Here is a 72,089-nt window from a genome sequence, read left to right on the forward strand (position 1 = left end):
CATACTTGGACCTCAAAAGGCAAAATTATGCAGCTGAATACAGAGATTAATAGACTTTCTTCCTCAGACTGGGTCAAAATATCAAAATAAACCAGTGGCCTGGATTCAGGAATTAACCTGACAAAGAGTAGTTCTCCTCTGCAACATTGAAAAACAGATCAACACAAGCCCTGACTTTTTTTCACAGAATTAGTCAAATTCGAAAGTTTATGGGGTGACTTCTATGGAAATACTTGAGAAATATATGCAACATACATTTAATTACACTAATAATTGATAGTGGAGAAGTTATGGAGGACTACAAACACAGAAGCCAGTACCTTTACACTTGATTTTACCTGCAAAGCAATTCACTTCAACGGTTCTGTGCTCACTGAACAATCACCCATTGTCAAGTTAGCATTCGATATCTATCTCCCATCCAATTACAGCTAAAATTCCATTCCCTCATTCCCCTCACGATGATGAGGCTTCTCCTCCCCATCGCTACTGCAGTTTACCGTCTGGCAATGTTCTGTTCAGTCTGAGACACCACCTGTGTGTCTGTCTCAGTCTGGCTGCTGTGGGGACACATTAGTAATGACGGCAGGCCTCCGCCGTAGTAGCAGTCACATAATCAGTGTGTGTCACACTTACTGTGCTGCCTGGGATTCTTTAGGCTCGTTTTGTACTGACTTGGTGACGACAAACTGCCTCAGTTATCACTGTTGGATGTCTCGTAGAGAATCTCATTGGGAATCTACAGGGGCTTCAGATACAGAAGCTGAGCGTCTCATAGAGGGGAATCGAAGGGGACTACAGAAGCTCTGAGTTGTGCAAACTGTGTGTGTGTGTTGCCACTGGGTGACGTTACAGTACTGTAGCATGCACACGCACCTATCACTTACTACTGTATGTCGAATTGTGCATGGAGGATTGACTTACAAACAGTGTCTCCCGGTGATTCATGCATCGACACCTCTCAGTTTGAAGTTCTGAGTGAGCTTCATCACTTTACAGGAGTTGTCTCGTCTTGTACCTCAAGCCTCTACAGACCAGTGTACGTGAATCCCTTGAGCTGATCTCAACATGAATTGGCAGTGGATGTGACTGTTCTGATTGGATAATAACCAGAGCAAACACACAACGCAGGGGCATGCAGAAGATTTGAGCAAAAGACTGTGACTCACCACTTTGGACTTCAGAATGTGGGTGCTCTTCTCACAGCCGTTGCATATTTCATCCTAAACAAATGAACATGTGTTATGAGCTAACATACTGGTGGTGCAACACCACCTTCATGCATGTACACATAATACATTCCAACACTTCAAGCTTCTTGGTGTTAATGATCTCTGTTTATTGTGTCGTGTTAGGACAGGTCATTCTCAATTAAACATGGGTGTCTAGAAAACTTTCCCAACATTCACGAAGAAGACTTTCCGATATCCTTCCTCCCAGTCCACATTGGTTGAATCTAATACATATCATAACTTCAAAGTTACAGTAGATTGGAAGGCTATGAAGTGTGAAGACCAAACAGGCACAACCTGAAAGGTTTCATTGCAGAGGTGGAATTCTATCATGGTGGACAGATGAAGATTTGTTATATTCTATGGTGGTAACTGTGCCTCAGCTGGGCTATAGCTGTAACACTCCTACCCAGGTACAAGTTTTTTTTAAACCACAGCAAAATTTAACACCTTTGTCCTTTAAGGATTAAGGATTTCATGCCCATTGAAAATGAGGAGGCGGAGGCAAGTTTCATCCATTTGTACACTGAAAACTGAGAAATTATAGTTTATTTTATGTTTATTTTTTATTTTAAATCAAAGATTTGGCCATCAGTGCCCCATCGGAAAAAAAAGTAATGCATGACGCCTCTGAGATTAATGGAAATATTAAGTATAGTTACTAGGGATGCACGATATATATCGATGAACATATCGGAATCGGCCAATATTAGCTAAATATGCCAACATCGGTATCGGCCCAATGTCTTGTTTAATGCCGATGTCAAAAACCGATGTCAAAGGTGACGTGCATACCTATATAACGTAGGTATATGACGTACAATTTTGCTCTACAACTGCAATACAACATTCCTAACCTAGCCCAGAACGTCTGCTGTGTAGATCGAGCAGTCAACAAGCCGAGCAGTCATTTGAAAGAGTAAAAACGCCACGATAATGGAATTCATTGCCCTTGACAATCAACTGTTCTCTGTCGTGGGTGATGTTGGCTTTCGCGACTGGTCGAGCACCGGTACACACTAACGTTACCAAGTGCGCTATTGTTCAGATGTTGCCCTACCGGAGTTACAAAGTAATAGCGTCACTGCTATTAGCTTCACGACTAACTATGGAATGCCGTTTGGGTCTTTGCGAGTCAAAAAAGATACACGTCAAATAACACTATTTGACAATAACACTATTTGACCCGTTAAATAAGCTTTTAATTTGACAAGTCAAATAACAGAGTTCCATTATAGAATGTTGTGTGTTCTGAATTTGCATGTGCAAACCAAGCGCCACCACTACTATCCGTAGCACTGTCAAGCTGTACAAAAAAGTCTGCAAACAAGCAAACACCAGCCACGAATGATGTGTTTTCAATACTGCGTTGGTAATAAAGCATTATTTGTTTGACCGAAACTTCTGGGGTAGCTAGCTAGCTTTAGCTTGGTACCTAGCTAGCCCAAATACAACCAGCCTGAAAACAATGACCAGTAGAAACTGCAGTAACTTTCACTACTCTTAGCAATGATTTAGGAATCCTTGTGTGTGTTAGCTAGGTAGCCACTTGATTTTTGCCTATTGAAATTGAACTTCAGTTCATGTAAATAAATAGCTAGCCAGCTACTTAACACTGTTTCCCAAAGCTAACGTTATAAGCAGCCAGCTAGCTTCATCTGTCTAGGTAGGCTCGACCTGGCCAGGTTATGTGTTGTGAAGCTAGCCACAATAAGGATTAGGCACAATAGTGGAATTTGCGGTTTGCCTTCAAAATAAAAGTACATTTTTGAAAGTGATGCAGAAGGTTACAATTGTTGGAATCATGCCATATTTAGACTAGATAATGTTAAACAAGGTTGGAATGTGAAGCAATGAAACAGGGTTTCAGTCTACTCGGTGACACCCACAGAACACAACTGTGAAGATTTTATGCAAATATTAGCGTTGTAGCTCTTATCACGGGACTGTGACTGTGTGAAATCACCTCCCCAGTCAGCCTATTGTGTGTATTGACATTCATATTGCACTGTACAGCTTTACCTAAGGATTGGGGATCAATGAAATGGGGTAACAGTCTACTCAATACTCAAGATATTTTACCCCAACATCCTCCTCAGAGTTATCAGACTCCAAAACATCCACACATTATTCTTTTTCCTTGAGAATAGTGTTCAGTACACATAGGTTGACAATAAATGTGGCTCAATTCACAGTTGTTTCAGACACTCGCAATAAGAGCTACGATGCTAATGTTCTCTTGGTGTCACACAATCCATAGGTAAGGCTGTACAGTGACATAAGAATGCCCCCAATGCAATTCTAAAGTATAATACATCCAGTGTGATTTCAACAGATTTTTGTCAAGTTAACAAATTATTGTCTTTTGTTAATTTTATATAACAACATTCCAACCTCGTTTAGCATGATCTATTCAATTATGGCATAATTCTACTATTTGTATGCATTTGCATCACTGCCAATGACATACTTTTATTTTGAAGGGTAACCGCAAAGTCCACTATTGTGGCTAATCCTTATTGTGGCTAGCTTCACATAGATGGGTCCGACCACCATTAATCAAATAAGAACTGTCTTATAAATTAGGGTTATTTTTAGATGATAAAACCTAGCTACAGTATATAGTTAGCTAGCTATCTATGTTTGTGGGGAAGAACATTGTTTGCATCCATGAGCTAGCTAACTTTTTTTATGACCAGCACTATAGGTGCGCGAGACAACTTTACCAGCATCATAGGATACGTATCGATGAATCGTTGTGACATATAAAATACGAGTGATAGTGTAATCAAATGTGTAATAACTACGTAAAAAATGAATGAACTCATTAAATTATTATGTGACGTGCAGTCATATTCAGGTCCTGATTGGTCAATAAACTTATAAGACACGTCAAATAGTGTTTTTTTACATGCAAAGACCCAAACTGTGTTCCATAGAAACCCTGGTTGAGAATGAAACAACTGAACAAATGAACAACGAACCAGCACAGCAAGTAAGTGAAATAAATAGGTTTTGATTATGTTTTACTGGTAATGGGACAATACGTAAATGGCAATTAAATAATAACTTTTTGGTCAGTATGGTGTGTGTGTGTGTGTAACCTTTATTTAACTAGACAAGTCAGTTAAGAACAAATTCTTAGTTACAATGACAGCCTACCCCGGCCAAACCTGGACAACGCTGGTCCAATTGTGCGCAACCCTATGGGACTCCCAATCAAGGCCGGATGTGATACAGCCTGGATTCGAACCAGGGACCGTAGTGATGCCTCTTGCACTGAGATGCAGTGCCTTAGACCGCTGTGTCCATGTGTGTGTGTTAACTATTTAACTGTACTAGAATGCTTAAAAGGCTGCAAAACCTTTGAATATCGGTTATCGGTATCAGGTTTTATCGGCAATGAAAATATCAGATATCGGTATCGGCCAAAAATGTAAAATCGGTGCATCATCAATAGTTACACAGTTACCCACAGCACGTTACAATTGTCCAATTCTGCCTTATCAGTTCAAAGGCAGAAAACCTTTGACAGGACATGAAAGGTTGTGCTATAGTACTTACCCTGAGGGTGAAAACGTGGGGTTGTTGTCCGTCTGTCTCAGGATGGGAAGGACTCCAGTCCAGAGATGTCTGTAGAGGATCTGCAGAGGGAGAGCAGATTAGAGAGAAATCATTACTCAAAAGCATGTTCCCATACAGTAAAACATTATCAACCAAGTTTCCAATTCACATAGTAAATTGTAAATGGGCCCCCCCACAAAGGTGTTGCCGCAAACATGTACAGGATTTTTTTATTTTACTAGGCAAGTCAGTTAAGAACAAATTTGTATTTTCAATGACAGCCTAGGAACAGTGGGTTAACTGCCTGTTCAGGGGCAGAACGACAGATTTGTACCTTGTCAGCTCGGAGATTGGAACTTGCAACCTTTCGGTTACTAGTCCAACACTCTAACCACTAGGCTACCCTGCCGCCCCAGGACAACTGTGGGTAGGTTTTCTTTCACATGAGTGTTATTAGCATGGCTTTTAGGGGAAAGCAATAAACTTGGGAACAACAAAGTACAACTGGATTTGCCTGTTAGATGACTATATGCATGTGAGTGAATATGTACCTGTGTGTACATGTTAGAGCTGGGACGATAAACCAAAAATTATCAACACCGACCATACCTATCACTTATCGCAGGCCTTTTGCAGATATTGTTCATTATGATAAGTAGCCTATATTAGGGAAATGTGAAGTTTGCAAAAAAAAGGAGGGGTGTACTTGTGGGTGCATGCGAGTGTGTGTGTGTGTGTGTGCGTGCGTGTGTGTGTGGCTGTGCAAGAAAGATGAGGGGTGATCTTCTGAATTTAGGTAATGTACAGTACACATTAACCTCTTGAAACTCTGGGGGCAGTATTTCATTTTTGGATGAAAAACGTTCCCGTTTTAAACAAGATATTTTGTCACGAAAAGATGCTCGACTATGCATATAATTGACAGCTTTGGAAAGAAAACACTCTGACGTTTCCAAAACTGCAAAGATATTATCTGTGAGTGCCCCAGAACTAATGCTACAGGTGAAACCAAGGTGAAATTTCAAACAGGAAATGCCCCAGATTTTGAATGCGCTGTGTTCCAATGTCTCCTTATATGGCTGTGAATGCGCCAGGAATGAGCCTACACTTTCTGTCATTTCCCCAAGGTGTCTGCAGCATTGTGACGTTTTTGTAGGCATATCATTGGAAGATTGACCATAAGAGACTACATTTACCAGGTGTCCGCCTGGTGTCCTCCGTCTAAATTATTGCGTAATCTCCGGCTGCATGCACATTTCCATTTGGTTCAGAAGAGAAAGTTTATCATCGATAGATATGTGAAAAACACCTTGAGGATTGATTCTAAACAACGTTTGCCATGTTTCTGTCGATATTATGGAGTTAATTTGGAAAAAAGTTTGCGTTGTAATGACTGAATTTTCGGGGGGTTTTCTTAGCCAAACGTGATGAACAAAACGGAGCGATTTCTCCTACACAAATAATCTTTTTTGAAAAACTGAACATTTACTATCTAACTGAGAGTCTCCTCATTGAAAACATCCGAAATTCTTCAAAGGTAAATTATTTTATTTGAATGCTTTTCTTGTTTTTGTGAAAATGTTGCCTGCTGGATGCTAGGCTTAATGCTATGCTAGCTATCAATACTCTTACACAAATGCTTGTGTAGCTATGGTTGAAAAGCATTTTTTGAAAATCTGAAATGACAGTGTTGTTAACAAAAGGCTAAGCTTGTGAGCCAATATATTTATTTCATTTCATTTGCGATTTTCATGAATAGTTAATGTTGCGTTACGGTAAGGAGCTTGAGGCTATAATTACGCTCCCGGATACGGGATTGCTCGTCGCAACAAGTTAAAGAAATATATGTGAAGTGTTTCTTCCCCAAACGAAAGGTTGCAGTGCCTTGAAGGCTCAAATGATCAATGAGTAAACGACAGGTTTTAACGACAATAATGACATGTTCCATGTCACAAAAAAATACACCTAACTGCAATTCTGTATCAAACAATCCTCAATCATCAATCTGTTATTTTCACATGCATCTTTCGAAAGTTTGCTATATTTTATTAACTTACTGTATAAATTACAAACTGCAGCCACATAACCTCCCAGAAGCTTTTAATGCCTATACATCGTGCTTAAGCGCTTGACCCCTCGCAACATTTAAATTCCCCTCGGAGTTGAGCGAGCGTTTTACAAGCAGCCTCTCTCTCTGATACTTAAGACACATGGACCAATGGCCTAACCTGGACGTTCCTGTAGATTTTTCTTTCTTTTTTTTCCTTCCCAAATTCCAATTGACCCCTGTAGGCAACCAGCAACTGCTGAATCCAGTAGAATGTGCTCTCTGAACTGTACAAAAAAAGCCCTCAGCCCGAAGAGCACCGTGGAAAACAAAACCTGCCAAGTGTCATTATTTTTACTGTTTGGGTTTGGGGAAAGAAGTGTCGCACAGTGCACACACAGATTGCCGTGTAACATTTATGCAGTGGAAAGAGGATACAAATCTCCCCATGCATCTACTGTACTGTCTATTGTGAAAATAGGCATGGTGATGTTTCTGTTACCGTACACAATCATCTATTCTAGTACTGATGTACCTCAAAAGAAAATACTATACTGTTTAGTACTAGCATGAAGGCGAAGTAAACATGTAATAAAGGACTAATGACACACCACCAAATCTGCATCAAACTACTTAGCTATATTTGTGTGAATAAACGTTCAAGTAAAATGCAACAGCCTTATAAGTTGGATAAAAACATAATTTTGAGTTAATGTTCCATTCATCCAAAATGACTTGCTGAGTTTGTGAAGATGTAATACTCTATTCAGAGGAAAAGCAACAAGAATGCTATTAGTCTGTGTGACCTCCAATTCAAGAGATTTACAAATATCAGACATATCTTTATGCTTAGCCTAAATGCAAAAAAATGATCTTTAAATTCTATCAACGTATAAATACAGGCTGCATTCAAGCATTCAAAGGGCCTAATAATACCATTGGCTACTTACATAAAGCGCTGCACTTAGTCAAGATAAACTATTTAAAATGGAGGGCAGAAATACCTCCACAGCAGCTATAGAAGGGTCTGGGGATGAAAGAGGGACATTATGCTAACAAGTCAGATTACTGTACACAATAATTTTATCTTTAACGTAAATACCATCCTTGTGTTACGGCGGTGGGGGGGTGGGGGGGGGGGCATTATGGAAAAGTCACCGGCAATAATATTTTCTACAGGGAACCAAATGGTCCTTATCGGTGTTAGGCGAGCAATTCAGGCCCCTGAACAAAGATGAGTCCTCAAACTCATTCCATTCATCACCGGACGTGTAATTACCCTGGGCTCGCAGTCTAGACGTTACCGCTTTCACAGAATTTAAGACCCCATCTCTCTGCAACGCCACCGCCACAGCGCACGCCGCTCTCTCTCCTCTCCTCCCCGAGCACCGGCGAGCGTTAAATCTGCCAGCAGATAAATTAACGAAGAACGCAATAAAACGGACACAATGAGAAGAACTTTATCCTCTCCGCTGCTAAATGAGATTTCTTTGAAATGCAGATCAGTAGAGCTAGATTAGTGAGTTTTAGCTGCTGTCAACATCATAACAAAATACAAATGTGATTGTTCGGCCGGGGCCTTATCTCCTTGCTTCCATCTGCTGCCTCGTTATTTACTCTCCTTGATTTACTATGCAGATCTAAATAAGTCGCATCAAAAGGAAGGCTTACTGCACAATGGATTCTTAAGCTTCTACATCAAGGTATTTGAAACCGTAGTCACATAAAGAGGCTGCCCATCAAAGGCCCATCTCTAATGAACTCCTGTATCAGAGGGGGTTTGTGCCTGTTTTTAATGCTGCCTGTCTGGCTGCTTGTGTGAAGGGAAAGAGGAAGTGCTACAAATCAGAACAACCCACAGCTATTGGAGGAGTGGCTCTGTAGGGCCACATTAGACCAGCTCACTGCATGGGGCCAATACAACCCCAGGTCTGTCAAGAATACTGAAGACAGTGGATTAGAGTGGGATGGAATAGAATATATTCTATTACACATTGGCTTCACAGCATCAACATCAGCAACACTTCAACATTAAGTGCCTCAAATACCTCATTATCACCAGAGAATGGAGGACAGATGGAAAGACAAGGCAATAAACATTGTTTCTGGACGCATGTCAGTCCATTTCTCTCAAGGAGCATAACATCCAAATGCAAGAATGAGCCATATCAAGTTCCCTGCTCTAATTCTGCACAGAGAAACACTAATCTTCCAAGCTTTCGAACAACGTTCAGGCAATAACCTTTAATTTCATGGTGCATTTGTTACATTCAGCAACACAGACCAGATTATAAACGAAACCTTCAAGACTTCATGACAAATAACTGCATTAAAAAGATCACGATCTTCATTCCCGTCTCGGTTTTAATGTCGGGATCCAACAAGCATGCCGTTAGGTTTACCAAAGAACAATTAGTCCCCCTGAGTCCAAGCAGACCCTGGCACATGTGGTTGAGAGGCAAGAACCACAGGGGCACACCAGATGATGGGTGGGTCGGGAGGGAAGCGTGTGGCGCGTGGCAGCCACGCGTGCGCCAGTCATTGGCTCCTGGGCATGTCCTGCCTCATCGCTACTCTCACAGGGAGAGAGAGCGACAGAGACAGAGAAAGAGAGAACGCCTTCTCTTCCCTGTCCAGTAGTCTTCAGAATTGCAGGCAACCTTCCAGATAGAGAGCTTACAACAGAGGAGGCATCCTATGGCTTCCCTACAGAAACCCTCCGTCCCTCGTTCTCTCTCTTGGTATGTTCCCTTTTGTCTTTGTACCGTGCCAAGTGGGCCCAGTGCCAGTCGCGTTTGCAACCACGAGGGACCTCTACCTTTTTTTCTTGTCTAATGAAATGACAAAACAACAGATTTACATATGCAGAAACAGGTGTTGTAACAGGTTTGACTCCTCTTGACCTAAACCATGTTACAAGGAATAAAATGCACACAAGAAAAGTTTATTAGCAACAGCTGCCCGAAGGTATTTAGGCTCTGATGGGCACTCAAGTCTACACCATCTGCCTTGCTGGTTGCCAGAAGTGACAATCTAAATCAAAAACCACCCATCAAATATCCTAAAAATAAACCATTGTGTTGCCCATATGTTGCGGCCATTTCTTTTATAAAAGTGGCTGAATGAAGGCTCATGGCCCTGTCATCCAGGGGAAACCCTACAAGCAACACAGTAGCCTGTAATTACTCTCAACCAATCCCCTCTGTTCTAATCAGAGCACTGCGTCAGCATCTCACTTCATCATGCCCAAGTACATCCCTCTGAAATTACAGAAAATAAAACTATGGCCCTATGACAAAAGGACTCGGCCTACTGTCCAAGTACACGTTTGAGGAAACTCTATAGCGGGCAAAATGTTGGTACGAAGTGTTACTAACAGCTAGCTAGTAAATAGCTTATAAGCTTGTAATGTCACCTCTGTGTTATACATTGGCAAATCATTAAAGTTTTCAAAGTATTAGAATGTGCTAATAGGACTCTTAGAGACATTTATGATCTAATCAACTAGCCAGCATGCAGTAGATATTATAATGTGGCCATGATATCAAAAACACAACAACAAATAGCTAGGCATATTTCAGAAAATGGCCTCCCTTTTATATCACTGTAAAATATCATAGCCAAGAATGTCATTGTTGTCCTTTAAAGTGTGTCCACGTATTTCTGAAAGACAAAAAGCTGTAAAGGCCTTATTGTTTTTTCCCTGGCTGTTTTTATTTTGACGAGCCAGCGAGACAGAAGGAACAAACCTGAGACAGTCGTGACCCTGCCAGAGTGTTGTAACTTGTTCTAGAGCAACGCCGGCAGAAGGCAGCACCATATGCCCCCAGCCCCGAGCTCGATGCTCTTTCTGCAGCCTAATGTGCCTGTCAAAAAGCATTACTCTCACAAATCCTGTGTTTTTACAACATGTTTGAAATAAACCGTTTTTTTGTTGTTGCCATCTCTCTCTCTCCCCAACAGAATTGTCCACAGAGACACACAGCACCAGTGAGAGGAAGGTCCATGTTTGTTTGTGTTCCTGCTGTTTGAGCAGCACATGCCTGCTTCAAATCAATACTAGCCATTCCCTCCCTTTTCCCTCAAACTTCAATGAGCCCCAGATGTTTAAAAGGCCATGTTCATTTTACCAACAATATAATCAGATTGTAAGGTGAAGCTAGCACTCAGATCTAGACATGACTTATTCCACCATTTTGTGAGCGTGACCTGTTTCTTAATTAACCGTTTAACAATTGTAGAGTTAGTGGAGTCAATCTGTCTGATGTGAGTAGTTGTTTACAGTGACACAGACAAGCTTGTGGCAGATTTCGCCTGAGTGATGGCGACCTTGCCGTTCACTATGAGTGACCATCCATCTTTGATTCAGGGCAAGACCCTGCAACCAACACATTCTTTCACACCAGCCCAGTACACTATCCCTTCTTTCTCCATCCAACCTTGACTTAAAGAAACGCTAAAGCTGTCATTCTTTTACACTGCTGTGTCCATAGCATAGAGCAGGGGTGGGCAACTCCAGTCCTCGGGAGCCTGATTGGTGTCACACTTTTGCCCCAGCCCCTGCTAACACACCTGACTCCGGTAATCAACTAATCATGATCTTCCGTTTTAAATGCAATTCCTTTAATCAGTTGTGTTTGCTAGGGATGGGGAAAAGGTGTGACACCACTCCAGGCCACTGAGGACTGTCATCCCTGTCATGTAGAGTAAACAAGTGTTGGCTGCACAAAACAGGGGAAAATGTGAACAAGAAGTGATCCAAAACGATCAAATCTATTCTCGTTTGGCAATCAAACCACTAAAAGAGAGATCGCACAATTTCATAGATAATGCAGGTTGAAATGCAGCAAGTGCACGTAACAGGTAGAACTAATGGCCTTTTAAAGGGTCAACTGGTGGTTCAATTGTCAAGGTCATGATCAAGCATCTACTGCTAGACCTTTGCCGATACAGCAGGACTGCATTGGTAGACTGCAATGGGAACGATTCTTTGTTGGTTAGTGGTAAAGCAAGTTTGTTGACATCAGTCACAAGTCTGGCTGCAGTTTGCAGGTTCTATTCTTTGTCAAAGTACAGGAGTCATAATGAGGTTTTGGGAACCCGCTGAACCTGCAGTTCACATGTTTTGGGTCATTTGTTTGTAGTGCAACAACCCTGAGATCGTGGCATGGTGACGTACAAGGTGATATTTAGAAGCCTATCTTAGAAACACGGCATTTAGGACTGTGATACATAAATATAAATATTGGCAAGTGTTTCAAACTGACAAGTGAGAACGGTTATCAGCATCCCATCGTTCTAAAATGAGTCATAACGCAACGAGCAATGAGACACTCCTCCAAACTTGTCCGGAAAGTCAAATAAATGCTCAGTGGAAAATAAACACGTCGGGGTTGAGACTTGTTTCAAAGACAACACTTAACACAGCCTTAAGTCTTGAGTCAGACTGCAATCTCAGATTAATCCATATCCCCAGACCCCACCCAATACAGCTTTTCTTGGCCAAAAGTCACAGTGTTTCTTACCCACAACAGCAGAAGGTCCAGCTTATAGAAGTGACCCAGAGGGTAACTAAAAAAGTCTGAGCTCTCGGCCTCTTAGTTACTGGGGCACACAAAACACCATTACCATTATGGGGATTATTACAGTGCCTGGGGGCCTCTTAAGCATGTTATATACTCTTATATCTTAAGAAGTCAATCTCTTCTAGGCTGACAGCGAGCAGCACATGATCCAGGTAAACAAATACTTTCACGCAGCACAAAAGTGCCATTAAAGGCCAAAACTGTCAAAACAAATTCCATTCTTACTGAAGGGAGGGAGGGAGGGAGAGAAAAAAAAGACTTGATCACCTCTGGTTGCTTTAACTTGCATGGAGGTTGTCATGGAAACATTTCTATGGAGTTAACAGGATAAAAACAGAGAGCTTTCCAGTTTAATTGCCATTAGACTTAGAGAGCAGAGTTGACTTGCCCATACATTAAAACACAGACAGGGTACAGGGCTCATATTTAGACAAATTAAACTATGGTGCTCCACCCTTTTGCTGTTCCATTTTCCCCCAAAACAGAGCAACACCTCTAAGGTTGAGCAAGCTGCCAGTTTTATAACAAATAAGATGTTGGGGGATGTGTGGTGGTATGATACAAAAGCTAAGACAGAGGCTAGAGTTCAGTTAAAGGAAAAAGTAGGTATTTGTTTCAAAGTTGCTATGTAATAAATGAAAAAAAAGACAATGTGTACTTTATTCAAAATACAGATTGCACTACATGACATGTCCTTTGAATTATTTAAATTAAGACTCAATATATATGCAAAACAGTACAAGTCATCTACTATTTCTCAGTTACTAGCATACATCTTGCATTAACCTGTGACTGGTTGGCTGAAATCTTAAACTTAAAGGTGCAATATGCAATAATCGCTCCACAATTTCCTGTTTGCTAAAATTCTAATAGTTTGCCTAAATAGAGCTTATGTGACAAAACAACAATGTATACTTTAGATTGTAGAGAATCCTTGTACCACCTAAACAGCTGTGGAAAATATTTTCAATTAACCAAAATATTGTATTGTCAGCTGTTTGAAGTTGGTGTACAAAACCGAAACTAAAAGATGCAAACACGAAATTTAAGAACGGAAGCATAGAACTAGTGCACACAGAACATATCTACCGCCTTTTAGACTTGCTTTCAATGAGAATGACAGATCTATAACTCAAATTTCTAGGTGATTTTTGTCAGGTTGCCCAAAACGTTATATATGGCAGCTTCAATTTTGATAAATGATTAAAAGGTATGATAAACGTATACTTATCAATCCTTGGGAGGACATTCATTTTCATATTACCATAATGTAGCAGCAAACCGCAAAATGATAAATGCAGCAATCAGAAAATGGATGCAGAGTGGCACAATAATAAGTGGCCCGCGCTACTAATGCTGGCCAGATACCATTTGTCCACATTCAACCATATAGCATTGACGCAGACAGCAGAGTGAAATATTAGGTTACTTTCCCAAAAGTGAACTTCAACAACAAACTAAAAAGCACTGAAACAGGGCCTCTATAGCTAAAGACGTATACAGTTCCTACCAGGCAATGATCGCAGAGGTTCCAAACAAGGGGCTGATAGGGTATGGTCCTGAAACATTTCACAACATGCGTTGAAGGGCAAAAGTGTTGAGTGGTGAAACAGTGGAGCACACCTGCATTTCAGGCTGGGGAACACCTGTGCACCCACGGCTTGAACAAAAGGGTCCAGTCCTGTTAAGCCACCAGGGGTGAAAACTGATCCAAGGGCATGCGTAGGGGTGCAGCACTGAGGGCACCTTGTTAGCGTTTCTAGAAGAAGAAAAAAGCTACACCTAGGCTATCGATTTAGGTGCAGTGCTAACTAAAGTAGTGAGGTACTTTCGAGTGTTTTTAGGGAGGCCCATAACCGATGTGTAGAAACCCATCGTCCAAACTACAAGTCCATCATGCTCATTAAGAACTATGAGGATAATGCTGAAACTGGTCTCTCATTTTATACCTGGGCTATGAAGATATGGAATATGCTGTAGCTAGGAATGGAGCAAGAATGTGAACGGTAAGGTGTTAACCATTGATCTTCATCATCATCCCCATCAACAACTAGTTATACTATTATACGTTTGCTTTCATTTTAAGCATTGGTAGTCTGAGCAGCAACAGTAGTAATGTAGTAGCTGTAGTGTAAAAGGACCATTGGTTAATAGTAATGTAGTACAGTAAGTTACTGTAGTAGTACTATAGTAGTATTAGGCATAGGTGATTATAATAGTAAGAATTGTGGCAGAAATGATAACGACACTACTAAATAATTCTCATTACCACAGATAGTAAACCAGATTGCAATACATCATTATCAATGAATCAGTTATAATAGAATAAATTACAGTTTTAGGGAAAATACTTTTCCAATAATTGCATATTAATATGATAGTGGTGAATACTGTACTTTCCAAATTATAATTGGAACAATGGCCAAAAATAAATGTTTCTGCATTTCAAACTTTCATTGTTACATTTAAATGAGAATACTTTGAGATTCAATTCCAGTGAATGAATATTACATGTTTTATTTTTTATGAATTCGCCTAACCAATATAATATTTTATGAGTAGATCAAAAACATCAGAATAAGTTAATTAATGCATCTCTGAATTTGGTAGGCTACTTTCAACTGGTTGCCTACAACTATTCTAGCTGACTTTTCAACCTACGCAAACATGTTTTTCATAACGTTTTATTGTATTTAGTGCTAATGGCAATACGTAGTTCCATCTCTGATATACTGAAATGAAAGATAGGATACATTGCTGCATGTCGGCTTCAGCGAGTCAGTGGTCATCTATAGAAGAGTTCTATCCTCCCTATTGGCTGCACACGCCGGACAGTGTTGCATGAGGGTCCTTGGCAACGAAAAAGCACAGCAGACTATTGTGTGACGTACACGGCAAGAAACAAACATGAAATATGTAATATATATATATATATATACATATGCAATATATAGTTGTTGGGAGGACTTGAAGTTGTTCACAAACATCCGCACAAACTATGGCTTCATATTTTCAGTTAGTAGACAGCAATAATCGATAAAGAGAATCAGTGACACTCAAGAGGGTGGGAAGAAATAAACACTTTGGTTCAAACTTACCAAAACGCCGCGTTATTTCCAATAGGAAAACAAGAGCCTCCAGGTGAGAAGAAGTCGGTGTACGTTCAGCTTCAAGAAATCGTCACACGTGACTGTACAAGTAACCATAAAGCAGAAAAAAATGAACAACAAGCCGTAGAGTAAATAAAAGCTCAAATATTCCTCCGTTGGCGCTGCACTCAGAGATACAAGGGTTGTCTTTGCGCTCCTGCTGTCTTCAGTCAATGCTGCTGTTATTACTAATGTAACAGAAAAAGCTGTACACTGAGTCCTGTTTGAATGCGCTCGCATGACGCGTAATGCGAAGAAGTAGCTTGTTTTTGCAACGTGATTCAATACATCAAGATGTATTCCACGAACTATTTTGGACTAGCTTATTAGAATGCAGCCCCAGGGGTAGGCACTTACCCGGAGTTGAATCTTGTTATTTTTCGGAGTGCTACGACCCCATGTGACGTCATGTCCACCTGCTATGTAAACAAAAAAACTATTTGCAAGTTATGTGTATGTTTCTTTTTGGAAGTCAAAGATAAGCAAACAGTCACATTTCCATGTAAATTTTGTTTCCAGATGATGCCAGCTCCGAGATCTATACAGTTGGCCACTGGAGAAAGACAATAGTGTGAAAAAGGAAGTATTTAAATATCCTAATAAGGTGTAATCTATTCTATAATAAACATATGCATTGTTACTTGTAGACTAACCTACTGATCTTAAACAGATATGAATCAATGTGAGCATCAACACGGATGTTTATTTGGAAGGTATGTGCACACCATGGAAATAAATTATGTAGACAACAAAACAGCAATTAATAAAACGTTTAATGCACATTTACAAACGAATCAGTCCCAAATAAGGGTGCATATTGGTAATGTCAGCGCAATGAAAATGCATTAGCAAAAATATATAGCCTAACGGTTTGTTAATATATTTTTGTTCATTTAACTCTTTTGAAAGGAAAATTTATATAGGCCCACTGTTTACTATATTTTCATGTGCAGAATAAATATGTTAAAATAGGCTATGAATCATGATGAGATTAGATAAACACACAAACTCATCAGAATAAGCTATACATATGGCTAATGTTAGAATGTAAATGGTGATGACGTTTGATCGTTTGATCTATTGATGTGTGATCAATCTACTTAATAGTCATCATTGTGCCATTGCAGTTTGATCAGTCTTGTTTGTAAACAATTAAAATTGGACCAATGCTAGACATCAATATATTAAGAAATATCTTATTGTTTTAAACCTTTATAAATGTTAAAGCTATTTGCTATAACGCATTGTCTGCTCCTCATTGCAATGAACCTACATTGACCGGTGTGGACCGAAGAGATTGACGTTCAAGGTCTGACCTGCTGTATGTTACGTTTATTTACTCTTCCTATAGATAAAATATTGGGTGAAAATGGTTTGTTTTACCTACACAGGAAAAACACGTTTTTCCTAATGCACGTATATATATTTTAAATTATGAAGTCGGCGTAATGAAACTGAAACAAATTTGTATTGATTAAAAGCTTGATTGAAATAATTTGCATCCGTTTTTATGTGTAAAAAGAAGGTACATTATTTTCAATGTGACGTTCAAACCTCTGCTTTGTTTAAATGTTAAATGTTAGGGATATGCTTTTAGTATTTTATTGTTCCGTTTTGTTATGCACAACAAATGAACAATACTCTTCCTTTAAAAACAAATTACATATCATTGTCAAACTTGTAAACAATTTCAAACTTGCAATTCACACCAGTTAATCTGTATGTGCAGATATGATACATATATAAAAGGGAATAGTGTACATTCAAAATTAAATAAATTCATATAGATTTTATAAACGGTATCAACGAGTACGATTTAAATTTTTAAAGTGTTTAAAATACAATATATTTTTCGTAAAAGATCCAATTCCATGACATTTTTGAAGATTCTAAGTGAGATTGAGCATTTCATCATCATTTCTATAAATAGGAGGAAAGATCATTTTGGATGTCATGAAGTATATATATAAAAAAACGTATCAATTTAAGTGTGGAAAATGGTGCTTTGCTGCCACTTACTGGTAGTTTAGTGTATTCCATTCACACGGGTCACAGGTATGTACGGCATGTCTTATAATAGGTTAATAAATGTGTGTTGTTTATCTAGCTATTATTGACTTTACCTAACCTAATGCATTTGATGATGTTGAAATGCATATAAGTGATAAAAAGTAATATATGTTGAGGTCAAACATGGTGTGCTGAATAGATGACCTCATGCCGTGTCAAAGTACTTGGGCATGGATGAAATCCGCTTTAGTCATACACTGCCATCTACTGATCTGATTATTCAGTACAGTAAATATCATACGTCAGTTTCATGACATTTTATGTAGAAATACCAATTCACTGTTTGGTTGTAATGTTGAAAACAAAACCTGCAAATTCAAGGCTAAAAAAATCCATCTAGCCCCAGTAACAACCTTGCACAAAGAATCCATTGAGAGTGAAACCGGTCTACATACCTGGGCTGTATTGTATATATAGGCCTACAGCCTATTGAAAGGGGTATGTTAGATTTACAGGTATACTTACATCTCCTATCTGACCAGATTCAAGGAATGAAAATGTAATTTTACAAAGTGTCACGTTCTGACTTTAGTTCTTTTGTTATGTCTTTGTTTTAGTATGGTCAGGGCGTGAGTTGGGTGGGTTGTCTATGTTAGTTTTTCTATGATTTGGTATTTCTGTGTTTGGCCTGGTATGGTTCTCAATCAGAGGCAGCTGTCAATCGTTGTCCCTGATTGAGAACCATACTTAGGTAGCCTGTTTTTCACCCTTGAGTTGTGAGTGATTGTTTTCTGTTTTGTGTCTACACCAGACAGGACTGTTTCGGTCATTTGCCTTTGTTATTTTGTTTAGTGTTCTCGTGGTAATAAATTATCAATATGGACAATTACAACGCTGCGCATTGGTCCTCACCTTCCACCAACAACGGCCGTTACACAAAGTAGATGTTACTCTTACATCCAAATCAGAGAGGTGAGTGTTTGAGAGCCAGGGAGAGCTTGGCTACTATACAATAATTTACCCTGAATTTGCTTTATTTTCCAAGTCCTATCTCCTTGTCCTCACTAACCTGAGACTTGGGGAATTATAGTAATACGATGGCAAGAGGGTAGTGGACAGATGAGGAATCCATTGTTGAGGATTGAGACTTGGCCCTGGCTCCACTTTTGATCCATGACTGAAGGACTTTATCGACACTTGCAAGTGACCTGCACGCAACATTTGCGGTGTAAGGAACCATAAACACTGTCCACCATTGGTAATTGAAAGCAAATTTCTTATTCTGTTATTTAATATATCTGCACAGATGAGTTCAATATACAGTCGTATGAAAAAGTTTGGGCACCCCTGACAATTTCCATGATTTCCATAAATAATTGGGTGTTTGGATCAGCAATTTCATTTTGATCTATCAAATAACTGATGGACACAGTAATATTTCAGTAGTGAAATGAGGTTTATTGGATTAACAGAAAGTGCAATATGCATCAAAACAAAATTAGACAGGTGCATAAATTTGGGCACCCCAATAGAAAAATAACATCAATATTTAGTAGAGCCTCCTTTTGCTAAAATAAAAGCCTCTCGACGCTTCCCATAGCCTCTAATGAGTGTCTGGATTCTGGATGAAGGTATTTTGGACCATTCCTCCTTATAAAACATCTCCAGTTCAGTTAGGTTTGATGGTTGCTGAGCATGGACAGCCCGCTTCAAATCATCCCACAGATTCTCAATGATATTCGGGACTGGGATGGCCATTCCAGAACATCGTACTTGTTCCTCTGCATAAATGCCAGGGTAGATTTTGAGCAGTGTTTTGGGTCGTTGTCTTGTTGAAATATCCAGCCCCGGCATAACTTCAACTTTGTGACTGATTCTTCAACATTATTCCCAAGAATCTGATGATATTGAGTGGAATCCATGTGACCCTCAACTTTAACAAGATTCCCAGTACCGGCACTGGCCACACAGCCCCACAGCATTATAGAACCCCCACCAAATTTGACTGTGAGTAGCAAGTGTTTTACTTGGAACGCTGTGTTCTTTTGCCGCCATGCATAAAGTCCTTTGTTACGACCAAATAACTCCATCTTTGTTTCATCAGTCCACAGCATCTTATTCCAAAATGAAGCAGGCTTGTCCAAATGTGCGTTTGCATACCTCAATCAACTCTGTTTGTGGAGTGTGTGTAGAAAAGGCTTCTTCCGCATCACTCTCCCATACAGCTTCTCCTTGTGCAAAGTGTGCTGAATTGTTGAACGATGCACAGTGACACCATCTGCAGCAAGATGATGTTGTAGGTCTTTGGAGGTGGTCTGTGGGCTGTTTTTGACCCTTCTCACCATCCCTTCGCTTTTGCCTCTCCGATATTTTACTTGGCCTGTCACTTCTGGCCTTAACAAGAACTGTGCCTGTGGTCTTCCATTTCCTCACAGTGGACACTGACAGCTTAAATCTCTGCGATAGCTTTTTGTAGCCTTCCTCTAAACCATAATGTTGAACAGTCTTTGTTTTCAGGTCATTTGAGAGTTGTTTTGAGGCCCCCATGTTGCAACTCTTCAGAGGAGAGTCAAAGAGAACAACAACTTGCAATTGGCCACCTTAAATTCCTTTTCTCATGATTGGATGCACTTGTCTATGAAGTTCAAGGCTTAATGAGCTCACCAAACCAATTGTGTGTTCCAATTAATCAGTGCTAAGTAGTTATAGGTATTCAAATCAACAGAATGACAAGGGTGCCCACATTTTTTGCATAGCCTATTTTTCACATCTGATTTAATTTCATACAACTTAATATTGCTACACTAAAAATATTTGTTTGGACAATACCCCAGTACTCAGCTTTTATTAGAAAATGAATGGCATGCCACTGTGATCATTTTCTGTGATGACAGATTAAATTATTATGCAGTCTCAGAGGGGTGCCCAAACTTTTTCATACGACTGTACATGTTTGCCTCTGTCTTAAATTTGTTATATTTTATAATATACTGGTATATTTCTTTATTGCAACAGATATGAGAGACGTTATGTTGTGACAGATGACTGCAGGGGCCAGACTAGCATATTATATGAGACCTATTAATAGGCCTGGCTTACACCACAATATTCAGCTGTAATTGGACCCCATATGTCAAGTCACGTCCTCTCGAGTGTCGTCACAGCGCTCTGGTTCTGTCCTCCCTTCCCAATGTAGACAGACAGCCAGCCCACTGTTGTCTGCAGACGATCCAAGGCCTCTCGGGCCCTCAAACTTCATGGAGGCTCCAGACACCAGAACCTGGGACAGCAGGGATATTAAAGAGGGGGGAGTGAGGGAGGAAGAGGAGCGAGGAAGCCTCCCCCCACAGAAAAACGCCATGAACGAGTCGGACGAGTCAGATGGTTCGGAGCCCGAGCCCCCGGCCCTCATCTGTAGGAAGGTGTCCTTTGCTGACGCCTTCGGTCTAGATCTGGTGTACGTCAAGGAGTTTGACAGTACAGACCTGACGGGGGTAGAGGTCGCTGACGCCCCAGAGCCCGAGGTCAAAGTTAAAGAACCGGAAGAGTATTTCCTGTCATCTTTGTTTACCGTGCCCTCGTCTCCAGAGGAACTCGAACAGAGACTCCAGGATCAGAAGCTGGAGCTGGAGAGTATTGAGTTACTTCCTGGCACCACCGCACTCAGGGGAATTATCAGGGTGGTGAACCTGTGCTACAATAAATCCCTTTATATCCGGATCACTCTGGATAGCTGGAAGACCAGCTTTGATCTGCTGGCTGAGTATGTCCCGGGCTCCAGCGATGGAACGACGGACAGGTTTGCGTTCAGGCTTACCCTCGTGCCTCCCTTTGCGATGGAGGGCACCAGAGTGGAGTTCTGCCTCAGATACGAGACATCGGTGGGAACTTTTTGGGCAAACAACAGGGACATGAACTACGTGCTGTTCTGCCACAAAAAGGGAGGCAGAGGCCTGACAGCGATAGAGGCTCAGCTAGAGGAAGTAAATAACTGGAGAGAGAAGAGAAGCTGTCTGAAAGTCAACAGGTGAGGAGTCATCCCGGTCCTATTCTTGTTCCCGCTGCTGACAGTAAACGGTAGAAACACACTATCACTGAAGTATTAAAGTATTAATCACTGTACCACATATTACAAACAAGTAGTAGTTCTGTCAGCAAATTGAGTAATAGCCTTAAAGCATATTATTATCTCTTAGTGAAATAGGAAAATATTTGATTATTAGTGTGACATTTATTTATATATAAGTATTCTCTATCATTTTCGATAGATCACCTGTGTATGATTGTTGGATTGTTGGAGTTAGCTTTATCAGAGATTTCCATTGTGCTAGAATACCGTATCAAATAGCTCCCCATGTGATCAAGTGTCGGGGATCTACTGTCACTCCATCTTTCCATTACGTCTATTGACTGGGCATATAAAAAAAACAGGTTTCCTTTTTTAAAATTTTACTTTAGGACCAAAAGGTTAACAACCTGTGTTTTGATTCTTGAGGAACACTATTCCTTTTTGTTGTTGTTGCCCCATAACAGTATTATTTTGCCCTATAAATTACACATGTAATTTGATCTCTCCTCTGTTGACAGTAAGATGAACAGCGCTGAGGAGAACCCCTTGGAGACCACTACAGACGCACCAGGTGTGCATCGCTCATATTATGTCTGTAAAATCTGAACACCATGCTTGTGGATCTGACTCTTTGAGCCATTTATTTTCCAGATTCAGCTACACATAGAGCAGAGGGGGCTGGCAGGAAAACGGTGGACAACGCAGAGCATCTGCTCTCTGATTTGCATCGTGAGGATTACCATCACAAACATTTGGTGAGGTCAATCATTTGTACTAAAGGACTGACAAACATTTTGATATGTCCTGGGTGGGGTGCTATGCTACTTTTGCATACACATTTTTACAGAAAACAGTATTTAACACATTTCTCACCATAAAATACATATAGTTAATACGTGTTTGAGTATTATTACCAGCCATGCTCTTTCTGCAGTAAGGTATGTCTGTACTTCAGCTAGTTACGTGTGAGTCGGTGTAACCTACTGTACGTGAGGAGGCTGTGAGACATTTTACATGATACTTGAGAGCATACCATACGTTCTTTTATTGCAGTCATGTGTACCACTGGTAAATGCTGAGGGCAAGTATGTAAATAAAAAAAATGGTATTGCACCCTAAGTTCCAATCTCATTGCAATATTCTACAAAAGTTACATATTTGATTTATTGCAATAAGTTAAAATATGTTTTATATTAGTCCTTGTTAGATCAGATGTTAAAACACATTTTAGTGTAGGCAACTAAGCAAGTCCAAACCTAAATATGCCCTTTACCTTCTCTTGTTGACTGATAGGGGGATAGTCAGAGGAGCAGGCGAAGGGCGGCCCGTTCAGCACGAGTGCAGGAATGCTTTTCTCAGCGAGAGCAGGCAGCAAGGCGGGAACACATTTCCAATGGGCTACCACATAATGGACTGGAGAAACCACCTTCACTGCCTGACATCACAATCAAACCCCTAGGGGACAGCGCCTCCAGTCTCCTACGATTACGCCAGAAGAAACGAACCAATGATACCCCTCAAATAATGACATACCACCAGATACCCCTACTTTCCCTGGACTGGGGCAAAGATAACGTGCGTGTGGGGACTCCAGATGAGGATGACATCTGGATTAGAACGAGGACCACAGCCCAGCTCACATCAGACAAGTCAGAGGACAATCTGGGAGAGCAAACCTCTGTTTGTGATCTGTGGGAAGCCTTTCTCAATGGCACAGATCCCAAAGATACCACCGGTGTGCCAGAGTCTGAATGGCTACAGTCAGCAACTTCAGTTTGTCCGTCAATTGAAACAGAGGATTTTGAGACATCCTCAAATGTCGAGAACCAGCTGGAGGATGACTTGGACTCAAATACACGAAGGTACACACACTGGACAGTAGATGAACTGCCATTCGGGGCGCACGATCATGTGCTGCCTGTGGTCATTGCCAAGGAGCCACTGTCAAGCTCGGGTGTCACCGTCCCCAGAGACGACAAAGCGCTGGTTTATGATCCTTCCCAAAGGTCAGAGGCTATCCCTGTAACAGACACTCTACAGGAATCCATTCCCTCGGGTGCTGCAAGGGTGGTCAGGGGCTCTGTTGACAGCACGGCTCAGTGCTACAAGCATGTGGAGGGGGGGGGAAGAAGAGCAGAGGAGCCTTTCACACCATATAAAGCAGAGCCGGTAACAAGCTCTGGGGAGACCGAGACAACAGATATGACAGCAATGGCAGAATCTCAGAATGCCAATGCAGTAGATAGAATCTGTCAGGGAGAAAGGCAAGACAAGACGCTTTCTTCCGACGTGGAAGCAGAGGTTAAAGGCAATGTGCACAAAGCAGCTGATGATACTGTGACATTTAGGGAGACAGTCGGCGAGAGGACAGAGGATAAAACAAACACACAGAGCTATGGAGTGGAGGAGGGATTTACACAGGCCTACAAAGAGGATGAGCTATTCAGGCCGAACCAACCAGAGGAAAAAGAATTCACACAAGACATCACAGGAGACATTTTGCATAAACAGAGTCAACCAGTGGAAGATGAATTCAGAATTAACCGAAGAGAGAAAATGTATTTAGAACTGAACCTAACACAGTTTGAAGAATTCAGGCCGAGTCGAACATATGAAGATGAATTCAGGCTCAATCAAACAAAAAAAGAACAAAGCCTGAAACAAACACACAAAGAGGAACTCAGTCCAAACCAATCAGACAAAGTTGGAATCAGACCATTTAATGAATTAAAACCAAAACAATCAGAGGCAGAGAAATTCCGATCAAATCAAAAAGATGAAGAGGAATCTAGACTGAACCAAACATTTGATGATGAATTCAGCTGGAACCAAACTGAGGTAGAGGAATTAAGACCGAACAAGATTGAGATGGAAGAGGAATTCTCCCCAAGCCATCAGGGCGAAGAAGATGACAGACGGAGCGATACAGACAAAGAATTGCGCCTGAATCATAAGGATGAAGAGGTAGACAGAGAGAACCGGACATTTGCTGAAAAATTCAGACCAAACCAAACACTCAATGAAGAATTCAGATCAAATGAATTGGAGGAATTCAGACGGAGTCAGTTTGATGAAGAACAGAGAGACAGAGACAACCTAGAAGAGGTTGAAGCATTCAGATCCAACCAAACACACCAAGAGGGATTCTGGTCAAATAAAATGCAAGAAGAAGATATCTATCAGAGCCTAAATGAAGAGGAGCTATACAGAGACATTGATATGGATGAGGAATCATCAACAAACAACCTAACAGAGCCTGAAGTATATAGGGAAAAGACCACAGGAGAAGTGGAAAAGACAGACAATGTCATGCCCGAAATGTCCAGACAGAGAGATACCGAACAGATACATGAAGAAATAAGTTTCAAAACTCCAGCGGCGGAGGAAGAGGAGGACTTAACGGACGATACAGCAAACACTGGAAATGAGAGTGAGGACGTGTCAACGGAAAAGGAAGGAGAGCATGAGGTGACAATGGAAAACGTTGAATGCCCAAGACAAGATGAAAATGGAAAGTTGTCAGAAGGGTCAAAAGAACTTATTGTGAAGGATGATAAAGAATGGTTGGGAAAAGAGGTAGAGTTGGGCGAAGATGAATATTTCAGAGAACAGAAAGGTTTGAATGAGGAAACTGTAGAAGAGGTGCTCTATTTGCAATCGGTTGATAATTGTCCTTTAGCCGAACAAGACACTGAGAAGGAGGAGAAACTGTCAGACATGCCTGAAGTCGTTCAAAATGTGCCGATCCATCAGCCAAAACGCCTCACTCAGAAAGTGGTGACAGACATAGACTCCGAGGTAGATTCTCTCATGAAGGCATGTACAGCTCCCAATTTGACCTTTACACCGAGACAAGGCCGTAGCCAAACTACACCCAGTCGCAATGCAGAGCCCTCTATGGGAGATGTACCTCTGTTTGAAAGAGGTACAACTGTCTTCAATCGTTCATCATCTCTAAGCACAAGATTGAACACAGTGCTCAGTGAAGGGAGTGAGTCAGGATTCAGTAAGGGGTCAACCCAAAACCCATCGTCATTAGGGGAGGATCAGGAGACCCTCAGCAGCCGAACGAGCCCTCCTCCCTCAGAGAAAGTGGAGGATGCTGCCAGCAGCGTCTTGGCATGGCTGGGGGTGTTCTTCTCTCTCAGTAGCGTAACCAGAGCATTGGTTTATGCCCTTTTGGTAGCAGTGTTTGTCTTTACCACTCTTGTGTATAATTTCCCAGTGTGCTTTGGCCTCTACTTGTTTTCACTGTATTGGTGGTGCTGTGTGGCAGATAGGCAACGCGTGACAGGGACTGACAGAATAGATGGAGAGCAGTGAAGTGCTTGTGTGTATAAAATAATAATGTTGTGCACGTGCGCATGTGTGTGTGTGTATGATTTGGGTAACACTTTACATGAAGTTGCTCTTATACCTGTGTAGTAACACTGTCATTTCTACTGTGGCAACATTGTTGTTGCTGTACATAGTACTTCAGTATTAGCAGTTGTAATGCAGTTGTTTATACAATGTTGTTACCAGCATAATGACAGTGTTACAACAGAGGTATGAGAGCAACTCAATATAAAGAGTTACCATGATTTGTTTAAGTTTGTTGCAGTGTTTTATGGGCCCAATATCAAAAGTGAAAATGTACCAAAGTATTAAAGGGGAATGAAATCCATTATTCCAATAGAGGACAAAAAGGGTTAGCTAAACCGAGTGGGGCATTGGAGATTAGAAAGTGAAGTTTCTTTATTTATTTATTTTTTTCTCAACAACGATAACATACGAGCTTCAAGAAAAAGCTGTCCAGATTTTCCTCAGCTCTAGAAGCTGACTAAAGAGTGCCTTGCATAGTCATTGCTGCACAGTAGTTCAAATTTCATTTAGACTAGCTGATATGTATGGTCATCATATCGCTCTTCTGTAGTGAACTTGAAATGTATAAGTCACACATCAGTGTTGGCAGCAGTTGACAGGGCTGAAGTATACTTTAGGCAGACATATATTACAATATCTCTCTGATCCTGGGAGATCACTTACTGGCCCCTATCTGACCTATCTTTCTCAGACTTGTAGTCTACAGACAGTAAGGTCAAATGGACTGCACTTTTTCATCATTTAATCATTGTAAGGATTGGAGATGATGATGATGATGATGATGACGATGATATAAGTTGTGTGATTTCTGTGGCTTTGTCTTTCCATTAAAAGTCCTGTATTTGACTTTGACAGACTACATTTTTCCTGCAAATGTTTTCAGAAATTCCACTAAAGTTTCACAAAAACGTTTTCCTGAGTATTATTAATCACGATATGAAGAAACAGAAAGTACACTGCAATAGCTTCTTGTAAAGTGGTGGACGTGATATGTCTTCCGTTACCCAAGTCCCCAAGTGCTTGCTGTCCTCAGATGAACCATAGAGGGCCGGTAGTGCTACATCACAGGAGAGTTGGCAGGTGATGTACTGTGAGTGGGTTCATCGTGACTTACTTGAGGGTTGGGTGTTGATTTCGAAATAATGCTCACTTGCCCACTAACACGGGATACACAGCTGCGCTTTAACCAATCGTACTGCAGACAAAGGCCACAATCCCCTGCTCAGACATTGCATGCACCAACCAATGGTTGCGTGCCACGTCAACAACTGTGTCATCAACTGACAGATTGCTATAAAATACATTATGATGTGGTTATCTGATACGTAAATATACCTATCAAGGCGTTGAAAGATCTGGCAGGCGTCAGCAATACCTGGACATGCCCAGGTTGTTTACATAAGACAATACATCACACATTGTTTTACTTGAGAAATACTGCACCAAACACCTTATCGATGTAAGATAGCGTGAATAAATCCTCCTCTTCAAAAACCTAAAAATGTATTACAGATTTTTTTTATTATCTTAGATTCTTTCTGACTATTTTGAGGAAGTAATTCTGGCTTTGTTCCTATGGTGTCTCATGGGGGACAAACATCAGTAACTGCCATATAGAACCACATCCCAAAGACTGGAATCTTGTCACATGCAAGATTCCAATTCCGAATTCTGAAATTTCAGATTCCGTCACATGCGGAATCGGGGTGTGTTCAGTCGCTTTTTAAAATGCATGCAGGTCATGCACATACAATTAGGTATTCCTATTGTTGACTCAGCATTCCCATCATCCACCTTCGTGACCTCATTTCATAAACTGATAAAGCACACTGACATCCTTCAGAGTTCAGAAGGAAGTATTCTATGTGCAACTATGTGAATGTAGGTGTATGTGTGTGTGTGTGTGTGAGAGAGAGAAATAGAAATAAAGACAGAGAGATAGTGTGTGTGTGTGTGTGTGTGTGTGTGTGTGTGTGTGTGTGTGTGTGTGTGTGTGTGTGTGTGTGTGTGTGTGTGTGTGTGTGTGTATGCATTAGTGCGTGTGCACGTACTCACCTTTTGAGTGTTAAATAAAGCAGTGGTTTGACTGATACTGCAGTAAGGAGAGTCACTTGATCCAGTCTGCTGCATTGTGACTGCTGACCTTTGGTGGGCTGGCGTCGATCCGAGTCCAGGGCTGGCATAGTTGGAGCTGCTCGTCAGGAAACTGCTTGGAGGGATCACAGAGTTGTCCAAGTCCGGCTAGTCCAACCCAGCCTGGTTCTGCCTACAGGAGAACAAGGGGGACAGAATCTGGAAAGCACAGTGGCACTGGCTGCAATGGGTTCACACAGCACAGCTGACCAGAGCACATGTGACTACAGCACAGCTGACTACACTCTACACACACACAGCTACAGTGCCTTGCGAAAGTATTCGGCCCCCTTGAACTTTGCGACCTTTTGCCACATTTCAGGCTTCAAACATAAAGATATAAAACTGTATTTTTTTGTGAAAAATCAACAACAAGTGGGACACAATCATGAAGTGGAACGACATTTATTGGATATTTCAAACTTTTTTAACAAATCAAAAACTGAAAAATTGGGCGTGCAAAATTATTCAGCCCCTTAAGTTAATACTTTGTAGCGCCACCTTTAGCTACGATTACAGCTGTAAGACGCTTGGGGTATGTCTCTATCAGTTTTGCACATCGAGAGACTGAAATTTTTTCCCATTCCTCCTTGCAAAACAGCTCGAGCTCAGTGAGGTTGGATGGAGAGCATTTGTGAACAGCAGTTTTCAGTTCTTTCCACAGATTCTCGATTGGATTCAGGTCTGGACTTTGACTATTCTAACACCTGGATATGTTTATTTTTGAACCATTCCATTGTAGATTTTGCTTTATGTTTTGGATCATTGTCTTGTTGGAAGACAAATCTCCATCCCAGTCTCAGGTCTTTTGCAGACTCCATCAGGTTTTCTTCCAGAATGGTCCTGTATTTGGCTCCATCCATCTTCCCATCAATTTTAACCATCTTCCCTGTCCCTGCTGAAGAAAAGCAGGCCCAAACCATGATGCTGCCACCACCATGTTTGACAGTGGGGATGGTGTGTTCATGGTGATGAGCTGTGTTGCTTTTACACCAAACATAACGTTTTGCATTGTTGCCAAAAAGTTCAATTTTGGTTTCATCTGACCAGAGCACCTTCTTCCACATGTTTGGTGTGTCTCCCAGGTGGCTTGTGGCAAACTTTAAACAACACTTTTTATGGATATCTTTAAGAAATGTCTTTCTTCTTGCCACTCTTCCATAAAGGCCAGATTTGTGCAATATACGACTGATTGTTGTCCTATGGACAGAGTCTCCCACCTCAGCTGTAGATCTCTGCAGTTCATCCAGAGTGATCATGGGCCTCTTGGCTGCATCTCTGATCAGTCTTCTCCTTGTATGAGCTGAAAGTTTAGAGGGATGGCCAGGTCTTGGTAGATTTGCAGTGGTATGATACTCCTTCCATTTCAATATTATCGCTTGCACAGTGCTCCTTGGGATGTTTAAAGCTTGGGAAATCGGCTTTAAACTTCTTCACAACAGTATCTCGGACCTGCCTGGTGTGTTCCTTGTTCTTCATGATGCTCTCTGCGCTTTTAACGGACCTCTGAGAGTATCACAGTGCAGGTGCATTTATACGGAGACTTGATTACACACAGGTGGATTGTATTTATCATCATTAGTCATTTAGGTCAACATTGGATCATTCAGAGATCCTCACTGAACTTCTGGAGAGAGTTTGCTGGACTGAAAGTAAAGGGGCTGAATCCTTTTGCACGCCCAATTTTTCAGTTCTTGATTTGTTAAAAAAGTTTGAAATATCCAATAAATGTCATTCCACTTCATGATTGTGTCCCACTTGTTGTTGATTCTTCACAAAAAAATACAGTTTATTATCTTTATGTTTGAAGCCTGAAATGTGGCAAAAGGTCGCAAAGTTCAAGGGGGCCGAATACTTTCGCAAGGCACTGTAACTACACTCTACACACATAGCTGACTACACTCTACACACACAGCTGACTACACTCTAACCCGGAAGCCAGCCGCACCAAAGTGTCTGAGGAAACACAATCAAACTGACGACTGAAGTCGGCCTGCAGGCTCTCAGCCCGCCACAAGGAGTCATTATAGCACGATAAGACTCCCGGCAGGCCAAACTCTCCCCTAACCCAGACGATGCTTGGCCATTGGTGCGCCGTCCCATAAGTTTCCTGGTCACAGCCGGCTCTGACACAGCCTGGGCTCGAGCCCGAGGCTGCAGTCGCGCCTGAGCAATCATTGTTGGATTTACGATTTACAACTTGTTGTGTAATGTTTATGTCCAATGGCTGATGAGTACCAATATGTTTTATCTATAATTTATCTTCACATGACAAGGATTGAAAAGTATTTGCCAGTAGATTGTCGACTTGATGATAACTGCTTTTGTCCAGCTTGTTAGCTAAGATTTTGAAAGTATGATGTTAACATGATCAGTCCAATCAAAGCTACGGTAGATATAGCGTGATTTGACATATTTTTTTATCTGTGGCCAATGACCTCGAGCCTTCTTGGATGGGCACTTCTAATGTAAGTCTATGGCAGCACCCAAGGGGCTTGAATTTCCGAGCTCTACCCGTAGATTTTGAGGTGACGTAGTGTCCCTTGAGTGACAGAATACTGAGCCAATCACAGCGCAACTTGAGAACATTACCAATCCCTACGCTCAGTATTTTCCACTGGCTGCCCCTCCACCATGGAAAGCACTGAGCTCGGCTGAAATACCTGCATTTTGGAGCTGCCTAACTCAAGAAATCAAAAAAGAGACCATGTTTCCTTTATTAACTCAATTAATTAAAAAAATACATTGTTTGCAAACTGATATGTGACACGTATTGCTTGTGCATCTAGTTTAGGCTACAAATGTTTGAATTCGCTTTCAAAAACCATTTGTTCCTCAGTATGACCTGTCCATTTCTTATTTATCTGTCTGTGTTACTGATGGGGCCTACTGTGCAGCATCACTAGGCCTACTTGTAATTACAAGTTTGTCTATACATCTGCATGGTTTATGTTTTAGCATTTATCAGCATTCGTTACAGTTTATACACTGCTCAAAAAAATAAAGGGAACACTTAAATAACACATTCTAGATCTGAATGAATAAAATATTATTAAATAGTTTTTTCTTTACATAGTTGAATGTGCTGACAACAAAAATCACAAAAATTATCAATGGAAATCAAATTCATCAACCCATGGAGGTCTGGATTTGGAGTCATACTAAAAATACTCATACTCAAAAAGTGGAAAACCACACTACAGGCTGATCCAACTTTGATGTAATGTCCTTAAAACAAGTCAAAATGAGGCTCAGTAGTGTGTGTGGCCTCCACGTGCCTGTATGACCTCCCTACAATGCCTGGGCATGCTCCTGATGAGGTGGCAGATGGTCTCCTGAGGGATCTCCTCCCAGACCTGGACTAAAGCATCCGCCAACTCCTGGACAGTCTGTGGTGCAACGTTGCGTTGGTGGATGGAGCGAGACATGATGTCCCAGATGTACTCAATTGGAATCAGGTCTGGGGAACGGGGGGCAGTCCATAGCATCAATGCCTTCCTCTTGCAGGAACTGCTGACATACTCCAGCCACATGAGGTCAAGCATTGTCTTGCATTAGGAGGAACCCAGGGGCAAACCGCACCAGCATATGGTCTCACAAGGGGTCTGAGGATCCCATCTCGGTACCTAATGGCAGTCAGGCTACCTCTGGCGAGCACGTGGAGGGCTGTGCGCCCCCCCCCCCCCCCAAAGAAATGCCACCCCACACCATGACTGACCCATCGCCAAACTGGTCATGCTGGAGGATGTTGCAGGCAGCAGAACATTCTCCACGGCGTCTCCAGACTCTGTCACGTCTGTCACATATGCTCAGTGTGAACCTGCTTTCATCTGTGAAGAGCACAGGGCGCCAGTGGTGAATTTGCCAATCTTGGTGTTCTCTGGCAAATGCCAAACGTCCTGCACGGTGTTGGGCTGTATGCACAACCCCCACCTGTGGACGTCGGGCCCTCATACCACCCTCATAGAGTCTGTTTCTGACCATTTGAGCAGACACATGCACATTTGTGGCCTGCTGGAGGTCATTTTGCAGGGCTCTGGCAGTGCTCCTTCTGCTCCTCCTTGCACAAAGGCGGAGGTAGCGGTCCTGCTGCTGGGTTGTTGCCCTCTTACGGCCTCCTCCACGTCTCTTGATGTACTGGCCTGTCTCCTGGTAGCTTCTCCATGCTCTGGACACTACGCTGACAGACACAGCAAACCTTCTTGCCACAGCTCGCATTGATGTACCATCCTGGATTAGCTGCACTACCTGAGCCACTTGTGTGGGTTGTAGACTCCGTCTCATGCTACCACTAGAGTGAAAGCACCGCCAGCATTCAAAAGTGACCAAAACATCAGCCAGGAAGCATAGGAACTGAGAAGTGGTCTGTGGTTACCACCTGCAGAACCACTCCTTTATTGGGGGTGTCTTGCTAATTGCCTATAATTCCCACCTGTTGTTCCATTTGCACAACAGCATGTGGAATTTATTGTCAATCAGTGTTGCTTCCTAAGTGGACAGTTTGATTTCACAGAAGTGTGATTGACTTGGAGTTACAATGTGTTGTTTAAGTGTTCCCTTTATTTTTTTGAGAAGTGTACATTTTTAGCTCACTAGGCTACAACCATAGCCATGGGAAGTAGTTTGAGGTTGGGGGTGCCACATTTTTTTTGTAGAGTTAAAAAAGTTACTGAAATTGAGGGAGAGGTTGTTGTCCTGGCACCAAACAGTAGGTCACTGATCTCCTTCCTGTAGGCTGTCTCATGGTCACCGGTGATCAGGCCTACCACCGTCATGTCGTAAGAAAACTTGATGATGGTTTTGGAGTCGTATGTGGCCTTGCAGTTGTGGGTGAACAGGGAGTACAGAAGGGGACGAAGCACACACCTCTTGTTGGGCTGTGCTGTAGTCAATGAACAGCGTTTGCACATAGGTGTTCCTCTTATCTAGGTGAGTGAGGGCAGTGTGGAGTGCAATTGAGATTGCATTGTCTACGGATCTGTTGAGCGGTGTGCAAATTGTGGGTCTAGGGTGTCTGAATGATGGAGTTGATGTGTGCCATAACCAACCTCTCATAGCACTTAACGATTACAGATGTGAGTGCTACAGGGTGGTAGTCATTGTGGCAGGTAGCCTAAGAGTTCTTGGGAACAGGAATGATGGTGGTCAGCTTGAGATATGTGGGGATTACAGACTGGGTCAAGGAGAGGTTGAAAATGACCATGGATATGCCTGCCAGCTGTTATGCGTATGCTCTGAGAACGTGCTCAAGAATACCGCCCGACCCAGCGGCCTTACGGGTGTTGACCCAATTAAGGTTCACGTCGGCCTCGGAGAGCAAGATCACCCAGTCCCATGGGTCAATGGAGGCTCCCATGCACGGCTCTGTGTTCTTATTATCGAAGCGTGCATAAAATGCATTCAGTTCGTCTGGTAGAGAGGCATCGTTGAGTAGATCATGGCTGGGTCTTCCTTTGTTCTCCGGAATGGACTATAGCCCCTGCCACATGCGATGGGCGTCCGAGCCTGTGCAATACGACTCCACCTTGTTCCTATATTTTCCTTGTGATTGTTTGATGGCTCTGCAGAGGTCACAGTCCAAATGCATGTTTGATTACCTTGACCCAAGCTTGGATGCCATTTTGGCCACACACAGAGACACCAAAAGATGAGCCACCATAGGAAGGAAAATGGTCTTTGACCAAAGGTTGTTGGCTTTGACCCTAATCATATGATAGATATAATGACTAGGCTGAAATACAGTGTAAAATGTGGATAGATGCTGTTGTTAATCTGAAGTGCTTTTAATGATTACAATGACTGAAAAGTACGGTTTACTTCATTCAACCTATTCTATAAAATTAGTCTGAAATCAAATAAATTCGAAACATCAATGTGATTTTTTAAATTGAATGAAAGCTTCTGAATTGCTTTCAACACCCTTTTGTGCATTGAATAGTGGTGGGGGCAATGTAGTGACAGCAGCCTATCAGAAGTGTTGGGGACGTGACTTAATGGGGCGTGGCTTTCAGTTTGTTATTTTTACCCACCCCTGAGAGTGATTGTGGTCTATTGTCTTCCTTATTCAAATTTTAAACTATATTGACCATTTCATAAGTGCATGTGATACTAATTAGCCTTATAAACTTTCTATGTTAAGCTAGCCAGTGCTTGGTTTCAATATTGTGGCTACTTAACGTCTTATGTTTGGAAACATTATTTCAAGTTATAGAACTTGATCTACAGGGAATGTATTTAATTGTTTGTTACTAAATTTAAAAAACGTGGATAGGTAATTACAAATTAAAAGTGAACTTGGAACAATATTAAAAAATGGGTTGTATTTACATTAAATATTAATTTATATTTGTTGTTTATTAGGTTTAACCAAAGGAGAAAAGTAAGTTGAGTGTTGAAAGAAATAGGTTGCATCTTCAAATATAGGTTTGGTAATAATCAAATAAAACTGTTAATAATATATTTGTTTTCAAAATATTCCGATTTTTTTTCAATTGAATATAGCTAATACTTGTAACCAGTTGAATATTTACATTTTTAGGTTGATCCAAAGAGTCATTTTTTACAAAACCATCCCACCTCACACGCTGTCACGGTCGTCATAAAGAGTAGACCAAGGTGCAGCGTTGTAAGCGTACATACTTCTTTTAATGGAAGAACGAACACTGAACAAAACTTCTACAAAACGAACCGTGATGCTATTTATGGCTCGTGGACCAGGCAACTAAACATAGACTAACAACCCACAAAATACCCAAGGAATATGGCTACCTAAATATGGTCCCCAATCAGAGACAACGATAAACAGCTGCCTCTGATTGAGAACCAATCTAGGCAACCATAGACATATATACCCGTAGACATACAAAAAAACCCTAGACAATACAAAAACTAAACAAACCACCCTCGTCACACCCTGACCTAACCAAAATAATAAAGAAAACAAAGATAACTAAGGTCAGGGCGTGACACACGCCCCTCAGCAGCAGCTATAAAAAGGACATGTGTGAGTGAAAGAGAGTGGCCTGTAATTGGACAGTAGTTGCCATCATGTGAGAGATATTTTCAGGGATACGTTTCTGTAAAGATTTGGCGAAGGCTTCTTGTCTTGACCCCAAATGCTCTCTCGTTCTCTCTTGCTCTTATGTCTGTGTCACGAGGAATTTTCCCAAAAGGATCCTAGAGTAAATTCAAGGTTTTGGGTTGTCCATTCCTGCTAAGTTGTTCCCCTAGTCAAGGTTTTGTATGATATTTTTAGATCGATCTTTTCTTACTTTTCTAGGATCCTTTCTTGTAAAAAAAACTATAGTTTTGGCAAGTCAGTTAGGACATCTACTTTGTGCATGACACAGATATTTTTTCCAACAATTGTTTACAGACAGATTAATTAACTTATAATATCAATGTATCACAATTCCAGTGGGTCAGAAGTTAACATGCACTAAGTTGACTGTGCCTTTAAACAGCTTGCAAAATTCATGGCTTTAGAAGCTTCTGATAGGCTAATTGACATAATTTGAGTCAATTGGAGGTGTACCTGTGGATGTATTTCAAGGCCTACCTTCAAACTCAGTGCCTCTTTGTTTGACATCATGGGAAAATCAAAAGAAATCAGTCAAGACCTCAGAAAAAAAATTGCGGACCTCCACAAGTCTGGTTCATCCTTGGGAGCAATTTCCAAATGTCTGAAGGTACCATCTGTACAAACAATAGTACACAAGTATAAACACCATGGGACCACGCAGCTGTCATACCGCTCAGGAAGGAGAAGTGTTCTGTCTCCTAGAGATTAATGTACTTTGGTGCAAAAAGTGCAAATCAATCCCAGAACAACAGCAAAGGACTGTGTGAAGATGCTGGAGGAAACGGGTACAAAAGTATCTATATCCACAGTAAAACGAGTCCTATATTGACATAACCTGAAAGGCCGCTCAGCAAGAAAGAAGCCACTGCTCGAAAAAAAACATAAAAAAAGCAAGACTACGGTTTGCAACTGCACCTTGGGGACAAAGATCGTACTTTTTGGAGAAATGTCCGTTGGTCGAATGAAAGAAAAATATAACTGTTTGACCATAATGACCATTGTTATATTAGGAACACCATCCTAACCGTGAAGCACGGGGTGGCAACATCATGTTGTGGGGGTGCTTTTCTGCAGGAGGGACTGGTGCACTTCACAAAATAGATAGAAAACACGAATAAATACAAATACTACAAAACAAAAAAAACGAACGTCAATACAAATACTACAAAACAAAAAGAAAACCGAAACAGCCTATACTTGTGTAAACTAACATAGAGACAGGAACAAGGACACTAAGGACAATCACCCACGAAACACACAAAGAATATGGCTGCCTAAATATGGTTCCCAATCAGAGTCCTCACCCAGAACCCCACTGGACTGAGGGTCAGCTCGGGACAGAGGGTCAGGTCGGGACAGAGGGGCAGCTCGGGATAGAGGGGCAGCTCGGGACAGAGGGGCAGCTCGGGACAGGGGCAGCTCGGGACAGGGGCAGCTCAGCACTGAGGGGAAGCTCGGGACTGAGGGGAAGCTTGGGACTGAGAGGAAGCCCAGCACTGAGAGGAAGCCCAGCACTGAGAGGAAGCCCAGCCAGGTAGTTGGATCCGGCAGATCCTGGCTGGTTGACGGTTCTGGCAGATCCTGGCTGACTGGCAGATCTGGAAGAATCTGGTTGACTGGCGGATCTGGAAGAGTCTGGCTGACTGGCGGATCTGGAAGAGTCTGGCTGACTGGCGGATCTGGAAGAGTCTGGCTGACTGGCAGATCTGGAAGAGTCTGGCTGACTGGCAGATCTGGAAGAGTCTGGCTGACTGGCAGATCTGGAAGAGTCTGGCTGACTGGCAGATCTGGAAGAGTCTGGCTGACTGGCAGATCTGGAAGAGTCTGGCTGACTGGCGGATCTGGAAGAGTCTGGCTGAAGAGTCTGACTGGCGGATCTGGAAGAGTCTGGCTGGATCTGGAAGAGTCTGGCTGACTGGCAGATCTGGAAGAGTCTGGCTGACTGGCGGATCTGGAAGATCTGTCTGGCTGACTGGCGGATCTGGAAGAGTCTGGCTGACTGGCGGATCTGGAAGAGTCTGGCTGACTGGCAGATCTGGAAGAGTCTGGCGGATCTGGAAGAGTCTGGCTGACTGACAGCTCCTTGCAGACTGACAGCTCCTTGCAGACTGGCAGCTCCGGCTGCTCCATGCAGACTGACATCTCTGGCTGTTCCATGAAGACTGACAGCTCTGGCTGCTCCATGCAGACTGGCAGCTCCATGCAGACTGACAGCTCCGGCTGCTCCATGCAGACTGACAGCTCCATGCAGACTGACAGCTCCTTGCAGACTGACAGCTCCTGCTGCTCCATGCAGACTGACATCTCTGGCTGTTCCATGAAGACTGACATCTCCGGCTGCTCCATGCAGACTGACATCTCTGGCTGTTCCATGAAGACTGACAGCTCTGGCTGCTCCATGTAGTCGGACAGTTCTGGCTGCTCCATGTAGACTGACAGCTCTGGCTGCTCCATGCAGACTGGCAGCTCCATGCAGACTGACAGCTCCTTGCAGACTGACAGCTCCTTGCAGACTGACAGCTCCTTGCAGACTGGCAGCTCCGGCTGCTCCAAGCAGACTGACAGCTCGGGCTGCGCTAAACGCTCCAAACCGGCTGAACAGGAGACTCCAGCAGCGCAAGAGAGGAGAAAGGCTCTGGCTGCGCTGAACAGGCGGGAGACTCCGGCAGCGCTGGAGAGGAGAAAGGCTCCGATAGCGCTGAACAGGCGGGAGGCTCCGGCAGCGCAGGAGAGGAGGAAGGCTCTGGCTGCGCTAAACAGGCGAGGCGCACAGTAGGTCTGATGCGTGGTGCTGGCACTGGTGGTACTGGGCCGAGGACACGCACAGGAAAGCCTGGTGCGGGGAGCTGCCACCGGAGGGCTGGGGTGTGGAGGTGGTACTGGGTAGACCGGACCGTGCAGACGCACTGGAGCTCTTGAGCACCGAGCCTGCCCAACCTTACCTGGCTCGATGCCCACCCGATACGAGGAGCTGGAATATACCGCACCGGGCTATGCACCTGCACTGGGGACACCGTGCGCACCACTGCATAACACGGTGCCTGCCCAGTCTCTCTAGCCCCCCGGTAAGCACAGGGAGTTTGCACAGGTCTCCTACCTGGCGTAGCCCTACTCCCTGTGAGCCACCCCCCAAGAAATTTTTGGGGCTGACTCTCGGGCTTCCTTGCCAACCGTGTTCCCTCATATCGCCGGCTCCTCTCTCCGGCTGCCTCTGCTCTCCTAAGTGCCTCCACCTGTTCCCATGGGAGGCGATCTCTTCCAGCCAGTATCTCCTCCCAAGTGTAACAACCTTTGCCATCCAAAACGTCTTCCCATGTCCATTCCTCCTTTTGCTGCACCTGCCTGTTAACACGCTGCTTGGTCCGTTTGTGGTGGGTGATTCTGTAACGGTTTTCATGCGGTGAAGGAGAGTCGGACCAAAATGCAGTGTGTAGATTGCGATCCATGTTTAATGAAAAAACGTAAAACACGAATCAATACAAATACTACAAAACAAAAAGAACGTAACGAAAACCGAAACAGCCTATACTTGTGTAAACTAACATAGAGACAGGAACAAGGACACTAAGGACAATCACCCACGAAACACACAAAGAATATGGCTGCCTAAATATGGTTCCCAATCAGAGACAACGATAATCACCTGACTCTGATTGAGAACCGCCTCAGGCAGCCATAGACTAACGCTAGACATCCCACAAAACCCCAAGACAAAAACACACCACAATAACCCATGTCACACCCTGGCCTGACCGAATAAATGAAGAATAAACATAATATATTTCGACCAGGGCGTGTCAGTGTATGTAAACTTCTTACTTCAACTGTATAAACTCAGAAAGAAACAGACCTTTTTCAGGACCCTGTCTTTCAAAGATCATTCAAAAAAATCAAAATAACTTAACAGATCTTCAATGTAAAGGGTTTATACACTGTTGTCCTTGTTCAATGAACCATAAACAATTCATGAACATGCACCTGTGGAACGGTCGTTAAGACACTAACAGCTTACAGACGGTAGGCAATTAAGGACACAGTTATGAAAACTTAGGACACCAAAGAGGCTTTTCTACTGACTCTGAAAAAACACAAAAAGAAAGATGCCCAGCGTCCCTGCTCATCTGCGTGCAAGGAGGCATGACGACTGCAGATGTGGCCAGGGCAATAAATTGCAATGTCCGTACTGTGAGACACCTAAGACAGCGCTACAGGTGGACAGGTTGGACAGCTGATTGTCCTCGCAGTGGCAGACCACGTGTAACAACACCTGCACAGGATCGGTACATCCGAACATCACACCTTCGGGACAGGTACAGGATGGCAACAACTGCCCGAGTTACACAAGGAACGCACAATCCCTCCATCAGTGCTCAGACTGTCCGCAATAGGATGAGAGAGAGGCTGGACTGAGGGCTTGTAGGCCTGTTGTAAGGCAGGTCCTCACCATACATCACCGGCAACAACGTTGCCTATGGGTACAAACACACCGTCGCCGGACCAGACAGGACTGGCCAAAAAGTGCTCTTCACTGATGAATCACGGTTTTGTCTCACAAGGGGTGATGGTTGGATTTGCGTTTATCGTTGATGGAATGAGCATTACACCAAGGCCTGTACTCTGGAGCGGGATTCATTTGGAGATAGATGGTCCGTCATGATCTGGGGCGGTGTGTCACAGCATCATCGGACTGAGCTTGTTGTCATTGCAAGCAATCTCAACACTCTGCATTACAGGGAAGACATCTTCCTCCCTCATGTGGTACCCTTCCTGCAGGCTCATCCTGACATGACCAGCATGACAATGCCACCAGCCATACTGCTCATTCTGTGCGTGATTTCCTGCAAGACAGGAATGTCAGTGTTCTGCCATGTCCAGCAAAGAGCCCGGATGGATCTCAGTCCCATTGAGCACGTCTGGGACCTGTTGGATCACAGGGTGAGGGTAAGGGCCATTCCCCCCAGAAATGTCGGGAAACTTGCAGGTGCCTTGGTGGAAGAGCGGGGTAACATCTCACAGTAAGAACTGGCAAATCTGGTGCAGTCCATAAGGAGGAGATGCACTGCAGTACTTAATGTAGCTGGTGTCCACACCAGATACTGACTGTTACTTTTTTATTTTGAGCCCCCCCCCCCCCTTTGTTCAGGGACACATTATTCCATTTCTGTTAGTCACATGTCTGTGGATGCAAGCAAGAGCCATAATCCTCCAAATAAAAGTGCAATTCACCCTTACCACCAGCAGATGGAACTGCAGCACAAGTTTTTAATCAGCGGTGAACTAACAAAGTGTCAGAAACCTTCCCAATGCAAATATATATTATGTAATATGAGCATAACACACTAACCTCATGTGAACTGAAATCCTTGACACGAATAATCATGAGGCTTATTTAAAGACATAAAGACCTATTTGAACTATAATATAACTATCTGGCGTGTTGTTAGGTATATGTGAGTAATCAAGTACTTTTGAGAACACGAGGCTACATAAGAGACAGACAGAGGCTTGTTTGTCAAGCTCTCTGGGCAGACCGATGATCTCCTGACACACTGGGGACCAAGCTGGCCCACACACCTCTCTCTCTCTCTCTCTCTTTATCCCCCCTCTCTCCCTCTACAGTATCTTTCTTTCTTCATCTCTCTTCATCTCTCTCTCTCTCTCTTTGTCCCCCTCTGAATCAACACTGCACAGGATTTGGCTGCACATCAGAGAAACAGCTAGGGCTTCTGCTTTTGCCACTTGGCATTTAATACTGTTTGCGTGGGACCACTTTCACTGATAATTAGCCTAAGCCAACACCGTGTGAGATGATTTGTCTAAAAATATGCTTGTGGACAAAGCACATGAGACCAGTATGTTCTGAAAGCCCAGGGTATACCCCAGAAGACTGCATGTATGTATGTATGTATGTATGTATGTGTGCATGTGATGTATATATGTATGTATTTATTTTTTTACCTTTATTTTACTAGGCAAGTCAGTTAAGAACAAATTCTTATTTTCAATGACGGCCTAGGAACAGTGGGTTAACTGCCTGTTCAGGGGCAGAACGACAGATTTGTACCTTGTCAGCTCGGGGATTCGAACGTGCAACCTTTCGGTTACTAGTCCAACGCTCTAACCAGTAGGCCACCCTGCCGCCCCATGTATGCCTGGACAGTGGGGTATTAGACTATAGCACTCATCATGATGCTTCAAGCTGCTTTGCATATATCTTCAGCAGGCATCAAAGTGATCCAATGTTGTTTATGTCATCCTTAGTAGTGTCAAGTGTGTTTGTTTCATGTCACGACGATAAGGTATAAGAAGGAGAGGAAACAGAGGGATGAGGGGAGGAGGTGGAGGGTGTGTGAGGGGGAAATGAGGTGGGTTTGTTGGTGAGCAGCATTTTCGATGAGCTTCGAGGAAGCAGGGCGGTAGGGAGGGAGGCAGGAGAGGAAGGGTTTGAGCCGAGGTCCCCCGAGGTTCTCAATGGCAGCAACGGCTCTAGCAAGTGAGTGAATCATGATGAGTTGTTTTTGTGAGCCACAGCTTAGCCAGGGCTCCTAATGCAAGGAGACAAGCCATTCCTGAGGAAATGTCCCGTGGGGCACTTGCCCTGGCTCGGCCTGAACTCTTCATAAAACCCCTGTACGGCCCTGGCTATCCTGTCTGTCCCTTTGTCATCAAGTCCACTGTGACAGCCACAGAGCCACCATAGATCACCCAGGCCCTAGATTAATCAGAGATCCACTAGGACCGCACGACTCCAACACCATCATCAAGTTGGCTGACGACACGACACCGGCGATGATGAGACAGCCTACATGAAGGTGGTCAGTGACGTTACAGTGTGGTGCTGGGACAACAACCTACCCCTTAACGCGTTCATCCACCTCTGGCCTGCTCGCCTCCCTACCACTGAGGAAGTACAGTTCCCGCTCAGCCCAGTCAAAACTGTTCGCGGCTCTGGCCCCCCAATGGTGGAACAAACTCCCTCACGACGCCAGGACAGCGGAGTCAATCACCACCTTCCGGAGACACCTGAAACCCCACCTCTTCAAGGAATACCTAGGATAGGAGAAAGTAATCCTTCTCACCCCCCCTTAAATGATTTAGATGCACTATTGTAAAGTGGCTGTTCCACTGATGTCAGAAGGTGAATTCACCAATTTGTAAGTCGCTCTGGATAAGAGCGTCTGCTAAATGACTTAAATGTAAATGTAAATGAGTAAGACCAGGGAGAGGGGGGGGGGGAAATCGGGATCTTATAGTTCCTTCGGGTCCAAATCACTAAGGACTTAAAATGGTCTACACACACAGGCCCAGAAAATTGTTAAACACTCCAGCCACCCAAGCTATAGACTGTTCTCTATGCTTCCGCACCACGAGCGGTACCAGTGCATCGAGTCTGACACCAACAGGCTTCTGAACAGTTTCTATTCAAAAGCCATAAGACTGCTAAGTAGCTAACAAAATGGCTAAACAGACTGAGTTGATCCTTGTATTTACACTCTCTATGCACACTCACAGGACTCGACACACTCACACACACTGACACTACAACACACACATAACATGCACACACATTTATCTACACACACGAACACAGTCACATACAATCTTAATTTACGCTGCTGTTTATCATACATCCTGATGTTTAGTTACCTTTCCCGTATACATACAGTGCATTCAGAAAGTATTCAGACCCCTTGACTTTTTCCACATTTTGTCACGTTACAGCCTTATTCTAAAATGTATTAACTGTTTTTTCCCTCATCAGTCTACACACAATACCCCATAATGACAAAGCAAAAACAGTTTTTTAGAAATGTTAGCAAATTTATTCAAAGAAAAAAATGAAGATATTACATTTACTTAAGTATTCAGACCCTTTACTCAGTGATTACAGCCTCGAGTCTTGGGTATAACACTATAACCTTGGCACACCTATATTTTGGGAGTTTCCCCCATTCTTCTCTGCAGATCAGGTTGGATGGGGAGTGTCGCTGCACAGCTATTTTCAGGTCTCTCCAGAGATGTTCGATCGGGTTCAAGTCCAGGCTCTGGCTGGGCCACTCAAGGACATTCAGAGACTTGTCCCAAAGCCACTCCTGCATTGTCTTGGTTGTGTGCTTAGGGTCGTTGTCCTGTTGGAAGTTGAACCTTCGCCCCAGTCTGAGGTTTTCATCACAGATCTCTCTGTACTTTGCTCTGTTCATCTGTTCCCTGATACTGACTTGTCTCCCAGTCCCTGCCCCTGAAAAACATCCCCACAGCATGATGCTTGCCACCACCATGCTTCACGGTAGGGATGGTGTCAGGTTTCCTGCAGACGTGACGCTTGGCATTCAGGCCAAAGAGTTCAATCTTGGTTTCATCAGACCAGAGAATCTTGTTTCTCATGGTCTGAGAGTCTTTAGGTGCTTTTTGGCAAACTCCAAGCAATCTGTCATGTGCCTTTTACTGAGGAGTGGCTTCCGTAATGACCACTCTACCATAAAGGCCTGATTGGTGGAGTGCTGCAGAGATGGATGTCCTTCTGGAAGGATCTTCCATCTCCACAGAGGAACTCTGGAGCTCTGTCAGAGTGACCATCGGGTTCTTGGTCACCTATCTGACAACGGCCCTTCTCCCCCGATTGGTCAGTTTGGCCTTGGTGATTCCAAACTTGCAAGAATTTCTAAAAACCTGTTTTCACCTTGTCATTATGGGGTATTGTGTGTAGATATTTCAGGATGTTTTTTTAGAATAAGGCTGTAACATAACTGTAATGTGGAAAAAGGGTGTGAACAGTTTCCGAATGCTCTGTATCTACTCACTATCACTCCAGTATCACTGCACATTGCAAATGTGGTATTGGAACTGACCCTGTATATACAGTAGCTTCTTACTTTCTCCTGTTCTTCTCATGTGTTTGTGTTCTACCTCGTGTTGTTTTTAGTACTACATTGATCACTGCAATGTAGGGTTTGAAACTTCAAAAACCAACCAACTCAGTCAACCACAATCTAAGGGAAAGTTATAGGTAATGTTTACTGGTGGTAACTAATATATTTTTTTATTTTTGTTAACCTTTATTTAACTAGGCAAGTCAGTTAAGAACAAATTCTTATTTTCAATGACGGCCTAGCAACAGTGGGTTAACTGCCTGACAGATTTTTACCTTGTCAGCTCGGGGATTTTATCTTGCAACCTTTCGGTTACTAGTCCAACGTTCTAACCACTAGGCTACCTGCCACCCCAATGGTTAACGTATGGTTACTGTAAGAACAGGGTGTTCTGTTGAGGATGACCTCAAAGCCCATAACAGTGTGTGGATAATCTTACAGCCTTTTGTAGAAATGTAACCCCTAGATCTGTCTAAAAACCAGAAGTTCCATAGAAGCCAGATTGACCTAAATGCCAGAGTAACATGTAACAGTGAGGGCACTGGGTTAGTAATGGCTGCTGTCCTACACTTCTTCATGGACAGCTGTGCACTGATGTTGGCATGGCGTTCAGGTGAAAGAAGGGTTCAATCACAGAGACTTTGCTCCTAATGGCCTGAGGCAGATATTTGAGCCTGGCTTCAAAACAGTTTTGTTCTGTTTTCATGCAAAATATGTTAATAGCTTTCATTAATCCCTTTGTGAATTGAAAATCAGTGTTATTTCAATTATGTTTATTAATTAATTTTAATATTTGTTTTTTTAAGTTTAAAGTAGAATTGACACAACATTAACTACAATAACGTAAAGCCTTTTAATTTACATTTTCAAAGGACACATTTAGTATGCAATATTGGGTACAATATACAGCACAGTAGGATTGCGAGATTGAGAATCTTGGACAGAAAGGGGTGATTCATCCAAAGTTCAGAGATGAGGTGAAACTGTGTAAGTGTGTGTGTGTGTGTGTGTGTCTGTGTGTGTGTCTGTGTCTGTGTCTGTGTCTGTGTCTGTGTGTGTGTGTGCGTGCGTGCGTGCGTGTGTGTGTGCGCGTGTGTGTGTGTGTGCTAGATCAATCCTCTGCACCTGCCTGCCTGTCTGTGTGTGAGTGAGTGTGTCCTGTGGAAGTTCACACAGAGCAAAGTCCCATATTGAGACACAACACAATACTGACCCCTTAACCTGAACGGATTTCATTTGGGATGCGACGCTGTGTCTCTCTCTCCTGAAGGGGAAGGTCATTAGCAGCAGCACTGCCCCTCTCTATCCCCTCTCTCCCTCCATCCCTCTCTCCCCTCACTCACTCCTTGGCATTAATACTTCTGGGTCAGAGATAGCTTGGGCTGTCGTGCCCCCCTCTTTCGTCCCAGTGAAACTGTGTGTGTGTGTGTGTGTGTGTGTGTGTGTGTTAGATCAATCCTCTGCACCTGCCTGTCTGTCTGTGTGTGAGTGAGTGTGTCCTGTGGAAGTTCACACAGAGCGAAGACCCATACTGAGACACAACACAATACTGACCGCTTCACCTGAACGGATTTCATTTGGGATGCGGAGCTGTGTCTCTCTCTCCTGAAGGGGAAGGTCATTAGCAGCAGCGCTGCCCCTTTCTATCACCTCCCTCCTTCCATCCCTCTCTCCCCTCACTGACTCCTTGGCATTAATCCTTCTGGGTCAGAGATAGCTTGGGCTGTTGTGCCCCCCTTTTTCTTCCCTCACCACTAGGCCCAGAGCAGGAGATGACAGAGGGAGGAAGAAGGGATGCTGAAAGTGGGGTAGTAAGGAGATGGGAATAGATGAGAAAGGAGGAAGGAGGGAGAGAAGAGATAGAAGGAAAGATCGAGTGAGGGATAGAGTGAGGGATAAGAGGAAAAGACTGTTGTGTTCCCTGCCTGGCGACTAGGCGGTGACCCTGGATCTGATCGATTTTCTGTGGAACAGCTACACAACCATTCGCACAATGTTTCAGTGCTCAGCGCAGGTGCCACCGAGTAATGCTTTGTTATCGCTGCCTCACAAAACACGGCCCCCGTCATGAAATCCATCTTCCTTCTCATTCTTTTCAACCCCACACACATTTCCCAGGACCTGAGTGACTGAAACGTGACTGTACATTACACCACAATATAAAACCTCTAAACATCTTGTATTGTAAAACACTGTAACTCGTAGGACAAGCACTAGGTAATGCAATCAATTTCCAATTCCAAGAGCGAGAGCGAGAGCGAGAGCGAGAAAGAGAAAGAGAGAGAAAGAGAGAGAGAGAGAGAGAGAGAAAAAAAAGAGAGTGTATGGTTGGTGGGGATGTTGTGCCATACGGTGCTCCATCAGTTCTCACCAGCCTGTCAGCGAGTCAGTGTGGCAGTATTGGGGGCCCAGGCCCCCTGTGTAGTGGGCCCTGTCAATGAGAGGGGCCCTGGAGGGCCTGATTAATGCTCTCTCCACAGTGCTCCCAATGGGAGACCACTTCCAGCACACACTCCGTCTCCAACCAACACACACGCTGCACAGTTCTGGGTCTGCGTGCCATAGCTACTGCTATCACTCTGTCCCTGAACTGAGGATGGTGTGGTTATTGGCCAAGACAGGTAATGTCACGACAGAATGTATGTAAGGGTTTCATGTGTGTGTGTGTGTGTGTGTGTGTGTGTGTGTGTGTGTGTGTGTGTGTGTGTGTGTGTGTGTGTGTGTGCTTCTATGTCTGGTGAGTACAGCACATAAATTATGTTTTTTTAACTGTGTCTTTATTACGCAACACACACACAATTACACACAGACATCATAAACACGTACACACATAACATCATGGGCTCTGAAGGCTGGATGATAATAAGCCCAGACGCACTGCGTGTTTAACGCCCCAAACATCTGTGTTCTCTCACAACATCAGCCGATAAGGGCTCAAGCAGCAAGGCTAGCAGGGCCTGATGGTCTGGTTGTTCTGTGTGTGTGTGTGTGTGTGTGTGTGTGTGTGTGTGTGTGTGTGTTTTTGTCCTTTTTATGTGTGTGCACACTCATCAGCTGATCCCAGACAGGCATCCCGAAAAAGAGAGAGACATTGGGAAGGCCCATGATTAACTCGGGAGGAGACGTGGGCTGAGTGGGAACATGTTACTGTCATGTTGCACTGCATCGTGAGAGAGAAAAGGGGGGGATGGAGAAAAAGAGAATGTAGGGAAGGGATGGAGAGAGAGAGTGAGAGAGGGGGAGGGAGGAAGGAAGGAAGGAAGGAGGGAGAAGAGAAGGAGAGAATGAGAGAGGGGGGGAGGGAGAGAAGGGGAGGAGAGAGGGGGAGGGAGGGAAGGAAGGAAGGAAGGAGAGAGAGAATGCTTGAGGGAAATAGTGCCACGGGAACAATTTCGATTTACCAGACTGAAATGAAGAAGTAGGATAAGGATCTGAAGGCAGAAAATATAGTTGTGAAGTAGAAATGCGTAGTCAGCAGATAAAGTAAGGATGGCTCTGGGTTACTAAAATGCGCGGTAGATTGGTGTACATTTAACAATGGTTTATATGATATGATTTGTGTGAATCTGTATCATGGAACAGTAACAAATACAACTAAAATACAATAATGAACTATCAAAAAATCTTATTCAACCAGTCATGTAAGCCATGGTAGTCAAGCCAAGCTCTGAGCCATCTTTCAGCCTCACCTCTGCCCTCTGAGCTTCTGCTCATTCTGCTCTTCACTGAATCCTTCACTACCTTTCATGCTCTCTGAAACAATGCTAAAAGTCTGGCCTGTACTGTATACTCTAGGCCAGGTTTGCCCAAACTGGGGCTCTACATTTGGGTGAGGTTTTTTTCTCGCCTGAGTAGCCTCGTTTCACTGCCAAAAATACAATTAAACCATCTAGTGTTCAGCGAAATAACAAATACAGGTAGCCTAGTCAAATAATGAACATCCAATCACATTAACTGTTACACTCTTGCGGGAAACCTTCACTCTTGTACAGACATTTAGAAATGAAACATGGCAATTTGAAAAATAAGCCACAGGGTTTTCTTGAGCGAGAATAAAGATGACTTTCGAGTAGTAAGAATAAAAGCAACAGATACCATTAATAAGAAAGGGGCTAAAAGCATCTTATATGGTGAGCTACCGAGTGGCTAGGACAGGCAAGCCCCATACTATTGTGGAGGACTTAATTCTTCCTGCTACTGCAGATATGGCTGGGACAATGCTGGGGGAAAAGGCCCCCAAAAAACTATACAGACAATGCCTTCATTAAACAACACTGTTTCACGACGCATCAGTGACATGGCAGGAGATGTTTTGAAACAATTACTGCTTTGCAAACAAGCCAGTGAATTATATGCGTTACAGTTGGATGAGTCAACAGATATGGCGAGCCTGGCACAGCTCCTGGTAAATGTCTGTTACGTTTATGGAGGGTAAATTAAGGAATACATCCAAATTCTGCAAACCACTGGTAACCAGGACAACATCAGAGGATATTTTTTAAAGTACTGGTTAACTTTGTGACATCAAATGGACTTTGGTGGACAAGATGTGTTGGTATCTGTACTGATGGCGCAAAAGCCATGGCAGGGAGACATAGTGGAGTGGTAACGCGATTGCAAGCAGTTGCTACTGACGCCACTTGGGTACACTGCAGCATCCACCGAGAGGCTCTTGCTGCCAAGGGAATGCCTGACAGCTTGAAAGACATTTTGGACACTACAGTGAAAATGGTTAAATTTGTTTAAGTAAAGGCCCCTGAACTCTTATGTATTTTCTGCATTATACAATGATATGGGCAGCGACCATGTAACGCTTTTACAACATACAGAAGTGCGCTGGTTATCAAGGGGAGAAGTGTTGACACGTTTTTTTGAGCTGAGAGACAAGCCTGAATTATCTGAATCTAGGATTACAGGGACTCTCCGCAACTATATTCAATGTGCGGGACAAAATTGAGTCTATGATTAAGACGTTATGAGCTCTTCTCTGTCTGCATTAACAAGGACAACACACAGGTCATCATTGTATGATTGTTTTGTGTGCAAATTAACTCCATCTTATGGACAATGTCAAATGTGTTATAGAGAAGCACCTGAGGGAGTTTGGGTGCACAATTATGCAGGTATTTTCCCCGAAACGGATGACACAAACAACTGGATTCGTTATCCCTTTCATGCCCTGCCTCCAAATCCACTTACCAATATCTGAACAAGAGAGCCTCATCGAAATTGCAACAAGCAGTTCTGTGAAATTTAATTTAATCAGAAGCGAGTGCCAGATTTCTGGATTGGGCTGCGCTCAGAGCAGACTTTTGCAAACATGTACCTATGTGAGGGTGGATTCTCGGCCCTCACTAGCATGAAATCTAAGTACATGCACAGACTGTGTGTGGAAAATGACTAAGACTCTCTCCAATACACCCTTCTCATTAACCTGTGGTGAGTTATTAACAATTTTTGATGAACAAATAAGGCTTTATATGTTAGATGGTTAAGTAATTAGCAAAATGATTGATTATTATTATATAATTATTTGTGCCCTGGTCCTATAAGAGCTCTTTGTCACTTCCCACGAGCCGAGTTGACACCTCACCTCAGCTCATTCTTATGTTTAATAAATGTATCGTATGGTGTGTGTGTGTGTGTGTGGCAGGCTTACAATGATGCCAAAAAGCAACATTTGAGAGTGCGCTGACCCTGGTTCTAGAGGGGTACGCAGTTGGAGGTTGACTGTTTGAAGGGGTACGGGACTATAAAAAGTTTGTGTTCCACTGATCTAGGCAGTGTGAAATTAGCCATGACTCTCAGAGATCTTTCTAACAAGGAGATAGTCAGAGAACGGGTTGGGCTCGGTTCTCTAGGCACTGGCTACTGTGTGATGGGGATGTGAGGAGTAGATCAAGGTTTCTGGGTGTGCAGTTTTCCTCGTTGCTTTACACCAATTGCTTTCAGACTTGAGTGACAGGCCAGGGGAAACAAAACCTCGGCCTGTTGCTGTCAGTTTCTGTGAATTGCTGCTTCAATTCCTCCCTCAATTTCTCCCCCTTTTGTTTCTCCTGCCATCATTCATTCTTACTCACCAATTTGTGCCATCACTCACTCACTCACTCACTCACTCTAGTGATGGGTTGTTCGCGAACGAGCTGTAGCGGAGCTTTAAGAAACTCGCGGGCCTGCTAGTGATAGTGGTGGAGCCAGCACCTCCACACGTGGAGATGTATCCACTCAGTTAAGTGGGCATATTTCGCGACCCACAACAACGCAGTCTTCTTATGGACCAGTTTATGTCAATGTCTGTAGCGAAACAAAGCCAAATTGGTATTGCATTGGCTAAAATGATTGCCACCGATTTCTAGCCATTTTCGATCGTGGAAGACAGAGGGTTTTAGAAATTATAGCAACAGTCTAAATCCAATGTACACAATTCCAAGCAGGAAAACCCTTTCAAAATCACTTATTCCACAGCTGTATGAGAGCACACAGGCTTCAGTGTGGGAAAGAGTCCAAAAAGCTACTGCAGTTTGCCTTACCACTGACTGCTGGACATCAAGGGTAACCACTTCTTACACGTCGGTTACATGTCACTTCATTGAAGATTTTCCAATATCTAGCTGTCTTCTGGACTGCTTTGCTTCCGCAACAGACCCCTCAAAGAACTTGGCAGAGGAACTGTTGAGAGTGGCCAGAGAATGGCAAGTAGATGGAAAAGTGGTCTGTTGTTTTAGCGACTGTCACGCCCTGGTCTATATTTATTATGTTATCTTCATTTATTGGATCAGGCCAGGGTGTGACATGGGTTTATTTGTAGTGTGTTTCGTCTTGGGGATGTGTGGGGTGTATAGATTGGTCTGTGGCTGCCTGAGGCGGTTCTCAATCAGAGTCAGGTGATTATCGTTGTCTCTGATTGGGAACCATATTTAGGTAGCCTGGGTTTCACTGTGTGTTTGTGGGTGATTGTTCCTGTCTCTGTGTTTGTTGCACCAGTCAGGGCTGTTTCGGTTTTCGACGTTTGTTGTTTTGTATTGTTCGTGTTCTTCATCATTAAAGATGTTTCGAACGAACCACGTTGCATTTTGGTCCGATCCTTGTTCCACCTCTTCGTCAGAGGAGGAGTTGGAAGAAACCCTTTACAGAATCACCCACCACAAACGGACCAAGCAACGTGTCAACAGGCAGGAGCCACAGGAGAAGCAACAAAGGCAGCAACAGCGATCACAGGACTTCTGGACTTGGGAGGAGAAATTGTTCGGAGAAAGACCCTGGGATCAGCCTGGAGAATATCGCCGCCCCAAAGAAGAACTGGAGGCGACGAGAGCTGAGAGGCGCTGGTATGAGGAGGCAGCGCGGCGACGCGGATGGAAGCCCGAGAGTCAGCCCCAAAATTTCTTGGGGGCTCAGGGAGAGTGTGGCAGAGTCAGGAGTCAGACCTGAGCCCACTCTCCCTGTTTATCGTGAGGAGCCAAGGAGGAGACCAGAACCAGTGTTGGAGGTGAGCGATGCAGAGACTGTGAAGGAGTTAATGGAGAAATTGGAGGAGAGAGAAATGAGGGAGTTGCTGTTGGTTGTTGGTGCTTTTTGCATGGAATACGCCCGACGGAACGATTTGATGGCACCTGGGTCAGCACTCCATACTCGTCCTGAGGTGCGTGTTAGTCGGCTGGTGAAGTTGGTGCCAGCCTCACGCACCAGGCCTCCTGTGCACATCCCTAGCCTTGCACGTCCTGTGCCAACACTGCTCTCAAGATCTCCAGTACGCCTTCACGGTCTAGCCCATCCTGTGCCACCTCCACACACCAGCCCTCCGGTGGCAGCTCCCCGCACCAGGCTTCCTGTGCGTGTCCTCGGCCCAGTACCATCAGTGCCAGCACCACGCATCAGGCCTACAGTGCGCCTCGCCTCTCCTGCGCTGCCGGAGCCTCCCGCCTGTTCAGCGCTGTCGAAGCCTTCCTCCTCTACAGCGCTGCTGGAGTCTCCCGCCTGTTTAGCGCTGCCAGAGCCTTCCGCCTCTACAGCGTTGCCGGAGTCTCCTGCCCGTTTAACGCAGCCAGAGCTGCCAGTCTGCATGGAGCAGCCAGAGCTGTCAGTCTGCATAGAACAGCCAGAGCTGTCAGTCTGCATGGAGCAGCCAGAGCTGTCAGTCTGCTTGGAGCAGCCAGAGCTGCCAGTCTGCATGGAGCTGCCAGTCTGCAAGGAGCTGCCAGTCTGCAAAGAGCTGCCAGTCTGCAAGGAGCTGCCAGAGCTGCTAGTCTGCAAGGAGCAGCCAGAGCTGTCAGTCTGCAAGAAGCCGCCAGAGCTGCCAGTCTGCATGGAGCAGCCAGAGCTGTCAGTCTGCATAGAGCAGCCAGAGCTGTCAGTCTGCATGGAGCAGCCAGAGATGTCAGTCTGCTTGGAGCAGCCAGAGCTGCCAGTCTGCATGGAGCTGTCAGTCTGCAAGGAGCTGCCAGTCTGCAAGGAGCTGCCAGTCTGCAAGGAGCTGCCAGAGCTGCTAGTCTGCATGGAGCAGCCAGAACTGTCAGTCTGCAAGAAGCCGCCAGAGCTGCCAATCTGCATGGAGCAGCCAGAGCCGCCAGTCAGCATGGAGCAGCCAGAGCCACCAGTCAGCATGAAGCAGCCGGAGCTGCCAGTCAGCGTGGAGCAGCCAGTCAACCAGACTCTTCCAGATCTGCCAGTCAGCCAGACTCTTCCAAATCTGCCAGTCAGCCAGACTCTTCCAGATCTGCCAGTCAGCCAGACTCTTCCAGATCTGCCAGTCAGCCAGACTCTTCCAGATCTGCCAGTCAGCCAGACTCTTCCAGATCTGCCAGTCAGCCAGACTCTTCCAGATCTGCCAGTCAGCCAGACTCTTCCAGATCTGCCAGTCAGCCAGACTCTTTCAGATCCGCCAGTCAACCAGACTCTTTCAGATCCGCCAGTCAGCCAGGATCTGCCGGAACTGCCAGCCAGCCAGGATCTGCCGGAACTGCCAGCCAGCCAGGATCTGCCGGATTCAACTCCCTGGCTGGGCTTCCTCTCAGTGCTGGGCTTCCTCTCAGTGCTGGGCTTCCTCTCACTGCTGGGCTTCCTCTCAGTGCTGGGCTCCCTCTCAGTGCTGGGCTCCTCTGTCCCGAGCTGCCCCTCTGTCCCGAGCTGCCCCTCTGTTCCGAGCTGCCCCTCAGTCCAGTAGGGTTCTGGGTGAGGACTACTAGGCCATGGTCGGCGGAGAGGGTGGCCAATCCTAGGACGCGAGGAGGGGGGACTAAGACATTCATAGAGTGGGTTCCACGTCCCGAGCCGGAGCCGCCATCATGGACAGACGCCCACCCGGACCCTCCCTATTGTTTTTGTTGTGCGTCCGGGAGTCCGCAACTTAGGGGGGTTCTGTCACGCCCTGGTCTATATTTATTATGTTATCTTCATTTATTGGATCAAGCCAGGGTGTGACATGGGTTTATTTGTAGTGTGTTTCGTCTTGGGGTTGTGTGGGTGTATAGATTGGTCTGTGGCTGCCTGAGGCGGTTCTCAATCAGAGTCAGGTGATTATCGTTGTCTCTGATTGGGAACCATATTTAGGTAGCCTGGGTTTCACTGTGTGTTTGTGGGTGATTGTTCCTGTCTCTGTGTTTGTTGCACCAGTCAGGGCTGTTTCGGTTTTCGACGTTTGTTGTTTTGTATTGTTCGTGTTCTTCATCATTAAAGATGTTTCGAACGAACCACGTTGCATTGTGGTCCGATCCTTGTTCCACCTCTTCGTCAGAGGAGGAGTTGGAAGAAACCCGTTACAGCGACAATGCAGCTAACATAACCAAAGCCATGAAAATGTTTAAATGGACCCATCATCCATGTCTTGCCCACACAATCAACCTGATTGTAAGAGGTGCTCTGAAGGTGATGAAGCCCACTGTGGACAAAGTGAAAGCAGCTGTGGAATACTTCCACAGGAGTACAGTAGATGCTGAAAAACTCAAGTCTACACAACGCCAGATGGGGATGCCTGGGCTGAGGCCTAAACAAGACTGCACTACAAGGTGAATTCAACATTTTATATGTTGATGCGGTTTCTTAAGTCAACGGATGCCATCCTCTCTAACCCGGCCATTGTCAATGCACCTGTTGATGCTCTGACCCAAGAGGAAATGGGAGGTGGAGGAGGAGGTGTGGAGAGTCCTGGAACCCAGTTATTACTACATCATTATTTAATCCAGTATTATATATGTATATGATAAATAGATGAGAATGTAGTATCAGTAGACAAAACATGAACCTGAACTAATAAGTTACTGTTCTCTCTTTTCAGCTATGTGACAGCCTCAAAAATGATACTCCTGTATAAGGGTCTGCGGGGAATCACAGCCAGCTGCCAGAGAGAAGCAAATGTAACCACAGGACATGTGACAGAGTTGATGGACACTCTATGTTCCTCAACAGACAGAAAGTTCCACAGAATGGAATATAATCACGTGCTATCAGAAACTGCTGGTTAAAGAAGTTAGCCTTCAGTGATGCCAGAGCGATTGATGAGGCTCTTCAAAGAATAACCTCAGCAGCAGGGAGGGACAGCCCCAGCAGTCAGCTGGCTCAGGCACCAGGGCAACAGGAAGAAGAGGGATTAGATGGAGCAGAAGTACCAGCAGTAGTGCCACAAATGTCTGCTGTTTAGATGCTGTTTGACGAGAGAGTAACTAGGGATGCAGCACGAAGGAATCCCTCAACAGATGCCATAATGGTGGTCAGATCCTATTTGGAGGAGCCCCTCCAAACTAAAGTCATGACAGGGAGACTTTGCATAGCGGCCACATTCGTTCCCTCTGAGAGGGTCTTCTCGAAAACGGGACAAATAATTACTGAGAGAAGAAACCGCGTCAGCCCTCGAAAGTGAGGCAGCTTGCATTTCTGAACACAAATCTCTCATAAAAGCAAAATATGACCAGCATAGCTGTGTGCTGCTGGTTATAACATGGCAATAAAGAAAAGAGAGAAAAGAGGGACCATTTTAATGTTTTAAGTGGGATGCTGCAGTTTTGCATATTATTATGTTGTTCAGATTGTATTTGTTTTGAATTGTTACATTTATATGCACTTTGTTTATATACAGTAGGGCAAAAAAGTATTTAGTCAGCAACCAATTGTGCAAGTTCTCCCACTTAAAAAGATAAGGCCTGTAATTTTCATCATAGGTACACTTCAACTATGACAGACAAAATTAGAATAAAAATCCAGAAAATCACATTGTAGGATTTTTAATGAATTTATTTGCATATTATGGTGGAAAATAAGTATTTGGTCAATAACAAAAGTTTCTCAATACTTTGTTATATACCCTTTGTTGGCAATGACAGAGGTCAAACATTTTCTATAAGTCTTCACAAGGTTTTCACACACTGTTGCTGGTATTTTGGCCCATTTCTCCATGCATATCTCCTCTGGAGCAGTGATGTTTTGGGGTTGTTGCTGGGCAACATGGACTTTCAACTCCCTCCAAAGATTTTCTATGGGGTTGAGATCTGGAGACTGGCTAGGCCACTTCAGGACCTTAAAATGCTTCTTACGAAGCCACTCCTTCGTTGCCCGGGCGGTGTGTTTGGAATCATTGTCATGCTGAAAGACCCAGCCACGTTTCATCTTCAATGCCCTTGCTGATGGAAGGAGGTTTTCACTCAAAATCTCACGATACATGGCCCCATTCATTCTTTCCTGTACACGGATCAGTCGTCCTGGTCCCTTTGCAGAAAAACAGCCCCAAAGCATGATGTTTCCACCCCATGCTTTCACAGTAGGTATGGTGTTCTTTGGATGCAACTCAGCATTCTTTGTCCTCCAAACACGACGAGTTCTATTTTGGTTTCATCTGACCATATGACATTCTCCCAATCTTCTTCTGAATCATCCAAATGCTCTCTAGCAAACTTCAGACGGGCCTGGACATGTACTGGCTTAAGCAGGGGGACACGTCTGGCACTGCAGGATTTGAGTCCCTGGCGGCGTAGTGTGTTACTGATGGTAGGCTTTGTTACTTTGGTCCCAACTCTCTGCAGGTCATTCACTAGGTCCCCCCGTGTGGTTCTGGGATTTTTGCTCACCGTTCTTGTTATCATTTTGGGTGAGATCTTGCGTGGAGCCACAGATCGAGGGAGATTATCAGTGGTCTTGTATGTCTTCCATGTATGTCTTCCTAATAATTGCTACCACAGTTGATTTCTTCAAACCAAGCTGCTTACCTATTGCAGATTCAGTCTTCCCAGTCTTCCCAGCCTGGTGCAGGTCTACAATTTTGTTTCTGGTGTCATTTGACAGCTCTTTGGTCTTGGCCATAGTGGAGTTTGGAGTGTGACTGTTTGAGGTTGTGGACAGGTGTCTTTTATACTGATAACAAGTTCAAACAGGTGCCATTAATACAGGTAATGGAGTGGAGGACAGAGGAGCCTTTTAAAGAAGAAGTTACAGGTCTGTGAGAGCCAGAAATCTTGCTTGTTTGTAGGTGACCAAATACTTATTTTCCACCATAATTTGCAAATCAATTCATTAAAAATCCTACAATGTGATTTTCTGGATTTTTTTTCTAATTTTGTCTGTCATAGTTGAAGTGTACCTATGACTAAAATTACAGGCCTCTCTCATCTTTTTAAGTGGGAGAACTTGCACAATTGGTTGCTGACTAAATACTTTTTTTGCCCCACTGTACATTAAAAAAGGTATACTTTAAATGCACATGTGTAATAGCATCCTTCTTTTTTACATTTATTTCAATTTGTGGGAACTGCAGCATCTTTTTCAGGGAGAGAGAGTGGTAGCCTAGTGGTTAGAGTGTTGGACTAGTTACCGAAAGGTTGCAAGATCAAATCCCCAAGCTGACAAGGTAAACATCTGTTTCTGCCCCTGAACACTGCTCGTAGGCTGTCATTGAAAATAAGAATTTGTTCTTAACTGATGTTCTGTTAATTCCTGATGTCCCCTTTAAGGATGGAGCACACTTGGTCATGCACAGTGTTATTCTGGTACTAACTCGTTTGAGTAAACGTGAAGCTCTAGTTCAATTGCTTGTATTTAGAGTCTTTCTCATTATATACATAAGTACTAAGTGTTAAGACAGTACAATGGCGACGAGGATGATTACCTGCAGTTTGCATCACGAATACAGATGGAGCTCGTAGGAAGAGAGGAGGATTTTGACCCTGTAGCACAACAGCTAGCAAGCAGTGAAGACGAGGGGAGAGCTGACGAGAACGAGGCGGCAGATCAAAGACCCTTGGAGCCGGAGGTAAAGAGAACGGCTAGCATCGGGGAAAATAGATGTGTTTGATGACACGCAAGAAAACTGGGCAACTTACATTGAACGACTGGATCAGTACTTCATTGCAAACAACATTGCTGATAACAAGAGAGCACCAGCGTTGTTGAGTTTAATGGGCCCAAAAACATACAGTTTGCTAAGAGATCTGACTGCCCCTCTGAAGACCTCAAATAAAACATTCTCAGAGATTGTGGAGATATTCCAAAATCACCGATCACCTAAATCCAAAACTCTTGAACGTGCCGTCCTTGGCCAGCTCTCCCGCTATCTCTCTCAGAATGACCTTCTTGATCCAAATCAGTCAGGTTTCAAGACTAGTCATTCAACTGAGACTGCTCTTCTCTGTATCACGGAGGCGCTCCGCACTGCTAAAGCTAACTCTCTCTCCTCTGCTCTCATCCTTCTAGACCTATCGGCTGCCTTCGATACTGTGAACCATCAGATCCTCCTCTCCACCCTCTCCGAGTTGGGCATCTCCGGCGCGGCCCACGCTTGGATTGCGTCTTACCTGACAGGTCGCTCCTACCAGGTGGCGTGGCGAGAATCTGTCTCCTCACCACGCGCTCTCACCACTGGTGTCCCCCAGGGCTCTGTTCTAGGCCCTCTCCTATTCTCACTATACACCAAGTCACTTGGCTCTGTCATAACCTCACCATAACCTCTCCTATCATTGCTATGCAGACGACACACAATTAATCTTCTCCTTTCCCCCTTCTGATGACCAGGTGGCGAATCGCATCTCTGCATGTCTGGCAGACATATCAGTGTGGATGACGGATCACCACCTCAAGCTGAACCTCGGCAAGACGGAGCTGCTCTTCCTCCCGGGGAAGGACTGCCCGTTCCATGATCTCGCCATCACGGTTGACAACTCCATTGTGCCCTCCTCCCAGAGCGCTAAGAACCTTGGCGTGATCCTGGACAACACCCTGTCGTTCTCAACTAACATCAAGGCGGTGGCCCGTTCCTGTAGGTTCATGCTCTACAACATCCGCAGAGTACGACCCTGCCTCACACAGGAAGCGGCGCAGGTCCTAATCCAGGCACTTGTCATCTCCCGTCTGGATTACTGCAACTCGCTGTTGGCTGGGCTCCCTGCCTGTGCCATTAAACCCCTACAACTCATCCAGAACGCCGCAGCCCGTCTGGTGTTCAACCTTCCCAAGTTCTCTCACGTCACCCCGCTCCTCCGCTCTCTCCACTGGCTTCCAGTTGAAGCTCGCATCCGCTACAAGACCATGGTGCTTGCCTACGGAGCTGTGAGGGGAACGGCACCGCAGTACCTCCAGGCTCTGATCAGGCCCTACACCCAAACAAGGACACTGCGTTCATCCACCTCTGGCCTGCTCGCCTCCCTACCACTGAGGAAGTACAGTTCCCGCTCAGCCCAGTCAAAACTGTTCGCTGCTCTGGCCCCCCAATGGTGGAACAAACTCCCTCACGACGCCAGGACAGCGGAGTCAATCACCACCTTCCGGAGACACCTGAAACCCCACCTCTTTAAGGAATACCTAGGATAGGATAAAGTAATCCTTCTCACCCCCCCCCCTTAAATGATTTAGATGCACTATTGTAAAGTGGCTGTTCCACTGGATGTCATAAGGTGAATTCACCAATTTGTAAGTCGCTCTGGATAAGAGCGTCTGCCAAATGACTTAAATGTAAAATGTAAAAATCACTCCTCATCGCGGAACGTTTTCGTTTCCACAAGAGAGATCAGAATGAGGGGGAGGGTGTTAGTACATATGTAGCAGAGTTGAAGAAACTGTCTGAACATTGCCAGTTTGGAGAGAACCTAAACGACACATTAAGGGAAAGATTTGTTTGTGGACTGAAACATGGACACATTCAAAAATGTTTGCCCACAGAATCAGAGCTCACTTTTGCAAAGGCGGTTGAAATTGCTGTGGCTATGGAAATCGCAACGAAAGATGTATTTGAGTTGCAAAGTAAAAGAAGTACTGACCTGTCAAATTTCCCTGCACAAGTTCACGCAGCCGACAGCGCCCCCGTGTCGCCGAAAAATGCGAAACAGGTGTGACAGAGATGAAACGGCAGTCCTCTGCTCTGTGAACAAGGATGAAATTTGTCACAAATGCAGTAGAAGGGGGCACATTCAAAGAGCATGCAAAGCAGAATTCAGTCACAAAAGGAAAACTGAGAAAATGTAAAGGGTGTGTGAATGCACTAGCAGAGAACAATGGCAGTGATTCAGATGAACGATTAATTGGTACAATGGAGTTTAACACAGTGACTTCTCCCAGCAGTAGCATAATGTGGGTGGCACCAGATATCGAAGGTAAACCCTTCAAAATGGAGCTGGACACAGGATCTGCAGTGTCTATAATTTCCACTACCGTCTACAATGAGCACTTTAAGGCTATCAAGCTGAAGAACACAAATGTGTTGCTGAAGACCTACTCAGGAGAGAGATTGAGCCCAATGGGGGCGTTGCAGGTCAGAGTGCGTTATGGGGGGCAAACACAGCAGTTATAGCTGTGTGTGGTGCCGGGGGACTGCCCCCCCATTATTTGGCAGTGAATGGCTTTCAGAAATAAAGCTGAACTGGTGTGACTTGAAAATGCTCCACACGTTCCAGTCCAAAGAGAAAGGAACAGACCAAACACTTGCGGAAGAAATACAACACAGTTTTCAGTGATCAGATTGGAACAGTAAAAGGCTTCACAGCAAAACTTGTACTAAGAGATGACGCAACCCCAAAATTCTGCAAAGCCAGATCTGTTCCATACTCCCTGAGACCAAAGGTGGAAGCGGAAATCGATTGATTGCAGGATACAGGGATCCTGACGAAAGTGGACAGAAGCGAATGGGCCACACCTATAGTTCCTATAGTGAAGAAAGACGGGTCTGTTAGAATGTGTGGGGACTTCAAGGTAACTATGAATTCAATGTTGCATGTGGACCAATACCCCCTTTCATGTCTGGATGACATCTTTGCTGCACTAGCTGGTGGGAAACACTTCATTAAAATCGATCTGAAACAGGCTTACCTGCAGCTACCGGTTGAAGAGAGCTCCAAACAATACCTGACAATAAACACACACAAAGGTCTATACAGGTATAACCGCCTGGTTTTTGGCATTGCATCAGCTCCAGCCATTTGGCAACGAACTATTGACCAGATTTTGCAAGGAATCCCAGGATCCCAGTGTATCCTGGATTGACATGATCATAACAGGACGCACCGACAAAGAGCACCTGGCTAACCTGGAAGAGGTCCTGAAAAGACTGAAAGAGTATGGTCTCCAGGCAAACTTACAGAAGTGTGAGTTCTTCAAAGACAAGATTGTCTTCTGTGGACATGAAATTGACTGCATTGGATTGCACAAAACACAGGACAAAAATCGAGGCAGTGGTACAGGCACCACGATCACAAAATATCACAGAAGTGAGATCTTTCACGGGACTGATCAATTACTACAGAAGATTCCTCCCAGACCTTTCAGCAGTACTCCAGCCTCTAAATCAGCTCCTGGAAAAGAATAGGACATGGCGGTGGACAGAGCAGTGTGAAAATGCATTTCTGGAGGCAAAACGGCTCATAACATCTGAACAGGTCCTGATGCATTACGACCCTGAAATGCCAGTGAAGTTGGCTTGTGATGCGTCCCCTTGTGGATTAGGGGCAGTCCTTTCACACACACTGAAAGATGGGTCAGAGAGGCCAGTTGCATTAGCGTCACGAACATTGAATGATGCAGAGAAAAACTACTGTTACGAATCCCTTTTGGCCCGACAGTCTAGGGGGGGATGGTAATGAGACCCGTAACATAACTCATGCAAATTATAATAGTGACAAAGTAAAAGTGTGAATGAAATAACCACGACAACTGAAATCTACCGTCAAACTCAAGGTTTATTTGAAAACACACGGTAATGGGAGGGGGGCAGGAAAAGGGGGCTGGGCTGGACCCAAGGAAAGAAACAATAAGTATTCAAAAACACCCCTAACCCTAAGCTAGACTAGCCTACTTTAACTTCTTGAAACTCCCCATCCCGGATCCGGGTTTGTGACTAAAGCCTCAGGCTCATTAGCATAACGCAACGTTAACAATTTCTGAAAATCGCAAATAAAATGAAAATAATGCGTCTGCTCTCAAGCTTAGCCTTTTCTTAACAACACTGTCATCTCAGATTTTCAAAATATGCTTTTGAACCATAGAAATTGACTAATTTGTGTAAGAGTATGCAAAGCTAGCATAGCATTTTGAGTAGCATTTAGCACGCAACATTTTCACAAAAACCAGATAACCAAATAAATAAAATCATTTACCTTTGACGAGCTTCTGATGTTTTCAATGAGGAGACTCTCAGTTACATACCAAATGCGCAGTTTTTCCTGAAAGTGTCTGTGTGTAGGAGAAATCGTTCCGTTTTCTACATTGCGTCTGGCTACCGAAACGAACCGAAAATTCAGTCACCTACAATGTAAAACTTTTTCCAGATTAACTACATAATATCGACCGAAACATGGCAAACGTTGTTTGGAATCAATCCTCAAGGTGTTTTTTCACATATCTCTTCATTGATATGCAGTTCGTGGAAGCTTGCTTTCCTCTCTGTATCGCATGGAAAAATACTGGCAGGTGACTTTTGCGCACCAATTTCGGCGCAGGACACCGGGCGGACACCTGGTAAATGTGGTCTCTTATGGTCAATCTTCCAATGATCTGCCTACAAATATGTCACAATGCTGCAGACACCTTGGGGAAACGACAGAAAGGGCAGGCTCATTCCTCTCGCATTCACAGCCATATAAGGAGACAATGGAAAACAGAGCCTCAAAAATCCTTGTCATTTCCTGGATGCCATCTCATCTTGGTTTTGCCTGAAGCTCACGTTCTAGGGCACGCACAGAGAATATCTTGGTATTTCTGGACACGTCAGAGTGTTTTCTTTCGAATGGTATCAATTATATGCATAGTCGAGCATCTTTTTGTGACAAAATATCTTGTTTAAAACGGGAACGTTTTTCATCCAAAAATGAAATAGCGCCCCCATAGATGTAAGAGATTAACATCAGCTAACTAACTAACCAAAAGTACAGTGGGTGGTCCGCCCAGTTCTAACTAGTGTATTTAACAAAGTTTACCTACGGGTAGTGTATGCCCATGGGCGACTTGTCTTGGTTCCCCCTTTTCCCACCAGCAAACAAACACAAACACCATAACCAAAAACAATACTCACAGGTGAGGACAAAGTGCTATGGAGGTGCTCAAACAAAAGAGAGGTTAATACACAAAGAGAGAGTGAAACACAGACCTACAGACATGGCATTTACAGAGAGATTGAGCTCGAGAGCAAACAACTGACAGGGTTTTTAAACCAAGGGAAAGGAACTGTGATAGAGTAGGAAACAGGAGGAGGTGTGTCTTCTGATTGATGATTGGATTGGTGACTGATTGGGCAGTGATGATTTTCACCTGTGAGGGAAGAAGGAGAGAAAAGAACACAGGATACACACACACACACACACAGGATACACACACAGGATACTGGTATCCGTAACAACTACTCACAAATCGACAAAGAAGCACTGTGTAAGGGATTTCCTCCTCTTCTTCCGAAGAGGAGAGGCGAAAAGGATCAGAGGACCAATATGCGGCGTGGTAAGTGTCCATGGTTCTTTTTAATACGTAATGTACACATGAACAACTGACTACAACTGAACAATAAATGTGAAAACCCTAACAGTCCTATCTGGTACAAAGACAGGACCAATCACCCACAAACACACAGTGAAACCCAGGCTACCTAAGTATGATTCTCAATCAGATACAACTAATGACACCTGCCTCTGATTGAGAACCATACTAGGCCAAAACATAGAAATACCCAAAATATAGAACAAACAAACATAGACTGCCCACCCAACTCACGCCCTGACCATACTAAATAAAGACAAAACAAAGGAAATAAAGGTCAGAACGTGACACACTGGCACTAGTGTGGGGCGTCAAGAAATTCCACGCATACCTATATGGCAAGCGTTTCACACTGGTTAGAGATCACCAGCCATTGCTTTCCACTTTCAGTCCAAAGAAAGGCATTCCGGCAATGACAGCAGCCAGGTTACTGCGATACGCCCTGTTCCTTGCCAGTCATATGTATGACATTGAGTTTAAGCCGTCATCCCTCCACACAAATGCAGATGGACTATCCAGACTGCCGTGTACAAGAGAAAGACAAAGGAGGGTGGATGCAGTGGACATGTTCCATACCGCTCAGCTCGAGGCACTACCGGTCACAAGTACAGTTGTCAAACCTTTTCAAAAGTGCACACCTACACCATGTCAGGAGCTGACTCCGTATTTCCAGCGGAGAAACAAAATTACAACGTACCAAGGATGTTTGATGTGGGGAATGAGAGTCATGATACCCCAGAAATGCCAACATCTAGTCTTGCAGCAACTACATGAAGGTCATGTTGGAATTGTCAAAATGAAGCTGCTCGCAAGGAGCCACTCCTGGTGGCCCGGTCTGGATCAACAAATAGAAAATATGGTGAAGAACTGTAGCGGATGTTTGGAAACCCTTCACAGGCCTGCTCCTGTCCCAGTCCACCCAGGGGAATGGCCCGCAGAGCCATGGCAGAGAATTCATGTAGACCACGCTGGTCCCTTTGAAAAGCACATGTTTCTGGTTATAGTTGATGCCCATTCCAAATGGCCAGAGGTGTTTTGCACTGACTCCTCCACCTCAGCTCAGATGATAGAGTGTCTCAGAACAACGTTTGCACGCTTCGGGTTTGCCGCTGCAGCTGGTAAGTGACAACGCGCAAGCTTTTGTAAGTGACGAATTTACAAGATTCATGTCAGTAAATGGAATCAAACACTCAAACTCAGCTCCGTACCACCCTGCCACAAATGGGCTGGCAGAACGCTTTGTGCAAACCCTAAAGCAAGCAAAACGTGACGAAGAGCCTTTGCAAACAAAACTGGCCAAGTTCCTGGCCTCCTACCGAAACACCCCACATGCCACGACAAATGAAAGCCCAACCGCACAGATGTTCGGGAGGCCTCTCCGCACACAGCAGGACATCATGAAGCCAAACAGGCGTAATGAAGTGCTGAACAAACAAGCCAAGATGCTCTCCGGTGGCTGGGAGTGCCATCTCCAAACAGGACAGGAAGTGATGGTGCGAGACTACAAAAGGTAAGGGAAATGGACAAGAGGGACCGTACATACACAAACAGGACCCAGAACTTACCAGGTTCAAGTGAGCCCAGACATAATCTGGCGGCGTCACAACCAAATGCATTCCACGGAAAACAGCACAACAATCGAGAGAGAGCAGGCACAGAGAGCTCCTGAGAGTGACACACAGGGAACTGAAGAGGACAGTGGGGCAGTAAAGAGACCCCAGGCTGAAAGAAGGGAACGTGTTGATGAAGGTGCTGCTATAGCAGAAGCTATAATGGAACAAGCACACACTGAGGATGTTCAGGAGCCTCCAGACAATCCGAGGCGCTACCCAGAACGAAGGCACCGTCCACCAGACAGACACTGAGGATGTTCAGGAGCCTCCAGACAATCTGAGGCGCTACCCAGAACGAAGGCATCGTCCACCAGACAGACGAGACTTATAAACAAACAAACAAAAACAAACTGTTCAAGTTCAAATTAAAAGATGCAAAATAACTACAACAAGTTCTGGGAAATGTTTCAGTTGTGGTTTGGTAAAAGTAACTCTGATTGTATAAGAGAAGGAATGTTATGTTCTGTTAATTACTGATGTCCCCTTTAAGGATGGAGCACCCTTGGTCATGCGCAGTGTTGTTCTATGTTATTCTGGTACTAACTCGTTTGAGTAAACGGGAAGCTCCAGTTCAATTGCTTGTATTCAGAGTCTTTCTTATTATATAAATAAGTACTAAGTGTTAAGGACACTACAACTGACTTGCCTAGTTAAATAAATGTTAAAAAAAATAAACCAATGCATTTTTAAATACATTGTGGTTAAGGTAGAGTATGATTTTATGTAATAATTTAATTAGAATTGTTTTAACACCAATCATAGTCAAACTATCGCAAACTGTTTGACTTGAAAAAATACAAAACATTTTTTTTTTTAAAGAGCCGTTTGGGAGCCAAAAGAGCCGTCTCTTTTTGGTGAGCTGAGCCGAACGAGTCGGCTCACTGAAAAGAGCCGGAATGCCCATCACTAATTCACTCACTCACTCACTCACTCACTCACTCACTCACTCACTCACTCACAATACAGAGGAAGCATCTTGTCCCAAGTAAGCCACAATTAGAACACATGGCTCTGCCTTTTAGGAGTATCTCTATACCAATCTTCAACTTCAACACACCTCATTGAAACCCATTTAAAGCCTTGAATGGTTTCATGACTCCCAAATGACGAAGCAATAGCATCGAGACAAGCCTAGGAAATGAGTTGCCTCTCTCCCAACTGTCACAAAGCTATGGAAAGGCAAACATATCACAAAGCCTACAGCGACCCTATACCTCGTCTAGGAGCAGCGCAAGGGTGCCCGGAAAGACTCCACATGCAGGACTGATGTGTTGCCATAGTGACTGTCTTTGCATTGAATCGGTGTTAAAGCTAGCGATGAGGTCGCTCCATGGGGCTGCATGCGATCTGCTTCAACGTAGATGGAACGTTTGAGGAGGCAAGACATAGAGCTGTGTCTCATTCACTTCCGCCATGTGATCTGATGAATTATGCACACAAGACATTAGACACATTAACAGAGCATTACACATCGGAAATGATTTGCATTAATGTCAATGGGTTCAGGTGTAGTCCCACTGAGATGAAAAGAGTTTGACGAGAGAAAGATGGAATAAACCCCTGTGGTGCTGCTAGGAGGAGGAGGAAAGGTGGGGAGGTCTTTCATCTTGGCCGGTAGCCATTTTTGAAGATTAGTTGAGAAAGTGGGGACCTACTGTATATAACTCACTCTAAAATCAATGAAGTCCTCAGGTCGCTTATACTGCATGTTGTTCTCCGGTCCGTTGCAGGTTTGAAGATGGTGTCAACACACACTAAAAGAACAGACAAACATCCGTCTATTTTGCTTGCACTCCGTAGCAGCCCCCCCGCCCCCCACCCACACACAGACACACATCCATGCATACACAAATAGATGCATAGCCACACAAATACACACGAAAAGGGACAAACTCTCTCTCTCTCTCTCTCTCTCTCTCTCTCTCTCACACACTTCACAAGACCTACTGCAGTTCATGGCATGATCTACAACCACAGAGCAGAGTGATAGAGATCACATTAATCTCAGTGTCAAGTAGACCTGCCAAATCCAGTGAGAATTGAGTGCCACACAAATGATGATAAAACTGAAAGACATTCCTTTACTATCCCAATGGCACAGAAAACATGGGGACGGCTGACAAGAAATATATTAAAGAAACTGCCCCTTTTGAAAGCACATCTTCCAGCTCTCTCTCCATTCGTGAATCACCAGAAATGAACCTGCCCTCGTTTTGAAAGGGGGATGGGGATTCCTATTTGAACAGGCAGGCACACTAAGGCTCAAGGGAGAGAGGGAGGGAGGGGAGACAGAGTGTGAGGGAGAGAGAGAGTGAGACCTAGAGACAGAGGAGAATGAAAGATAGCGAGGGGAGCAGAACAGAGGCATCCTCTCTCCATGTTTTTATTTTTTTATTTAACGAGGCAAGTCAGTTAAGAACAAATTCTTATATGACGGTCCTACCCAGGCCAAAGCCAACTGTGCGCCGCCCTATGGGACTCCCAAACACAGCTGGATGTGATACAGCCTGGAATCAAACCAGGGACGGTAGTGACACCTCTTGCACTGAGATGCAGTGACTTAGATGCTGCGCCACTCGGGAGCCATCTGCAGACTATGAAATCTTTATCAGGAACACAGAGACCGTTCCACCAATGGCAGCTAGCACATGCAGTGAGAGTCTGGGGGTTTCAAAGGCTACCCCTCTCTCCCCCGCCTCCCTTCATCCCTCCCTCCCTCCCTCCATCCCTCTCCCCTCTCCTCCGCCCCTGTCTGAATGTCAAATAGCTAATAAACGCAACAGGACTGGTTGTGTGTGCACGGGGGCTCACTGCGAACGCTCGTTCCAAATGGCCGACACACTCACAATTTGTCTGGATTTAGCAGCCAATCCATCTGGCTACTACACATACACTACATAACACCAGCCCCTCTCTGATCTCTGCTGTTTATTCTGCTAATGTTTTCAATGGAGGGAATATTCATCACCTCTTCTCTGACATTAGGCTAACGTATGTAGCTTAGATGTTCTGTAAATTATGCACTGTAGGCTGATGGTGTATCTGATTGTTGCTTCAGGATGTGAATGTTATTTTTATGTGACTGATGTCCATCTCCAGTCAGCTAGAAGATAGAACATGTACACCGAGGATGATGTTTGTCAGTATATCATATTGAAACTAATTAGAGAAGTACTAGACCATAGCAAATAAAGACCTCAGAATAGCTTCTATGCTATTTGCAATGCCATTTCTGACAAAATAATGATTGGCATGTGTACACTTGATAATCTTTGAAATAGCATAGGCTCTTTGTTGTGTTACATCACTCATCAATTCAGTCTTCAGAACCAGAGTAAACTGAAAACTACAGCCGTTTGGTGTCTGGGAGAACCCTTGGATAACACCACAGCTGTTGAGTGAAGATGTCTTTAAGAAAGCTTATGATTACATGTGAAATAATGTAGCCCTGGGCATTGATGGAGCAGGTGCAGGAGCAAGAGTGGGAGGAGTGGGTGGATTGGTCTGTCTGTCTGTCTGTCTGTCTGTCTGTCTGTCTGTCTGTGTGTGTGTGTGTTTTGAGCTAGCTGTGCTGAGAGGCTTAGAGAGGTGGTGGCACACATAGATCTTTAATCAGGCTTGGCTGTGTGGCGGGGGCGGGCAGACCATGGTAGATCGCTAATGCATGCAAATGTATACCCGTTTTGGGGCAGGTTGAGCCAATGACAAAGCCAAACCCACATTTTGGCTACTGTACAGCTTTTGGGGTGTATGCCAATTCCCCAATAATCCAATATACACCAGTGCACCGCTACCCCAGGTTGTTGTTGGAAATGTTGCATAAACTGGTTCACCAACTACTTCTCTGATAGTATTCAGTGTGTCAAATCGGAGGGTCTGCTGTCCGGACCTCTGGTAGTCCCTATGGGAGTGCCACAGGGTTCAATTCTTGGACCGACTCTCTTCTCTGTATACATCAATGATGTCGCTCTTGCTGCTGGTGAGTCTCTGATCCACCTCTACGCAGACGACACCATTCTGTATACTTCTGGCCCTTCTTTGGACACTGTGTTAACAACCCTCCAGGCAAGCTTCAATGCCATACAACTCTCCTTCCGTGGCCTCCAATTGCTCTTAAATACAAGCAAAACTAAATGCGTGCTCTTCAACCGATCGCTGCCTGCACCTGCCCGCCTGTCCAACATCACTACTCTGGACGGCTCTTACTTAGAATACGTGGACAACTACAAATACCTAGGTGTCTGGTTAGACTGTAAACTCTCCTTCCAGACCCACATCAAACATCTCCAATCCAAAGTTAAATCTAGAATTGGCTTCCTATCTCTCAACAAAGTATCCTTCACTCATGCTGCCAAACATACCCTTGTAAAACTGACCATCCTACCAATCCTCGACTTCGGCGATGTCATTTACAAAATAGCCTCGAATACCCTACTCAACAAATTGGATGCAGTCTATCACAGTGCCATCCATCTTGTCACTAAAGCCCCATATACTACCCACCATTGCGACCTGTACGCTCTCGTTGGCTGGCCCTCACTTCATACTCGTCGCCAAACCCACTGGCTCCATGTCATCTACAAGACCCTGCTAGGTAAAGTCCCCCCTTATCTCAGCTCGCTGGTCACCATAGCATCACCCACCTGTAGCACGCGCTCCAGCAGATATATCTCTCTGGTCACCCCCAAAACAAATTCTTTCTTTGGCCGCCTCTCCTTCCAGTTCTCTGCTGCCAATGACTGGAACGAACTACAAAAATCTCTGAAAATGGAAACACTTATCTCCCTCACTAGCTTTAAGCACCAGCTGTCAGAGCAGCTCACAGATTACTGCACCTGTACATAGCCCACCTATAATTTAGCCCAAACAACTACCTCTTTCCCTACTGTATTTATTTATTTATTTATTTATTTATTTTGCTCCTTTGTATCCCATTATTTTTATTTATACTTTGCACATTCTTCCACTGCAAATCTACCATTCCAGTGTTTTACTTGCTATATTGTATTTACTTTGCCACCATGGCCTTTTTTTGCCTTTACCTCCCTTATCTCACCTCGTATATAGACTTGTTTCTACTGTATTATTGACTGTATGTTTGTTTTACTCCATGTGTAACTCTGTGTCGCTGTATGTGTCGAACTGCTTTGCTTTATCTTGGCCAGGTCGCAATTGTAAATGAGAACTTGTTCTCAACTTGCCTACCTGGTTAAATAAAGGTGAAATAAATAAAATAAAATAAAGAAATCTAGGCTACTACTCGGATGGAATGAAGGTAAATGGAACATTAATATGGAACAGTAAGTTGGAGCTGATCATCAGGTTGAGAAAAGCATCGGCTTCTTGATTTCCTCAGCAAGATCTCATAGTTTCCCTTTTAAATTCGACGTATTGCGGATGAACGTCTATTTTTTTTATCACTCAGCACTGTGGTTTGGGGAAGGCTGAAAACAAAATAATAAAAAACGACGCACTGTTTACATCAACTATCATCACGTGATCTCACAGCTTACTAGAGTAACTGCGGTGGTGCAGTGGTCTAAGAAGCGTGCTACTGCTCCGAGCATCACCCTTTTTTGGAGGGGTGAGCACAGAGGAAGGCATACAGTGGGGCAAAAAAGTATTTAGTCAGTTCGTCGCCAATTGTGCAAGTTCTCCCACTTAAAAAGATGAGAGAGGCCTGTAATTGTCATCATAGGTACACTTCAACTATGACAGACAAAATGAGAAAAGAAAATCCAGAAAATCACATTGTAGGATTTTTCATGAATTTATTTGCAAATTATGGTGGAAAATAAGTATTTGGTCACCTACAAACAAGCAAGATTTCAAAGACCTGAAACTTCTTCTTTAAGAGGCTTCTCTGTCCTCCACTCGTTACCTGTATTAATGGCACCTGTTTGAACTTGTTATCAGTATAAAAGACACCTGTCCACAACCTCAAACAGTCACACTCCAAACTCCACTATGGCCAAGACCAAAGAGCTGTCAAATGACACCAGTAACAAAATTGTAGACCTGCACCAGGCTGGGAAGACTGGGAAGACTGAATCTGCAATAGGTAAGCAGCTTGGTTTGATGAAATCAACTGTGGTAGCAATTATTAGGAAGACATACATGGAAGACATACAAGACCACTGATAATCTCCCTCGATCTGTGGCTCCACGCAAGATCTCACCCAAAATGATCACAAGAACGGTGAGCAAAAATCCCAGAACCACACGGGGGGACCTAGTGAATGACCTGCAGAGAGCTGGGACCAAAGTAACAAAGCCTACCATCAGTAACACACTACGCCGCCAGGGACTCAAATCCTGCAGTGCCAGACGTGTCCCCCTGCTTAAGGCAGTACATGTCCAGGCCCGTCTGAAGTTTGCTTGAGAGCATGTGGATGATCCAGAAGAAGATTGGGAGAATGTCATATGGTCAGATGAAACTTAAATATAACTTTTTGGTAAAAACTCAACTTGTCGTGTTTCGAGGACAAAGAATGCTGAGTTGCATCCAAAGAACACCATACCTATTGTGAAGCATGGTGGTGGAAACATCATGCTTTGGGGCTGTTTTTCTGCAAAGGGACCAGGACGACTGATCTGTGTAAAGGAAAGAATGAATGGGGCCATGTAACATGAGATGTTGAGTGAAAACCTCCTTCCATCAGCAAGGGCATTGAAGATGAAACGTGGCTGGGTCTTTCAGCATGACAATGATCCCAAACACACCCCCACGAAGGAGTGGCTTCCTAAGAAGCATTTCAAGGTCCTGGAGTGGCCTAGCCAGTCTCCAGATCTCAACCCCATAGAAAATCTTTGGAGGGAGTTGAAAGTCCGTGTTGCCCAGCAACAGCCCCAAAACATCACTGCTCGAGAGGAGATCTGCATGGAGGAATGGGCCAAAATACCAGCAACAGTGTGTGAAAACCTTGTGAAGACTTACAGAAAACGTTTGACCTCTGTCATTGCAAACATAGGGTATATAACAAAGTATTGAGATAAACTTTTGTTATTGACCGAATACTTATTTTCCACCATAGCTTGCAAATAAATTCATTAAAAATCCTACAATGCGATTTTCTGATTTTTTTTCTTCTAATTTTGTCTGTCATAGTTGAAGTGTACCTATGATGAAAATTACAGGCCTCTCTCTTTTTAAGTGGGAGAACATGCACAATTGGTAGCTGACTAAATACTTTTTGCCCCACTGTATATCGACGTTCTGGGGACATTTTCAAACGTACGAAATCGAAGTCTCCTTCTTGGGGCCAGGCTGGATTAACTTTTTGACTGTAAGAGAAATAGGTGCAGGTCTATCGAGCAGGAGTGTCTTGTGTTTGAATAAGTTCTCCAAACATGGGTTGTCGTTGGTCTTGTCAAACATCAGAAAGTCAACACCATCCATTGCCATGTCATGTCATTCCTTCCGGGACATCATCTTTCT

At 44.0% G+C, this 72,089-nt stretch overlaps 2 protein-coding genes across 8 annotated transcripts in view; one reads left to right on the forward strand and one right to left on the reverse strand.

Moving 5' to 3' along the window:
* LOC135516011 (forkhead box protein P2-like) overlaps positions 1 to 4,823 on the reverse strand; it is a 106,478-nt gene extending 101,655 nt beyond the window's left edge. For all 7 annotated transcript variants that reach the window (XM_064939969.1, XM_064939968.1, XM_064939967.1 and 4 more), the window contains exons 1-2: positions 4,797 to 4,823; positions 1,170 to 1,223 (exon numbers count right to left, since the gene is read on the reverse strand). The gene's annotated coding sequence lies outside the window, so the exon portion shown is untranslated. The remainder of the gene's footprint in view (positions 1 to 1,169; positions 1,224 to 4,796) is intronic.
* A 16,021-nt stretch (positions 4,824 to 20,844) lies between these two features.
* On the forward strand, positions 20,845 to 26,144 carry LOC135515438 (uncharacterized). The gene is made up of 4 exons (XM_064939104.1): positions 20,845 to 21,614; positions 22,175 to 22,227; positions 22,308 to 22,411; positions 22,950 to 26,144. The coding sequence occupies exons 1-4, from the start codon at positions 20,845 to 20,847 to the stop codon at positions 25,977 to 25,979; spliced, it is 3,957 nt and encodes a 1,318-aa protein (XP_064795176.1). The 3' UTR covers positions 25,980 to 26,144.
* Positions 26,145 to 72,089: the final 45,945 nt, after the last annotated feature.

The sequence above is a fragment of the Oncorhynchus masou genome, chromosome 27 (assembly GCF_036934945.1).
Source record: "Oncorhynchus masou masou isolate Uvic2021 chromosome 27, UVic_Omas_1.1, whole genome shotgun sequence".
NCBI lineage: Eukaryota > Metazoa > Chordata > Actinopteri > Salmoniformes > Salmonidae > Oncorhynchus > Oncorhynchus masou.

Coding starts and splice junctions, on each gene's coding strand:
- LOC135515438 (XM_064939104.1), top strand. CDS start 20,845: ATGGAGGCTCCAGACACCAGAACCTGGGACAGCAGGGATATTAAAGAG. Junction 21,615..22,174: donor AGCTGTCTGAAAGTCAACAG/GTGAGGAGTCAT, acceptor CTCTGTTGACAG/TAAGATGAACAGCGCTGAGG. Junction 22,412..22,949: donor ATTACCATCACAAACATTTG/GTGAGGTCAATC, acceptor GTTGACTGATAG/GGGGATAGTCAGAGGAGCAG.